The sequence below is a fragment of the Gossypium hirsutum genome, chromosome D09 (genome assembly GCF_007990345.1).
Source record: "Gossypium hirsutum isolate 1008001.06 chromosome D09, Gossypium_hirsutum_v2.1, whole genome shotgun sequence".
NCBI classification, from domain to species: domain Eukaryota; kingdom Viridiplantae; phylum Streptophyta; class Magnoliopsida; order Malvales; family Malvaceae; genus Gossypium; species Gossypium hirsutum.
The window spans coordinates 40,916,615-40,988,703 of NC_053445.1; the positions used below are offsets into that span (position 1 = coordinate 40,916,615).

Below are 72,089 nucleotides of genomic sequence, written 5' to 3' on the forward strand. Positions count from 1 at the left end.
TTGTAACAATCTTTTGCTATAACCTCTTGGGTTGGGAGTATCTCTAGTAGAAATCTACAATATAATCACTAACAACCATGAAATTATGTGAGAATTCACCTATTATAGAACTGAGTTTTACAATGGCACCATTAAATTACAAAAGTACACTACGTATAAGAATGAATTCAAAACCAAACGATTCTTACGTGCAGGTTGTTGGCTTCCTAGCCACCATGGCCAATACTGGCTTTCTTCAATCTTGTATAATTTGTATGAAACAAAGCTCACTCGGTAATTAAAGGCAGTAGTAGGTGGAGATGATTTTATCTTACATTGAGGATCATCCGTAGCACACTTTTCATCTTGGGCCTTGATTCTGGAGTAACACTGACACAAGCAAGTGCAACTTTCAAGACAGCAAGCATCTGATTTCTTACCACCAGTGATGTTCTACTGATACTAAAATCAAGGATGTGATCCAGCTTATTTGGCCGCACTGAGTTGCTTAATACCCACTTGGCTAACTCAGTTCCCTCACTAACTGCTGCTTTTCCTGTCAGCAATTCCAGCAATACAACTCCAAAGCTATAAACATTTCCAGCCATTGTTACCCTCATTGTATAAGCATACTCTGTGCACCACCATTAAAACAAAACAGGCTTAGGACAAAAACTCAAAACAGTTCATATTCAAAGGAGATAGTAAAATAAGGATGCATGTCTGCCAGATTTGTTACCTGGAGGAATATAACCTACAGAACCAGCAACTGTGGAAAGGCTTCCGTTGCTCTTGGAAGGGTCAATTACTTTACAAAGCTCAATGTCCCCAACCTGTGGCTCCTTCAATGACTTGAGCACGATGCTTCTGCTTGAAAGGTCTATGAGGAGAATTGGACTTGATGTGCATCCATGCAAAAATGCAAGCCCTTGAGCTACTCCAACTGCTATACTGTAACGACTTGCCCAATCCAAAGAAGATTTCAAGCTCCCATGAAGAATATCATAGAGGGTACCCTTAGGGGAAAATTCATAGAATAGATATGCACTGTCAACTGTCAATACATAGGCCAATGGAATCATGATATTTGAATTGCTAAGCTTCCCCAAAGCCTCTATCTCTTGCTCAAATTTATCAGGGCTCCCCAATTGGAATATCTTGTCACTCCAGTTAAGCTTCTTAACGTAATAGCTTGCTCCTGAAGGCATCATAGCTTTGTAATAGGTCGAAAACCTGGTTTTCAGCACAATGTTTGCAGGGCTTGCAACAGCTTCCATGGCTTTGGTGAAGTCAATATTAGATCTATGGACCCCGTTTGCTGTCAACATGTTGCCTTGAATCACCCGAGGAGGAGAAAAAACTTCCAATGACTGTAATTGCTCCTCATTAACCTTGCTTAAGCGTCTTGAGATCAATAGAAAAACAATTGCAACTACCACTACAGCAAGAACAGCAGCTGCAAATGTGATGACAATTGTCACACCAACTGATTTTCCTTTTTTACTCAACACTGGAGGATGATCTTGTGGACGATGAAGTTGCGGATTTCCATCTATATAGACCGAAAAATTTCGTTTGAATTGAGGAAGAACTCCATAAAGCTGATTATTGGAAAGTACTAGCTGTGACAAGGAAGACAAGGTGCCCAGGAAATCAGGAACTTCACCTGAGAAACTGTTGTTAGAGAGATCCAAAACTTCCAAATCATTCAGTTCGGAAAGAGTCTTTGGAATAGGTCCATCAAAATTATTGAAGCTGAGATTCAAAGAAATCTGCAACTTTTGTGGCATATCAGGAATCCTACCATGCAATTTATTTTCTCCCAGCCGGAGTTCTAACAGAAATTTCAAGTTCCCGATGGCATCAGGTATTAAACCAGTGAGACCATTGTTTTGCAAGTTTAGGTTAATAAGCTTTCCACAGTTGGAAATTGAAGGTGGTATGATTCCATTTAGTGAATTCCAGCTGATATTGAGCACGGATAACATATTTAGCCTTCCAATCTGATTTGGGATTTCACCACTAAGCTTGTTGAGTTGAAGTTTCAGAACCTCAAGTTGCGTAAGATTTAGCAATTCATCAGGCAAAGTCCCATTCAGCTTATTCTGAGCCAAGTTCAACAATGCCAGCTTTGGATTAGAACCAATTTGAGGAGGTATGGTTCCAGTAAGGCTATTGTTATCCAACTCCAAATACGTCAAGTTGGGCGAAGATACAAAGCTCGTAGAAGGAATTTGGCCGCTGAGATTATTGCTACCCAACCTTAACCTGACCAGACTGGAAGAAATGTTTACAGGAACTGGTCCGGTCAACATATTATAAGACAAATCCACAGTCTGCAAGTTTGATCCCAACAGCAACTGCGGTAGAATTCTCCCAGCTATTTTATTATAACTAAGATCTAAAATCTTGAGAGACATTGAGGTAGTAATACTAGGAAGACCAACAAAGTTGTTTTGATTGGCAGAGAAGCGCTGCAATGTTGTAATACCTAAAAGGCCTGCAGGGATTTCCCCATGCAACTGGTTGGAAGATAGAATAAGGGTTTCCAACTTGGTAAGGTTCACAAAAGATTCAGGAATAAATCCATTAAGATAATTCTCACTGAGATCAATCTTTATCAAATTCCCATGCTCCCCAATTTCACTAGCTATTTCACCTGTGAACCTATTCATAGAAAGTTCAAGTTGCTCCAGGACCCTGGATTTTCCAAGGCGACTTGGAACTGAACCAGTGAAATTATTGCAACTAAGGTTCAAGCTTTTCAATGCACTCAAACCATTCAACTGTGAATCGATACTTCCATTCAAAGCATTGAAAGATAAATCTAAGGATTCCAATCCAGCAAACTTTTGAAAGGTAGGCAAAGAACCAACCAACTTGTTCTTGCTAAAGTTCAAGCTCTTTAACCCATCAATCTCTCCACAAGTGTTGAAAAACTCAACTGGGATTGAGTTGAACAAGTTGCTGGAAAAGTCAAGCGACTGCAAAGAATTAATCTGGCAAAGCAAGGGTAAGAAGCTAGAGTTTGAGAGACCAAACCCCGACAATGAAAGAGAAAGTATGGAGTCGTTGTGGGGAGCGTTGCATGTAACACCTTCCCAAAGGCAGGGGTTCTGCTCCTTCTCAACATTCCAGGATGAATTTGCAAGCTGGTGAGAAACGGTGATCATCGTGTTGCTCTGGTTTGAAGCTAGCTGACCGGAGACCAAAGGAAATATACAGAAGAGGAAAAAGAAGGATATGCCGTAAATGGAGCTCTTCATTTTAGCTCAATGGGAGACTATATTTCAGCTTTGTTTTTGGTATAAGTTCAGAAAAGGGTCTGGTTTGAGTTAGAGAGGGGAGGACAAAAGAGAAAGAGAAAAAGAAAAAGATGGGATTTGAGAAATTCCAAGAGGAAATTCATGGGAAAGAAAGATGAGGGGTGGGCGTGTTGGGAGTGGAGTTGACCGACTGACTATAAACGCCACAGGTAGACTGAGACTGAGACTGAGACTGGGACTGATGACAGCAATGGCCTTTTTCTTGGAAGAGATTGGGTTTCAGATTGTTCATGACTTCCATTCTTACCGGTTCATACTCGCATGCTTTCCATCACCTTATTATTATCATTATTAGCAACGTAATGGGAAAACAATCCATTAAACAAAGACCCAACTGAATTCAAAGTCTTCGTTTGAGTGGAAGGAAAACTGGAGAGCCCACTTTTGAATGCCACAGTCTGCAATTAGAAAACGCGTTTCAACGACTTTTTTATTACCTTATGGACCACGTCCTTGGAACGTAAGGATTGGGATTAACGTTCTTTTTTGGTAAATTACGGTACAAGTCACTTAACTATTCAATTTTATCTTTTTGGTCTTTGGCAATTATTACAATTGGCATAATAGCAACATTAACTCTCAACATCTATACATTGTGTCAATTTAGTCTTGATTCTAAAAAATCCAATCTTTAACATTTACACATTATGTAATTTAATTTTTTTTGTTTGCTTTTCTTTATAACTCTTTCACCTAAAAAGGTAAAAGAAAAACAAATTTATCAACTAATTTGACTAAAATATACAAAATATGGAAACAAAAAAAAATCTAAGATAATAATTTTTATCTTTTTTTCATTCTTTTAAAATTAACCCTCAATGTCACCAAAAAAAAAAGAAAAAATGTAAAAAATAAAAATAAATTACACAATGTGTAAATGTGGAAAGTTATTTTTTTAGACTCAAGACTAATTTGACATAATTTATAAATATTGTGGGTTAAAGTTACTATCATATCGATTTTAAAAGCTACCACTGTTAGCCAATAAGTGACCAAAAAAGACAAAATCCAACATTTGGGTGACCAAAAAAGAAATTTACTAATAGTTAATTGACCATTTTGCAACTTTTTTATAATTGGGTGACCAAGAAAAATTACTAATAATTGAATGACTACTAATATAATTTACCTTTATTTTTGGAAAAGAATTTTGAAAATATTAATTTAAAATTCAAGTGTTTTAAGCGTAGCAATTAAATTAGTTAATATTAAAATATATGAAATAAACATATAAAAACAAATTTTTATTGTAGTATATTATTAATATTTTGATAAATGAAATATAAATTTTAAATATTTTGATGTAATTAATATAAATTGTTTGTAAGATTTAATTTAATATAAATTTTAAATATATAAAACGATAAAAAATTATTTGATTCATTGTTAACGAAAGTTTTAGATTCCGCAAGCAAATTTTAAAGGTGACAATATCTCATTTAGGTATAGTAAAAAAGAATACAAATTTAAAAAAAAAAAACATGTGGTAGTGTTTGATCTTGTTTTGTGGAGTTGAAGCATTCTACTAGCAATATGCCAAAAGAAAATAATTTGATACATTGTTAGCGAAGTTTTTAAATTTTACAAGTAGGGTTAGACAGTTGACAAGTATTCTATAAAGGTATAGTAAAATATTAAAAAAAAAAGGACACATGACAATTTTTATAATGTTACACATTGTATCATATACTCACCCTATACCAATTATTAACCCAACCTTATATATCATGTTTAATAAAAATGGAAATTTAGTTTATGACACATGTAAAGTCTTAAGATGAGCACATGTATGATATTTAAATTTTAAAATATTTCATACAATTAATATGTTATGTTCAAAATATACGAAGGGATAGTAAAAAAAATAAAGAAAACAAGAATTTTAAAGTGATCCACTTACAATTAATGATTTTTTCTCAATTTACAGGATAATGTTTAAGCTTTACAGGGATTTTTATCCTTCTTAAAAAATTTATAATTTTGTAAGTTTATAAAAATTTAAACCCATTTTATTCAAAATGCAGTTCGAAGCCCAATTCGATTTCAAGCCTGAATCCGTTTTGAAGCCCGAGTCCCTTTCAAAATGCCAATTTGGAATTAGGCATTGTGCCACTAGCGTGAACGCACAGGGAAAGGTAAACTTTTTTTCTGACTAATCAGATTTCAACAGCGATTAAGAAAATGAATAAACAAAACTTTTGGAATAAAAAAATGGACCAAACAAGGAGCTAAACCAAAATTTGTTAATTAAAATACCAAGATTAGCGGTTAATACAATTTAGAATAACAGCTATAAATAGAAACCTATCTAATTGCGCCTTCACGTGTGTGTCGAGGTAATGGAATCCAACATAAATACAAATAAAAATGTAGCGGTTATTTGTAAGTGTGATAGGTCAATTGTAATATTTTTATGTTACAATGGAACACGAAGTATTCCAAAGGTCGAATCCAAGAGAATTCGGGTGATAAGGTTATCAATGAAAATGCATGCAAACAAGAATTGTAACTAGCTACTCACTAAGTATTATAGTACAGGAAATTATTATCAAGGATCAATTACGCTATCTAATACTTAAAAGGATTAAATTGTAAAACAATCAAAGTGCACAAAAATCAATCCAAAGAACTAAAGTGTTTGGTTGACTTTCATGTTGCTAATTAGTTATTGGATTAGGGATTTAAAGGGTTCAAATTCCTAATTGGTTCAATTTTACCTTTCGGTCACAATTTTACCAAATTAGACGATTTAGTCCGATTTATCTCTTGATCTCACCAACCTAAATTGGGACAATCAAATTGGTTCCCAATAGGATCTCCTCTTAGTCTCACCAATCTAAATGTTCGCCTAGAGGCATCAATTCTAGGTTTTGAAGTTTATTTGATTTAGTCTAATTTTTTTATAATTTAGTCTTTGACCCAAAAACTAAACATGCAACACTTCCATCAACCAACTGCCATAAAATTAAGTTACTATCCATCATCAACACAACAACATCAGCAAAATACATGCTCAAATGATTGATTAAAGAAAACATAAAAGCACGGTTAGAGAAATCTTAAAGACTCTTGATAGGTCCTTTAGAGAAGATGATAGCAGCAACAATGAAGGAGAAAGAACAACTAAAGCAAATATTTTTGCACTTTTGAGAGTTAATAAGGCTGAAATATTTTGTGTAACGAACCAGATAGTCACGGGTGTCAGAAAATATATTTTCGAGACTTCGTTTTCGTAAAACGGATTCGTAAATATTTATTAAAAATATTTACGAAGTTAGTTGTGTAGTTAATTAGGTTTTGATTAGGTGAATTTGCATGAATTAAGAGTAATTAGGTATAAGGACTAAATTACATAAAAGATGAAAGTTGGATTATAGATTAAAGAAAAAGTAAAGGGACTAAATAAGCAATTAAGCCTGATTTCAACAAGTGGATGGTAATAATGATTACATGTGTAAAAATAATATATATGTATATATTAATAAAATATGTATTACTTAATATTTAAGTAAATATATAATATAATAATAAAGTAAATATAATAAAATAAATAAGTAAATGAAATAAATAAAGAAAATAAAAAAGAATAGAAAGAACAAAGCAGAAAACGAAACAGGGAGAAAAGAAAGGGAAGAAAGAAAAAAAAGAAAGAAAGGAGAAACTAGGGTTTTAAGGTTCTAAATTCAATTGGTTAGTCAATTTAGTCCCTTTTTGTAATTTTTATATTTTTAGAATCCCGATATTAAATGCTACCCGATCTATGTTGAAATTTTAGAAATTATTGAGTTTTTAAATGTTGACTATGTTGAATAATTTGAGTACTAGGGATTAAATTGATAGATTTTTAAGTTAGAAATGAAAAAGGATTGAATTGTAGAATAAATTGTAAATTTTGAGTAATAGGGGCTAAATTGTAAAAATTTAAAAATTTAGGAATTTATGTGAAAATAGGGAGTTAAATCTAGTCTAAAGTGGAATTTGCATGAAAATATAAGATTGATTGTGAAGATTAAAAGTTAGTCTCGATTTAGGGACTAAATTGGAATTTAGACAAAAATTGAGTAAAAAGTTGAAATATTCAATATGAAATTTAAATTGTATTGTATTGATAAATTTTAATTGTTTTAATTCCATAGCTAATGTCGTACCGGAACTCTCAACTAAAAAGGGGAAAGATAAAGTCGACGATGAATAGCTCGGAATTTCTGGTTTGTATTTCTATAAACCAAAGCTAGTTATTAATTGCTGTAATTTTTATTTAATGTATATGGTAAGTGTTGAGGTGAGAATATTTGTGTTTTGCAATTGAAATAGATTGATTTGGTATATGATGAAATTATTGAATTTATATTGATTGAATTGAATCGAAATATATATTATGAATATATGTGTAAATATAATATTGTGCAAATATGATATTGGATATTATTATTGGAAAGTGAAACTAAACCCTATTAACTGTATCGGGCTGAGTCGAATATAGATGGCATGCCATAGGATTGGAAGAATTCAGGGATTTCTTCGACTTCAAGTCGAGACACTAGGTGTCAATTTACTACTTCGGATTAGTTCGATGAGGCACTGTGTGCCAATTTACTTCGGTTTAGCCGATGAGACACTGGGTGTCAATTTATTACTTCAAATTATCCGATGAGGCACTAGGTGCCAAACTGGTGTGTTTTGGTTGGATCTGTGTACCAGTTCGAGTCTGAGTCGTGTTAATAGGGGTAATTAAATGAAATGACATTATGATTGATATTAAATGATATTGTATGTGAAATAAAAATGGGGCAGTGAATTGAAATATGGATTGAGACACATGAATTGTGTATTCATGAATTGGATATGGAATGAACAATATTATTGTTTAAATGATATGTGTATCATATTGTGAAAAGCTATTATATAGCAAATGATGAGAATTGAGTATGGTATAAATGATGTATTTATGAATTGAATATTAAATGACTAATGTCATTGTATGAATAAATGTGGTTTTTAATATTCAATTGTGCTTATAATTAAAATGTGCATATTATATTATCTTGTCTTTAAATATTCGGATTATAGAAATACCACTGAGTTTTACTCAGCGTACGGTTTTGTTTTCCATGTGCAAGTTAAGTACTAAATTTTGATCATCGATTTAGCATCCAACAACGATCCCGAACTCAAACGTGGTGATATTTTTCCTTTTGTGTCGGCACGTACCTAGGGTGTCTAAATATTAATCATTTTGTGAATTGATTGTAAATAAGATTATAAGTTAATATTGGATGGTTATATCCATATAAATATGTGTTTATGTTTGAGGTCATATTATGGCAAGTTTAAGTTAATGTTTAAATGAACATGAAATAGGTAAAATAGATTGAATTTGGCATGGTTACAAATTGGATTTGAATGATGTTTTATTGATATGTTTGATAATATAATTGTGGTAACTATGAGGGTACATTGGTTAGGCACCTAGGATGATTGTTTTAACATATTTTGGATGTGTTTGATTGTGTTTTGAATTGGTTAAACGAATGATTTTTGAGTTGCTTATTGTTCAAGCTTGCAGGGAATGGTAAACTTGTTGTTAAAGGTACATTTTGAGTCCACACAGGCGTGTGACTGGACCATGTTAGACACACGGCCTGACCACACGGGCGTGTGAACAATGCAGCTTTGAAATTTTTTAATATTTTCAAAAAATTCTTTGAGTTTCCAAATTAATCCCGATTTATTTCTAACATGTATTTTGAGCCTCGAGGGCTCAATTAAGGGACTATATGTATGAGTTTAATTTATTTTTTATATGATTATAATATGATAAGAAATGTTCGTAATTTAAGTCTATTTGATCGATAAGCTTCGGTAATGCTCCGAAACCTTCTTCAGGCGACGGATGTGGGTTAGGGGTGTTACATATTGAAGAATTTAAATGAAATCAAAATACAAAGTAGAGTAAGCTCAAAAAAGCAAAGAACTAAAACCTAAAAATGGTGGAGAGAATAACTACTAAGCTAAAAAGATAATAAAAATGTGATTCTCTTTAGTTTGACAGCCAAAACATCTTTAATAAAGACTAACTTTCAACCTTAAAATTGACAAAAACGCCATTGAAGTGTATAGGTTAACTTGGGTTTGTGTTGGACAAAAGACTACCCTTGCAGTATTTTCACCCCGTTAGGTAACGGTGTTGCAACATGCAAATTTTAGTCTCACGACACCCTTCTCAATGGCACACTTTTGATTTTGGGGGTTCTCGATGTCGCGAACTTAGAGGTTTGGTGTCACAACTTTGGGCTCAATGTCGCGACACAACACATTTAGTGTTGCGACACTCTCAACAGTCAGCTCCAGGTTGATTTCTTGTTGAAGCCTTACATCCTTGTGGTAGTGGAGACTCAGTGTTGTGACACCCACATCAAATGCAGTTCTTATTAAGTTTGGCTTTCGTCATCTCCCTACACTAGACCTGTCCATGGGCCGGGCGGCCCGGCCCGATCTGATGGCCCGCCCGAAATATGGGAGGGTTCGGGTAAAAATATAGGCCCGAAATATGGGCTTAGGTAAAAAAACGAAGCCTGTTTAAAAAATGGACCGGGCCTCGGGCACCACTTTTTTGGCCTGGGCCGGGAATATAATAAATATATATTTTTTATTTTTATTTTTTAATTTTAAAATACTTTTAAAATAATTTTTTTTATTTTTTATTTTTAAAATAATTTTTTAATGTTTATTTTAAAAATGGGCCGGGCCGAGCCGGGCTCGGGCTTATGATATTTTTCCTGGGCCGAGCCTGGGTAAAATTTCAGGCCCATATTTCGGGCCAAGCCGGGCCCGGGCCTAGGAGGCGGGCCGAAAATTTTTCTCGGGCCCGACCTGGCCCATGGACAGGTCTACCCTACACCAACTCAGATGCACTATTAGATTTCCAATGGCACCATTTTACCAATTTGGGCATCAAAAGGAGTAAAATCAAATAAAAATGATTATTAATACTAAAAAATAAAAACCAAAGAAAAATATAGAAAAGACTTGTAAATTGCTTGAGAACAAACTCATTAAGTATTCGAGAGAGCCTAATTTGACGTATCAAATTACGACAGAACAGGGTTACGGAGCATTACCAAAATTTACAGATCAAATACAGACATTTTATATTATTTAACATTCATATCAGAAACCAATCATATTATCCCTTATATGAGCCCTCGAGGCCCAAAATATACATTAGAAACAAGTCGGGACTAAACCGGGTACTCAGAAAATTTTTCGAAAAATATCAAAATTTTTCAAAAGTGTAGAGGACATACGCCCGTGTGTCCAGGCCGTGTGTCTCACACGGTCAAGAGACACGCCCGTGCTCCAGCCCATGTCCAAATTAGGGAACTCTCTGACTTAGGTCACACGACCAAGCCACATGCCCGTGTGCTAGGCCATGTGAATAATTTGAGCAATCTATTTTGCAATTTAAAAGATGTAGGGGACACACGGCCAAACCACACGCCTGTGTGCTGGGCCGTGTTAACAATTTTGAGTATTTTTACTTGTGTAAATTTTTAAGATACAGGGGACACACGACCGTGTCACAAGGTCGTGTGTCACACATGGCTGAACACATGCCCGTGTCTCTACCTGTGTGGACGAAAATAGACCATTTCCAAGTCACATTTGTCACCCATTTTAGCATTAGCCTAAACACATCATTTTAACACATCAACAAGCCTCAACAAAGAAACCATACAAGCCAAAATCATGTCTTATACTTGACAAATCACGACATATATCCAAATATCCATACTTACCAGATTGACCAATTACATATATAAGCATATTTGTACCAAATATACCAAATCAAACCATGCCTCAATAAGCCTATTAGCTAACCATCATTCAACCATTTCAATCACATATCAAACAAGTTAAGCCCATATATATACATATCAAAATATATCAATCACAAGCCATACCAATAGCTAGTTTCAACCAAACATTTACATGCCATCATTGGCCAAATATAAACTATACATGCCATTATAACCAAAGTTGATTTACTATATATACCGAAATAGGATGACGGATAGTGTGATGTTGCTCCGACCAGCTTGCAACCTTAACGAGCTTTCGAGTTACTATAAAACAGGGAAAAATAAACAGAGTAAGCATTTAATGCTTAGTAAGTTCGTATAACATGGAAATTAACTTACCATTTATTCATGTTTAAGATAAACACACAAGGCACATTCAAACCAATTTGACCAAAAGCCCTAACACATATCCTCATCAACCATGTTAGTCATATATTTCATATGAATATCAAGAAACATGTATGAGCTCAACAATAATCATATTTCCATATACATATACTTTCCACATCATGTGTCCATATAACATGTACAAATCATATACATGTATGTCAAATATATTTCCATAATAATTCGTCTCGAATCCATATTGTCTTTTATCAGAACTTTGCTTGTTGAACCATTTAAATATCGTTGGATACTCGGGTAGTACACATGAAGTGTACAAATATGTAATTTGTTAATTTATATACAGGTATGCCCCTAAGTGCATGTAATCGGAAAGCTCTTTCGAGCCATGTAACGGGAAGCTCATAAGAGCCATAATCGGAAAGCTCATGCGAGCCAACATCGAGAAGCTCTAGAGAGCCATTAATCGGGAAGCTCCGGAGAACCAATTATCGAGAAGCTCAAGAGAGCCATTAATCGAAATGCTCATGAAAGCTAAATAACGGGACGCTCTTGCTAGCTGTGGTGTGTCCGCAACACATGCAGAATCACAACCAATTCAGGAATCCTTAATGACAATGTCATTTGTATCCATCGTATTTCTTAGGTTCAAACGAGACTTAGTATTTGTCAGATATATTCAGACATGTGATCAATACTTATACATGGCAATTATACATTTCACATACATTTCATTCAATTTAAACATATAAACATACAATTTAGTTACACGAACTTACCTCGACAAGTGTTCATGGATTTGTAAGCTACTAATCCGATACTTTTTCTTTTCCTCAATCTAATCTCGTATTGTGTCTATCTAGATCTATACGAATGAATTTAACTCAATTTAATTCAAATTCACATTCAATTCAGTCCAATACACATCTTTGGAAAAATTACTATTTTACCCCTATACTTTTAATTAATTATGATTTTATCCCTAGGCTTGGAAAATAAAATTCATACAATTTAATCTTTATTCCAAGCCTAGTCGGTTTTCATATATAACAATAGCAGCCCATTTATTTCATAAAATTTATAATTTTTCCATGAATTTTCCATCTTTTCAATTTAGTCCCTAAATCATAATTTCACCAAAATTCTCTTTACAAAAGTTGTTTATCTATCAACAATCTTCCATTTTCTACCATAAAACTTCAAAATTCATACATATTCATCCATGACAAAACCCTAATACTTTGATAGTTTTACAAATTAATCGTCGAGATAGCTAGATTAAGCTACTACGATCTTGGAAATATAAAAATCATTAAAAACGAGACAAGAATACATACCTAATTGAGCAAAATAAGCTTGTCTATCTTCAAGCTTCATAACTAGGGTTTTCATATTCTTATTTTACGGAAGATGATGAAAATGATGATATTTTTATTATTTAATTCATTTATCATCTTTTAATTAATCATCTTTCCAAAATTAACCCTAATAATTTACTAATTTCCAATGATGAATCATCAATCTTATCTACTAACTCCACTAAATGGTTTATTTGCCATATTAGGACCTCTAATTTTGAATTCCATAGCTATTTGGTACCTTTAGCCACTAGAATTCAACTTTTGTATTCTATGCAATTTGGTCCTTTTCATCAAATTAATCATGTAATTGGTAGAATTTCTTATCGAAAATTTTATAAGATATTTCTATCATAATGCAGAATATAAAAATTTATTAAAATAAATTTTCTGACCTCGAATTTGTGGTCCCAAAACTACTGTTCTAATTTCACTGAAACGAGTTGTTACAGTCAGTGTCGGAAAACCCCAAAAAGGAAAAAAGCAAATATAAAAAAGAAATCGAAAAACTTAATACAGTCAATAGTCAGTAAAGTTAGTGGAGAGCCAAAAACCCAAAAAATCAAAACACTCAAAGAGTATTTCCTATCATGTTAGAAAATTCGATTTAAAAACAATTTTGCTACACAACAAAATAATATTTTTTTCTAAAACTTGAGCGGTTGTGTTATTTATAGCATTAAACTCTTTACCAATATAATCTTCTCTGCTATTCTCGAACCTTGGCTTGCTTAGAGTATGTGTTCTAATTCACGAACCAATGAACACTATGAAAACTTTCTATCAATACTTAGTGAGAATATCAATATCTCTGAAGGGCTAGAAATCGAAAGCGAACTCCTTTAAAATTAGAATTTATTTGGAAAAATAAATCTCACTAAAGTTTTATAGAGTGTCGACACTTAGTATAGTCTATTTTGGTCTAGCACATGATCTTTATCAAAACAATAATATTTTAATTAAAAATACACAAACCCTTTGGGATTTGACTATGGTTGGCGACACACACACTCTAGTTTACCTAGGGTTGTCGCCCATCACATATAAATAGGCTCTATTAGGTCTTTCATGTATTGAGCATAATTATATGTGTTATTTGATCTTTAAACCAACTCATATAATTTAATCCAACTCAATAAATAATTTTCTATTTATTAAAATATTATTTATTTAATTAATTAAAATAAATTTAATTAATTTTCTTAATTAAATTATTTTCACAGTTCAATTCTAATTTCATTAAAGTCATAATGATTTTACTATACTATAATTTATAAGTACATAAATTTAATTATCTTGTTCAATAAGATTGCGATGAATAATTAAATTAATTTTCACTTGGAACTTCAATTATTTAATTACAATAAATTAAACAATAATTTGAAAAATTAATTTAATCTCTAAGTCGTCTCTTACTCATAGCAAGAAAACACATTCACCATAGATATTGATACATGCGATCTATTTCTCTAATTCATTGTTTTCATTTTTTATCTCATTGATTCAAATGCAAGCTATTAAGGTTGTACCGAGCTAGTGAACGGGTCGGTTGGACTTATATAATTAGGGTTCAAATAATTTTTAATTAAGTTTTGGCTCTTCGTCGATTAATTACAACATTATTTAGTCATGGAGTCATTCTATTAGGATACCATGACTAAGCTCTCCCCACTATATACCATTACGAAAGCTACTTATCAAGTGTTTTTTCAATGACCTTATCATGTGTGTGCTACCCATATATGATTCCCTTAATTCTCTTTGTGTTAAAATTGTTCACCCAATATGATTCTGTTTTATCTTATGGTAACCATTACATCTTTCTTCATGAAAAAACCAATTAATAACAAATAGTAATTAAATTGTTCATTTTAGATGAATAACCCATGGACAAATGGGTGTTCATATTCAGATGTATCTGGATGATCATTTGTCCAAGTTCATTCTTGATGTGAAAAAAGTATAAATTTTTTTATTAATTTATATTTATTAAATATTTTTTTAATTTTTCTAATTTATATCCACTGCATGTTATATACTGAGAGACTGCCACATATCACCATATAATTGACCATTAGTGTCATATCAGCACAAAGTAATGGTGCTAGTGTGAAAGTTCCAACCTAGGTAATGTAATAGAAGTTCAGGTACAAATTAGATACTTTTAGGCAAGTTTAGGGAGTAAACTACATATTAACCACAAGGGTGTGTTTGGATGAGGGATTTCATTTATATCAAGATTTTCAAAATTCTAAAAATAAATTTAGTTGTTTGGGTAAATATATCGAAGAATTTCATAATTTATGAGTAATTTCAATTAGAGTGAGCAAAATTCAATGCATACCAAAACCAAAGTTGTTGATTATCGATCTCTAAAACAACACCATCGACATGCCAAGAACGAAGCCACGAGAGCACCACACGTACTACAATTGCCTCAACCATGAAAGGTTCAAGCATTCCATGCGGGAAACCGAAAATGCAACGAACAAAATCACCCATAGCATCTCGCACAATAGTTGCCCAATCGGTGGCATTATTATCCACAAAAATGGCTCCGTCAACATTACATTTGATTGTACCCAATAGGGGTTTACACCATGGTCCCTCATTTGCTTGCCTTTTGAGCTAGAAACCAACTGGGACTGAAAAACTATAGACCACCCTCGTAGAAAAGAGGTAGCAAAATAAACATCAACAGCAACTTGGTTCTGGTTTCTCTATAGCGCTAAGTTGCGATGGTACCAAATACTCCAATTGAGTGAAAAAATCATATGATGACGCTCAATATCAGATCGAGAGAGGACCGAACCAATAAACTCGAAAGATGTACGTGGTTGGAAATCAAATCCAACCAAACACCAAACCTCTATCGCGAAAAAGCAATGAGAAATCACATGTTCCACATTTTCATTTGCTTGATGACACCGGAAACAAACAGGTCAATATTCAATCCTCAGCGTACTAGATTCTTATTGCAAGGGATAAACCCGCAAAGGAATCTCCAAATGCAATCTTTAATTTTAGGAGGCAAGAGCTTGTTCCAAAGCGCAATCCAATGCCATCATATTATAGTCATTCACATTCGAAAAAAAGTTGAAGAGCAATTTTATAGACAGAACTAGCAGTGTAAAACCCATTATGAGTGAAGTACCAAATGAGACGATCGTCCGAAGAAAACATGCTAAGCGGTATGCACAGAATGTGTTGCATATCATAAGGTGATAAAAGGCCCTCCATCAAATCCTTATCCCAAGCACCCCACTCGTATGAATCAAGTCCTGAACTTTCATTCTCTCTCAACTTTCTAATGGCACAGTATCAGTGAAAAAAATTCTCATCATCTCTAACCTAAGGGTCATTGAAAATATCTATCCGAGCATCATCTCCTACCCATCACCCAACTCCTTTGTTTAACAACGCCTTTGCCTTATAGATACTCTTCCAAATAAAGGAAGGTGCAGAGCCTTCGGCCGCATCAAGAAACCCACAATCGAGGAAGTTTTAATATAAACAATTAATGGAATATTAATCTTTTTAAGTTTTGGGCCAACTTGACAATAGGTGAGTACCAAATTATAGATAGGTGGCCAAAAAAATTGAAATGTTTGGGTGGGTGTGGGGACCCTCAATCTAAGATTCTTTAACATAAAAAAGTTGTTAACTTGAGGGAGCAGTTGAACTAAAAAAAGATTACGAAGGCAACCACATCCACCACCAAACTTCAAAACCCAAACACCCCTTCTCTTTTTCTCATCTCATCTCATTTTTTAATTTTAGTAGAAAAGATCCGAGGATGAGCGGCAATCATGGCCACTACCGAAGAATTCAGCTTCCCTACGTCCACTGATTTGTACCCTTGCTCCATTGATTCACCGCCGTTATGGCATCTGTCTCCTGCAGCATCTCCTGACGTTTTTCTTCACAGCAAAGGTAAACAAGAAGAAGAAGATTGTTTTCCAGTTAGTCAGAGAGCAGACGAAGATGATCATCAGGAAAGAAAGAGCAAATCGCACGAAGATCACAATGATTGGAAGCAGTCGGACAAAGGCGTTGCTGAAGATGAAGAGGAAGATGAAGAGGAAAAGATGGACATGTTGTGGGAGGATTTCAACGAAGAAGAATTGCCAAGAAGTGGAAGTTCATCGAGGTGTTCAGAAGATATGGTAGAAATGGGATGCGGTGGTGGTCACAGCCTGAAATTGTCGAAAACCAATGTGGGCATGTTTTCTCCAAGCCCCAGGAGAGCAGGCATGCTGGTTTTCATGAGGGTATTGAGAAAGTTCTTGCTCCATAATTCTCATCGCTCTTCCAACTCACACTTGCCAAACTAATATATAATCTCATCTTCCATTGTTTTATTTGCTGCTCACCAACCAAGGCCTCCTCCTCCTCCTCCATGCTTTAATTATGTCCATACGATTTGTAGTCAAAATGATGGAAATGGAAGGTATGCATTTATATATATAGATATTATACACTTTTTACTTAAGCTTTGCCATCATTTTATTTTTTTGGTTGAGAGGAAAAGGATCAGAAAGGATTAGCTTATAACCCTTCTAAGAATTGAAACACCCATGCTATCAAATTTGAAGTTGCTAACTAGTAATGTTCCAGCTTGGAAATGCACTATGAATGCTCCCTACATTTTGAAATTCATAAAGAATATAATATATATATATAAAAGTCTACTATCTCAAATTAATCATTGGTAATTTAGACGACCTTTGATGAATGACTCAATTTTTTGTTTCTTTTGCTAAAAACTAAATATTTCGAATTAATCCAAATTAACGTTCAATCATTGTATGGTAAATACAACCATATAGGTTGGTGTTAAAGATGTGATATTTATACTGCCTGAATTTAATTTTTGTTTTCTTTTATTCCTTGATCTTGTCATTAGCCTACCTAATGCATATTTGGTCATTCAACTTAACATTTCCTCCAAATTCGCATTTAAGGTTTTTTTTTTTCGAATTAAAACCTAAACTTTTTTTTAAGTATGTTTTTTTTATAAATCCATTAAAATGAGACTTCGAAATTAAATCACATCATTAATTACACCATAATTTTAAAATATATAAATAGAAATTATAAAATCAAAAAATCAAAATGCATCCTAGAAATTAAAAATAAAAACTATTTAAACGGAAATTCTGGGATGAATCTTCATCGTCGTGAAATTCTACCAATAACAGTTGATTTTAATGACTGATGAATATAAAGTTTTTTCTCGCCTTGGACCTGTCAGGGAGCTGGAGTTGAATCTTGTGTACGGCTTTTGAAAAAAGAGATTTATTGATCTTTGCCATTGATGATGAATTGTTTTCTTTTGGAGGATTTTATAACTCTTTTTTTTTAAAAAAAAATCCTTGCGAAGTTCTCAACAGTGAATATATTTTGCAGAAAAGAGAAGATTTTAACATTTCAACTTCACCTTCCAGCCATAAAGTTCAAATCTTTGAATTCGGCATACCCCCTCCTCAAACAGAAGAAGAAAAATATTATCTCAAATCTCAAACTAAAAGGCCAAATAAGAAAGCCCCAATGTGGCCTTTTCCCGGAAACAAGAGCAACTGAGCTAATTGAAGAAACCCAAATGCTCCGAAAGCCTCGACGGAAACCCCCCACAGGCACTGCCAAATGAGAACTTAAACGTTTCGAACCCTCCGATGACAAAACCCAACCCTTCAAAAACAAATTCAACTTCTTTGCATGAACCAATAAAAAATTTGAACCAGCGAGACGCAAGTTATGTATGACAGAGGACACAGAAGGAAAAAGAAAACAGATATAAAATTTTTTGTTTTCACCATTTTCGAGGTTTTCTTTTTCCTTCCCGATAGGGAAATGAGGGGAAATACAGAAAATATTTTACATTACTTACCCTTTGATCTTTAAATTTTGTTTACAACATTATCAAAAAAGAAATCAATTTTGAATTTGGATAATGAGTTTTTAATTTTAGTTATTAAATACTAATTATAAAAAGCTTTACTTCTTTTAATTTAAAAGGTTTTTAAAAATCTTCACACCTTTTTCTATTTAATGTTAATAAAAATATAAAAACGTTTTTCCACCAAAACAACTGAAGACTAAACCAAGATCAAAAACTTGTATATGGTTTTTTTACAACCTCATATATAGCTTTTTTGCAACCTCGTATACATTGTTTATATTAAAATTTAATAATAATTTCTCTAAAATTTATTAAAGTAAACTGCTAAACAGTTTCACAAAAACAATATTTAGAAGAACAATCATTTATTTAAAGAAAATGCTTTTTTAAGACATTTCATAAACGCTTCTACAGATGGTTTTTATTGAAGATAACCTATTTTTTTAGGTTGATCTTGGTATTTATATCTATATATATATATATATATGTCTATATTAGTTCTTAAATTTGACAATTAATTTTATTTTGATCGTTGAATTTAGATTCTGTCAAGATTTAAATATGTGACCAATATTATTGGAATATGATTGGATCGATAGACCAAAAGTTGATTCATATAATGATTCGAATAAAGGAGTTGAATTGATTAATTTAAAAACTACTTGAAATTCATAAAAATTGAAAATTAGGAAAAAAGTTGAACTAAGTTAGATTTTTGTGAATTTTTAATTAATTAATATTGGTTCAACGATCAAATTAATCAAACTGATTGATTTGGGACCGGTGGTCCAACTTGTTCAACCACCGATCTGATTATTAAAAAACTGAATGTGACATTATGAAATTATACCACACTATTACCAGAACATTTATACCATTTTTAAAAATTTTCAAGTGATGATATGACATAATGTGATTGTGCAACATCTTCAAACTTTTTCAGGGATCAAAATGGATTTAGTTGTCGAGTTCAAGTGCCAAAGTGGATAAAAAAAAGTATTAAGTACCAAAGTGAAGTTAGTTGCCAAGTTAAGGGGCAAAAAATTATATTATCCCTTCTTAATATGTCATCTAATAGTCTTTACGATTTATTTGCACCTTAAGTCCTTCAATTATAGTTTGTATTCATATTCATCTCTACATGCTATTTTAAATATCTCCAATTTAGTTATGTTTCTTTTATTAGAAACTATTGCTTTAGCCAATATTTTCAACCAAGTATACAATAATAAAAATATTTTAACCATCAATTGTGAATATTTTAACCATCTTATTTATGAAAAATAAAAGACTACTAATAAAATGCATGCATTTTATTTTTTAAAAAATTTGATTATACATTTGTGTTTTAGCCTTACTAAATCTGTGCAAGTACATACAATTATCATTAAATAAGAACTTAAAATTTAAAAATACTTTACCCATTTTTCTATTTTTTAAGTAATAAATAGGAGAAAGCACAATGAATTGTGCCGCAAAACCAATCTAAATGTTATGTTTAGATTTATTTTACGTGTAAGTAGTTTTCAATTATACTTTAACCATATATTTGATTAAATTAGGATAATGTTGAGTTCAATTATTTTGTTTTTCTCATTGGCTTATTACAAAATAACTAAATTATTCAATAATTGTAAAAAAAAATTGCAATAAGACAATTAAAACCAATGAACATGATTCTTCTAGCTCCAACCAATAAATGCCATGAAAAGAACGCAATAAACTAATTATTAGAACAAATCGAAACTCTTTATCTTTCCTCATGGATTATGGTTTTTGCATATGGAAAATCCTGAACTAGATAACACTATTCAATGTGAAGTTATTTAGTATTAGGTGCTCATCTTTCATTAAACAACTTGTCATTACTGCAATTCGCAGTAACACTAATTAGACCTGTCCATGGGCCGGGCGGCCTGGCCGGCCCAACGGCCTGCCCGAAATATGGGAGGGTTCAGGTAAAAATATAGGCCCGAAATATGGGCTTGGGCAAAAAAAACGGGCTGGGCCTCGGGCACCACTTTTTTGGCCCGGGCTCGGCCCGGCCCGGCTCGAATATAATAAATATATATTTTTATTTTTTAATTTTAAAATACTTTTAAAATAATTTTTTTATTTTAAAATAATTTTTTAATGTTTATTTTAAAAATGGGCCGGGCCGGGTCGGGCTCGGGCTTATGATATTTTTCCCGGGCCGGGCCTGGGCAAAATTTCAGGCCCATATTTCGGGCTGGGCCGGGCTTGAGCCTAGGAGGCGGGCCGAAAATTTTTTCCGGGCCCGGCCCGACCCATGGACAGGTCTAGCCCTGATGCAAACAATGTGATATTTCATGCATCGTAAAATAAAACCAAGTAGAGAAGCAAAATTTAGGTCTTTTTAGATGCTATTGACAGCATCATCATACTTTCTTTGGTAGTACAACTTAGCCTGCTCTAAAAGTTACCATAATTTGCTATGCAATAGATTTGATATCCATTATTTCTTTATATGCTTTTCGAGATTTTTTTTACTTACTTTCTTTAGAAGTCTTTCCGATTTTGAACATTCTATTACTTATTTTAAAGTGTCTTCTAATGTTACCAAATAACGGTATTGCTTTTCGGTACTTTGCAACATAAAACTAACTTAAAATGCACCATGATATTATGAATTTTTTCATTTTCTGGAATACTTGATAAAATATATACACGACCAGCAAAACAATATTTATATTGCATTCAAGAAACACATTTACCTACCAAATTCAAGACTAGATTCAATTACAAACACGAAAATCGATTGTTGAACGTCAAATTTAACCACCTACTTCAATTAGTTTAACCATTTAATTTATTGAGTTGTTTTGGCCTATATATATATGAACCCCATCAAATGAGAACTTCATTCCAAACCATCTAAAAGGCAACTAAAGCATTCATTTTTAACTTTCTTGCTTGTTTCTTTTGTCCTTTGATTCTTTTTTACAATGGCAAGCTCAAGCAAGAAAACTAGGGGAAAACAAAAAATTGAGATTAAGATAATTGAAAATGAAGATGATAGGCTCATCTCATTTTCAAAACGACGTTTTGGAATTTATAAGAAAATCTGTGAGCTCTCCACTTTATGTGGCTGTGAGATTCTCTTTATTATTTTCTCACCAAAAGGTAAGCCTTATTCGTTTGCTCATCCTTCTATTGAAGCTGTGACTAAACGCTTTCTAAACCCGCACCAACCTCTTCATGAAACCACGGACGCTCCTATTGAGACTTACCGTAAGGTAAGAATCAAGTCACTAGTCCAAGATTACAATGAGGTCCATGACCAACTAGATGCATCAAAAGAAAAACAAAAGGCGTTTTCTTTGGCCCAACAATCACGTGGAAGCGAATCTCATCATTGGTGGAAAACTCCCATATATCAGCTTAACCCAAGGGAGCTCCATGAACAAGATAAACGTTTCGCAGAGTTTATCAACTTGGTCTCTGTCGCAAGGGACAAGAAGATTGCATCCATTTCCTCAATGCATGCTGCAATGGATGAGGATGTCCCTTTTGTCGTTCCTCCTAGATGTGGCCCTAGTTTGCAGTAGCTTTTTACCTCAAAGTTCGCAATGTCAAATGTTATTTTTATTGTTTTATTTTTTATGTTAGTTAGGCTTCTCGATCTTGGGAGTCCTCAAGGCATATGAACATGCTCATGTAGCTAACCAACATGCCGTCTATGGTCTCTATTGTAGCATTCTCGAGCCTTGACTATTTAAGGTCTAGGGCTATTTTGGTTCCAATTATGATGTTGTATCAACAATTGACTTTCAATAAACTAGTGCTTATATTAATAACTCGGTCAAGTTTCAATTCATAGGCTAATACACTCTTCACTTTTAGGATATTGTCAAAAAGATTTCATGCAACGTAAAGAGAAGAATATATCATAGTGGAATATGCTCTCTTTTCTTACATGATTCCACATCAATTTTCGCAACCAAATGATTAAAAATTAATAGTAATTTCTTAAAAAGATTGCTCGACGACAATTTATTGTCCAAATAGTTTTCACTTTAGGATTAATTATAGGCTTTCTAGGCAGATGAAGTCTAAATAGAATATATTATTGGGAGTTCTGCTTGTAGCAAGTTCTTGTACCATAATTTGCTATCCAATAGATTTGATATCCATTATTTCTTTATATGCTTTTCGAGATTTTTTACTTACTTGCTTTAAAAGTCTTTTCGTTTTTGAACATTCTATTACTTATTCTATGTTGAGCTTCTAATGTTACCAAAAAACGATATTGCTTTTCGGTACTTTTCAACATATAACTAACTTAAAATGCACCATGATATTATGAATTTTTTTCATTTTCTGGAATACTTGATAAAATATATACACGATCAGTAAAACAATATTTATATTGCATTTAAGAAACAAATTTACCTACCAAATTCAAGACTAGATTCAATTACAAACACGATAATCGATTGTTGAAGGTCAAATTTGACCACCTAATTTAATTAGTTTAACCATTTAATTTTTTGAGTTGTTTTGGCCTATAGATATATGAACCCCTTCAAAGAAGAACTTCATTCCAAACCATCTAAAATGAAACTAAAGCATTCATTTTTAACTTTCTTGTTTGTTTCTTTTGTCCTTTGATTCCTTTTTGCAATGGCAAGCTCAAACAAGAAAACTAGGGGAAAACAAAAAATTGAGATTAAGATAATTGAAAATAAGGATGATAGGCTCATCTAATTTTTAAAACGACATTTTGGAATATATAAGAAAATCTTTGACCTCTCCACTTTATGTGGTAGTGAGATTCTCTTTATTATTTTCTCGCCAAAAGGTAAGCCTTATTCGTTTGCTCATCCTTCTATTGAAGTTGTGACTAAATGCTTTCTAAACCCAAACCAACCTCTTCATGAAACCACAAACGCACTTGTTGAGGCTTACCGTAAGGTAAGAATCAAGTCGTTAGTCTAAGATTACAATGAGGTCCACGACCAACTAGATGCATCAAAAGAAAAACAAAAGGCATTTTATTTGGCCCAGCAATCACGTGGAAGCGAATCTTATCATCGGTGGAAAGCACCCATATATTAGCTTAACCTAAGGGAGCTCCATGAACGAGACAAACATTTCGCAAAGTTCATCAACTTGATCTCCGTTGCAAGGGACAAGAAGATTGCATCCATTTCCTCAATGCATGCTGCAATGGATGGGGATGTCCCTTTTGTCGTTCCTCCTAAATATGGCCCTAGTTTGCAGTAGCTTTTTACCTCAAAATTCGCAATGTCAAATGTTATTTTTATTGTTTTATTTTTTATGTTAGTTAGGCTTCTCGATCTTAGGAGTCCTCGAGGCATACATGAACATGCTTATGTAGCTAACCAACATGCGGTCTATGGTCTCTATTGTAGCATTCCTGAGCCTTGACTATTTAGGGTCTAGGGCTATTTTGGTTCCAATTATGATGTTGTATCAACAATCGACTTTCAATAAACTGGTGCTTATATTAATAACTCGATCAAGTTTCAATTCATAGGCTAATACACTCTTCACTTTTAGGATATTGTCAAAAAGTTTTCATGCAACGTAAATAGAAGAATATATCATAGTGGAATATGCTCAACTTTCTTACATGATTCCACATCAAGTTTCGCAACCAAATGATTAAAAATTAATAGAAATTTCTTAAAAAGATTGCTCGACATCAATTTACTGCCTAAATAGTTTTCACTTAAGGATTTATTATAAGGTTTCTAGGCAGATGGAGTCTAAATAGAATATATTATTGGGAGTTCTTCTTGTAGCAAGTTCTTTGTTCCATATAGTTATATATTAAAAATATGGCTTCACTGCATCTTTTTAAGTTGTTTTCAGTATTTAAAAGGTCATATTTTCATATCCTTTTTCGATAATTCTTCAAGAAAAATAAAAGACTAATAATAAAATGCATGCATTAGATGTAACTTTATTCAAACAAAATCTGATTATACATTTGCATTTTAGGCTTACTAAATCTGTACAAATACGTAGAATTATCATTAAATAAGAAACTAAAATTTAAAAATACTTTAACCATTTTTTCATTTTTTTAAGTAATAAATAGGAAAGAGCATAATGAATTGTGCCGCAAAAATAATCTAAATGTTATGTTTAGATTTATTTTACGTGTAAGCAGTTTTTAATTGTACTTTAACCATATATTTGATTAAATTAGGATAATGTTGAGTTGAATTGTTTTGTTTTTCTCATTGGCTTATTACAAAGTAACTAAATTATTCAATAATTGTAAAAAAAAATTGCAATAAGACAATTAAAACCAATGAATATCATTCTTATAGCTCCAACCAATAAACTCCATGAAAAGAAGGCAATAAACTAATTATCAGAACAAATGGAAACTCTTTATCTTTCCTCATGGATTATGGTTTTTGCATATGGAAAATCCTAAACTAGATAACACTATTCAGTGTGAAGTTGTTTAATATTAGGTGCTCATCTTTCATTAAACAACTTGTTATTACTGCAATTCGCAGTAACACTAAGAGTTGAATTCTTAAAACTTAGAACAATTTTATTTTCTTTATTATTCTTCTTTACATAACGCCGATGCAAGCAATCTGATATTTATGTATCGTGAAATAAAACCAAGTTGAGAAGAAAAATCCAGGTCTTTTCAGATGCTATTGACATCATCATATTACTTTCTTTGGTAGTACAACCTAGGCTGTTCTAAAAGTTACCATAATTTGCTATGCAATAGATTTGATATCCATTATTTCTTTATATGCTTTTAAAAAATATTTTACTTACTTTCTTTAGATGTCTTTCCGTTTTTTAGCATTCTATTACTTATTCTAGGGTGAGCTTCTAATGTTACCGAATAACGGTATTGCTTTACGGTACTTTCAAACATATAACTAACTTAAATTGCACCATGATGTTATGAATTTTTTTCATTTTCTGGAATACTTGATAAAATATATACATGATCAGTAAAACAATGTTTATATTGCATTCAAGAAACATATTTACCTACCAAATTCACGACTAGATTCAATTACAAACACGATAATCGATTGTTGAATGTCAAATTTGACCACCTAATTTAATTAGTTTAACCATTTAATTTATTGAGCTGTTTTGGCCTATATATATATAAACCCTATCAAATGAGAACTTCATTCCAAACCATCTAAAAGGCAACTAAAACATTCATTTTTAACTTTCTTGCTTGTTTCTTTTGTCCTTTGATTCTTTTTTGCAATGGCAAGCTCGAGCAAGAAAACTAGGGGAAAACAAAAAATTGAGATTAAGATAATTGAAAATGAGGATGATAGGCTCATCTCATTTTCAAAACGACGTTTTGGAATTTATAAGAAAATCTCTGAGCTCTCCACTTTATGTGGTTGTGACATTCTCTTTATTATTTTCTCACCAAAAGGTAAGCCTTATTCGTTTGCTCATCCTTCTATTGAAGCTGTGACTAAACGCTTTCTAAACCCACACCAACCTCTTTATGAAACCACGGATGCTCTTGTTGAGGCTTACCGTAAGGTAAGAATCAAGTCGCTAGTCCAAGATTACAATGAGGTCCACGACCAACTAGATGCATCAAAAGAAAAACAAAAGGCATTTTCTTTGGCCCAGCAATCATGTGGAAGCGAATCTCATCATTGGTGGAAAACTCCCATATATCAGCTTAACCCGAGGGAGCTCCATGAACTAGACAAACGTTTCGCAGAGTTCATCAACTTGATCTCTATCGCAAGAGACAAGAAGATTGTATCCATTTCCTCAATGCATGCTGCAATGGATGAGGATGTCCCTTTTGTCGTTCCTTCTAGATATGGCCCTAGTTTGCAGTAGCTTTTTACCTCAAAGTCCTCAATGTCAAATGTTATTTTTATTGTTTTATTTTTTATGTTAGTTAGGCTTCTAGATATTGGGAGTCCTCAAGGCATACATGAGCATGCTCATGTAGCTAACCATCATGCTTTCTATGGTCTCTATTGTAGCATTCCCGAGCCTTGACTATTTAGGGTCTAGGGCTATTTTGGTTCCAATTATGATGTTGTATCAACAATTGACTTTCAATAAACTGGTGCTTATATTAATAACTCGGTCAAGTTTCAATTCATAGGCTAATACACTTTTCACTTTCAGAATTTGTCAAAAAGTTTTCATGTAATGTAAAGAGAAGAATATATCATAGTGGAATATGCTTTCTTTTCTTGCAAGATTCCACATCAAGTTTCGCAACCAAATGATTAAAAATTAATAGAAATTTCTTAAAAAGATTGCTCGACGACAATTTATTGTCTAAATAGTTTTCACTTTAGGATTAATGATAGGCCTTCTAGGCAGATGGAGTCTAAATAGAACATATTATTGGGAGTTCTTCTTGTAGCAAGTTCTTTGTTCCATATAGTTATATATTAAAAATATGGCTTCACTGCATCTTTTTAAGTTGTTTTCAGTATTTAAAAGGTCATATTTTCATATCCTTTTTCGATAATTCTTCAAGAAAAATAAAAGACTAATAATAAAATGCATGCATTAGATGTAACTTTATTCAAACAAAATCTGATTATACATTTGCATTTTAGGCTTACTAAATCTGTACAAATACATAGAATTATCATTAAATAAGAAACTAAAATTTAAAAATACTTTAACCATTTTTTCATTTTTTAAGTAATAAATAGGAGAGAGCATAATGAATTGTGCCGCAAAAATAATCTAAATGTTATGTTTAGATTTATTTTACGTGTAAGCAGTTTTTAATTGTACTTTAACCATATATTTGATTAAATTAGGATAATGTTGAGTTGAATTGTTTTGTTTTTCTCATTGGCTTATTACAAAGTAACTAAATTATTCAATAATTGTAAAAAAAATTGCAATAAGACAATTAAAACCAATGAATATCATTCTTATAGCTCCAACCAATAAACTCCATGAAAAGAAGGCAATAAACTAATTATCAGAACAAATGGAAACTCTTTATCTTTCCTCATGGATTATGGTTTTTGCATATGGAAAATCTTGAACTAGATAACACTATTCAATGTGAAGTTGTTTAATATTAGGTGCTCATTTTTCATTAAACAACTTGTTATTACTGCAATTCGCAGTAACACTAAGAGTTGAATTTTTAAAACTCAGAACAATTTTATTTTCTTTATTATTCTTCTCTATATAACGCCGATGCAAGCAATGCGATATTTATGTATCGTAAAATAAAACCAAGTTGAGAAGCAAAATCTAGGTCTTTTCAGATGTTATTGACAGCAACATCATACTTTCTTTGGTAGTACAACTTAGTCTGTTCTAAAAGTTACCATAATTTGCTATGCAATAGATTTGATATCCATTATTTCTTTATATGCTTTTCAAAAAATTTCTACTTACTTTCTTTAGATGTCTTTCCATTTTTGAACATTCTATTACTTATTCTAGGGTGAGCTTCTAATGTTACAGAATAACGGTATTGCTTTTCAGTACTTTCCAACATATAACTAACTTAAAATGCACTATGAAATTATGATTTTTTTTCATTTTCTGGAATACTTGATAAAATATATACACGATCAGTAAAACAATATTTATATTGCATTCAAGAAACATATTTACCTACCAAATTCACGACTAGATTCAATTACAAACACGATAATCGATTGTTGAACGTCAAATTTGACCACCCAATTTAATTAGTTTAACCATTTAATTTATTGAGTTGTTTTGGTCTATATCTATGAACCCTATCAAAGGAGAACTTCATTCCAAACCATCTAAAAGGCCACTAAAGCATTCATTTTTAACTTTCTTACTTGTTTCTTTTGTCCATTGATTCTTTTTTGCAATGGCAAGCTCAAGCAAGAAAACTAGGGGAAAACAAAAAATTGAGATTAAGATAATTGAAAATGAGGATGATAGGCTCATCTCATTTTCAAAATGATGTTTTGGAATTTATAAGAAAATCTCTGAGCTCTCCACTTTATGTGGCAGTGATATTCTCTTTATTATTTTCTCACCAAAAGGTAAGCCTTATTCGTTTGCTCATCCTTCTACTGAATTTCTTACTAAACGCTTTCTAAATCCAAACCAACCTCTTCATGAAACGACAGACGCTCCTGTTGAGGCTTACCGTAAGGTAAGAATCAAGTCTCTAGTCCAAGATTACAATGAGGTCCACTATAATACGCCGAAAATTATTACAGTAAGAAAGTAAGATAGTATCATTGATATAGTAAAATAAAGAAATAAAGTGACAAAAAGGGAAATTCTTAGTTATGCCAACATTTGGAAGTATACTATGACATATTAATTCAAGAAAGGATTAAATCGCAAAAGTGAGAAAAGTTTTGTTGCCCAAGGGTAAATACTCAAAATTTGAGGGGTTAAAGTGTAAATATGAAAAAGTTGAAGGATCAATAGTGTAAATATTTTAAGGGTGGAATGATCTAGAAACTAAGGAAAACGGATGAATTAGGACCAAATTGAATAAGTGAAGAGTTATGAGGGACTAAATCACAATTTTACCAAATTAAGTGATGACTCAAGGATAGAATTTTAAAAGATCATAAAGGGCAAAATGGTAAATTAGAAAGAGAGAGAACTCTAGAAGGCAATGAGGATATTAGAGATATTTTGATGATATTTTATAATTATTTAATTAGATAAATATTATTTTATTAATATTTTAATGAGATATTTTATTATTATTTTATTTAGTATAAAAGGAAAGAAAGATGAAAAATTTTCATCATCTTTCCATGCACCCACGTGAGAAGAGAAGAGAAGAAAGAAATTTTCCTTTCTTTACAATTTGGTTTTTTTTGCCAAAATTTCACCATTTTCACTTAGAAATCAAAAGAATTTCCCTAGCTACCAAGAGAGAAAATTAATAAGGAGACAATGGGGAGCTGAAGGAGAGAGAAAATCAAGTTAAAGATTGAAATCAATAGGACAAGGTAAGAACATCAAGATTTCAATATATTTTTGAGTTTGATATTATTGAGAAAGTATGAAAATGATGTTAAAGTAGAGTTTTATTATATAAGGTTCTATATTCTTGATATGTTAGTGAAGGGAAATAAGAGGAAGTGATGGGAAATATTGTAGAGAAAGGAAACGAAGGTGTTATAAATTTGGTTATCGATATTTTACACTAAAACAGTTTTGGACAGCAGCAGTAGTTTGACTTTGAAAATTCAAAAAAAAAACTATAGAAATTGAATTAGACGTTAATTAAAGTATTAAATTAAACCCTATTGAGTCTACTTTTACATAGAAGAAACGGTGTAAGCAAAAGATTTTCATATTATGAGATATATGAATTTTTGTGAGACAGGGTCAGATTGATTTCGGGTTCCCCTGTTTTGACTTTGGAAAATCATCAAAAATTGTAAAAAAATAATTAGGGGTTTAAATTTATATGTTTAAATTATTGATGAGTCTATTTTTAAGAGAAAAAAAATGGAAACATCATTCAAACCCCGTAATAAGAGATAATTAATTTTTAGTAAGCAAAGGTAAAGCTTTCAAACAGCAGACAGGTATAAATTTGAAGATTTTACTGTACTTACTGGCTAAATCATAAATTCTAAAATTTTTATGGTAGAAAGATATGTGAGTCTAGTTTCAAAAAATTCAAGCGGTTCTTAATTTAGAATTCTGTAGCTCAAGATATAAATAATTTAGTAACTATGACTCAAGTGGACAGCTTTGAATAAACATATAAGTAAATAGTGAAATTATAGATAATGTTACATATAAGCATATTATATACATTAAGGATGTGGAATAAAGAGGAGGATGAGGAAAATATATATGAATATTTAGCTAGCATGGGTTACATTAAAAATGGCTAATTTGCATGTTTTAGGCTCAGGGACTAAATTGAATAAAAGTAAAATTTTAGGAGTAATTTTGTAAAAAGGTAAAAAATGACCAAAATTGCATGAAATGAATTGTTTTATTGTCTAAATTAATGTATTGAAAGAAATTATTAATATTAAGCGGGTTTAGAGCATTAATCTTGTTGTATAATGACAATATAAACTGATTTTGTTAAATATTGATGTTAACATCAAATTATGAAAATAGTTAAAATATTAGGGTTTGGTATTAAATTTTTGTTTTATTAAGGGCCGTTTGATATCCTACAATATTTGGATAAAATATTAATCAAGAAAAATTAATTGATTTGATAGATTAACTAGTTGAGTGACTAAATTGTAAAAGTTCCCTTATTCAGTAAGATCTGATAAGTGACATATGAAATTAATGTTTGAAAAATTAATTTTATTATTGGTGTTGATATCAAATAAATGTATTCATCGATTGAAGTTGTGACGAGTAATAAATTCAAGTGTGATATGTTGATAAAATAAGTTTATCAATGTTGAATTTATATGAAACATGTTCAAGTATGCTAACAAGTGTTGTTGTTGATGCTTAGACAAGTGCCAAGCTATTGGTTAAATGGTAATATGTTTATTTATATGATGCATTGAAAAGGTAAGTGCTCAAATGAAAATATACTTGTGCTCATGAAAGAGTGGTAAGTTTTAAGTTGTGCAATTTCTTATGAAATGGTTTATCATGTGATTAATCTTTAAAAAGGGCTATGTTCAAATGCATTAGCTTGTAGTTATGGTGGTATGGTATGTTAATGACTGGTGAGTTATGCATATGGAATAAGTGAGGAAAGTAAAGAAATGCAAATGAAAATTTAAAAATTTGGAATAGTTAAAGTTGTTGAATATACTTTATGAATATTGTGGTATCAATACTGGATTATTCTAGATATGCATAAATTTCTTATTTAAAATGAATTGATATGATTAAAGTTTATACGAGCTTATTAAGCATTCATTGCTTATGTAATTGTTTCCCTTTACTTTTCAGATTATCGAAAGCTTGATTAGGTTGGAAGCTTGTCGGAGATATATCACACTATCCATTAGTTCTATCAGTAATTTCGAATGTTTTAATTTTGGTCACAATGACATGTATAGGTATTTTGTTTAATGTTGGTCTATATGTAAATTGTTGAGATTAGCCACTTATTTTAGCTTGTGTTGAATGCCATGTTATAGTTTGTAGATTTGTGAATTGGTGAGGCTAGGTTAGTAACAAATTGGATGAGAAATATGACTTGTAAAATGACATATTTTCGTCCACACGGGCAAAGACACGAGCTTGTGTCTCAACCGTGTGTGACACACGGCCAGGTGACATGGTCGTGTGTCTCCTGTATATTAAATTTGCACAAAACAGAATGCCCACACGACCTAGCACACGGGCGTGTGACTTGGCAGTGTGACCTAAGTCAATATACTCACATGGGCACAAACACGGGCTAAAACACGGCCGTGGGTCCTTATTTCGAATACCCACACGGCTTGAGACACGGGCGTGCCTCCAAACTGCGTGATTCACACGGCATGGCCACACGACCGTGTGACCCCTGCAATGTTGGAAACTTTAAATCTTTTCGAAAAATTTTCTGAGTTTTCGACTTAGTCCCTATGTGTTTCTAATGCGTAAATTTGGGTCTCGAGGGCTCGTTTATGGGGCAATATGGATGATTTTGATTGGTTTCAAATATGAATGCTAGATGAAATGAAATGTCTAATAATTAATTTGTAAACTCTGGTAATACTCCGTAACCCTGTTCTGGCGACGGATTCGGGTTAGGGGCGTTCAATCCACGACCAACTAGATGCATCGAAAGAAAAACAAAAGGTGTTTTCTTTGGCGCAACAATCATGTGGAAGCGAATCTCATCATTGGTGGAAAACTCCCATTGATCAGCTTAACCCGAGGGAGTTTCATGAATGAGACAAATGTTTCGCAGAGTTCATCAACTTGATCTCTGTTTTCCTCAATGCATATTGCAATGGATGAGGATATCCTTTTGTCGTTCCTCCTAGATATGGCCTTAGTTTGCAGTAGCTTTTTACCTCAAAGTTCGCAATGTCAAATGTTATTTTTATTGTTTTATTTTTTATGTTAGTTAGGCTTGTCGATCTTGGGAGTCCTCAAGGCATACATGAGCATGCTCATGTAGCCAACCAACATGCGGTCTATGGTATCTATGCAGATGTAACAATATAAATGAAATTGAAAAGTTTGAAATGTGATGAAATGGATTTGATATCCAAATTGAAAAGTCATTGAGTGGATTGATTTGTAAGTGAATATCTTTATGATTGTTGATAACAAAGGTGATTGAATTGAATTATGTATACTTGTTATAATCTTATGATTTGTTGATTGATATACCATGTTGATAAGTTATATGAAAGTAACATGAGTTGGTATGTTAAGTTACTTGTAACATCGATTATTGTTATAGATATATGCTCACTTTACATGACTGGTTCTCCAACATGGGTGATGCAATTAACTAATGAATTTAAGAAATGGATGTAGGTGATTTCTTCAATTAAGCCCACCACCAACTTCATTTTTTATTTTAGGTTTTATTTCAGGGATAAATCAAAGATGATTCAAGATTTGTTATTACTCACCCAATCCAATTTTAATCAAACATTGGCTTTGATAATGAATCCAACCCAAATCAACATTGTTTCTATCATTGATACAAGTCGAAATGCATAAGAATGAACAATGTTGTCGTTTTATTATTTCCTTCTACTAAATTTCTATTCCTTCTTCCATTTTTAGGAGAATGAAAAAGATAAATCCCCAAACACTAATATTCAAACCTAACTAAAACTAGTCAATTTTTATTTAATTATTTTGGAAAAGCAGTTGTATAAGGTGATTCTTATGGTGAAGAGACAGTGTAGTAAAGAGCCTAGAGACAGGGGAGTAGGGGATAGGTGATAATGAGAATTTGTAGTTCTTATGTTACAAATAAACAAAAAAATGTTTTGTACTAATTATAGAGAAGCCCCTAGTTTAAATCAAAAGTAAAAAAAAAAACACGTCAACAATCCGTTAATAGATTAATGGAATTTTTAATGGTAGTGACCAATTTAAGCAATTATTTTAATTACAGTGATTAAATTGATAAAAAAATTAAAATGACCAAAATAGGAACAATGCTATTTTAGAGTGACTCGCGATGTAATTTACCCTAAAAAAAATTCAACTTAAAGTTTTAGTATAACTTATTATCAAACACTTTTTTTTGTTAAGAAATTTGTAGTAATTAAAAATATAATATTATTGTCAAACACAATTAAAATGTGCAAAAAATATCCAACACATTAAAAAAATTTAAACCATATTTTATTCTTTTTAATGGAGTAAAATTTTTTAATAACTTATGAAACAAATGTTTAGAACAATATACTTAGGCTTCGATCTTCATTGCATTAGGAGTTTTAAAAGTGCTTTTTCACTGTAAAAACAATGAAGAGTACTTGGCTTTCGGGGGTCAAAATGCGGTGAAAAAGTCTTTTTCAGCTAGATACAAAAGTTGGGATTTAGATGCTTTTGACTTTTAGTTAGTGAAAATTTTCAAAATATTTTTATTTATATTAACTATTTAAAAAATATATAATTTTTTATATAATTTTTGTATTATTAGATTAAATGATTTAAAACTTATTTATTATTATATTTAATTATATCATCATCTGTACCGCTTTTAAAACATTGCTCCTTTTTCAACGGTTCAGATTCAATATATTTTAATATCTAACGATTCTTCTTTGTTTTTTAAAGGGGATGTTTTTAGAATTTTCCGTTAATGACAGCCCTCACGACATACATTAGCAATGTATAGTGGAATTTTTAGGCTAAATAAGATTGAACAAATTTGTCGGTTTCTATTGTGTAGGAGCTGTAGTGTTTTAGGGTTTCATACATTTTCATATTTCAGTAGGCATCTTATTATCAAACAGAACCTTTGGCAGAATGGGAGTCAGCAATATATTCAACCCTGCTTCACTTTGCTTGCTCAAATCCAACGTTCGTCAAACTCAAAGGCCCATTCGCTCTTTTGAAGGAAATCAAAAGGGGCTCATCATGGCTACTTTCTCTTCATCGCCTTCCACGGTTTCGGTTGAGCATGTCAATCAGAAGTTGAGTGGTGACTCTTTTATTCGACCCCATTTGAGAAAATTGTCTCCTTATCAGCCCATTTTACCTTTTGAGGTAATTGGAAGAAACCCCATATCAGTCTTCTCCTTATTTAGTCCCCCATCTCTCTCGCTGCAGTGTTTGATTAAGTAACTATTTTAATATCTTGACGTGATTGATACATTATGGTTATTTCTTGCTGATTCATGTGGTCTGGCAACTTACATGATTGATACACTATTTTAAGATCATTAGCTTCCTATATGCCTCTCATGTTAATCAATTTGTTGGTTTTTATTTCTTATTTATTGAGTCGGGTCTTTGTTTTCTAGGTTTTGTCAGCAAAACTGGGAAGAAAGCCTGAGGATATCATCAAATTAGATGCGAATGAAAATCCTTATGGCCCACCTCCGGAGGTCATTGGCCTAACTACTTCCTTTTCTGTAGCCATAATGCAAGCATGAAAGAAAAGAAAATTTATTTCGGTTGAATTTGATTTGTGCCTTTGTTCTGTACCAATTGCAGGCACCATTCTTGCAATTGAGTAATCCATTATTCCCTGATTACAAATTTCAGATTGTTTGTAGGTTCTTGAAGCTTTGGGGTCACTGAAATTCCCATACATCTACCCTGATCCTGAATCTCGTCAATTGCGTGCTGCCCTTGCTGAAGATTCGGGGATTGAATCTGATTATATTCTTGTAGGTTGTGGCTGTGATGAACTTATTGATCTGATAATGCGGTTAGAACCAGGAAACTTAGTTATCCAACCTAGCCCATAGCTTCTACTCTCTGTGGCTTCAAGCATTATGAATTTCCAACTAGTTTCTCTTCTATTTTGGATTAATATTTTGTTGCAGATGCGTGCTTGATCCTGGGGACAAGATTGTTGACTGTCCTCCAACCTTCACAATGTATGAATTTGATGCTGGTGTTAATGGGGCACAAGTTATCAAAGGTAGAGAAATATACTTTATACTAGTTTCACTTTCATAGACATCTTCACTTCGAACTTCATAATTATCTTTGTTTGCGTCTTGGTCGTGGATTGTTGTTACAGCTCTGAGTTATGGATTCAATCACCGGACAATTCATAGGAAAATTGTTTAAGCTAGCAGGGCTTTTCCCCTTGTTTCTATTTATTCAATGCGAATGCCCTATGGTGAATGTGTGGGACACTTCAAAGGGAGCCCCCTTAGATTAATTCAATTTTAAGAGGTTTAAGACTCTCTCTAACAAATCTGACTTAATTTTAATGCTGCCTATCAGCCTCTTAAATAGAGCTTACATAGGTTTACTTGTTTTAATAGAGGACTTATAAGCCAAGGAAAACAAGGATTCTAAATAAAGAATGACTCCTAAACCCTAATAACATAAAGATACTTTTGAGTAAAGATCTCCTAAAGCTAATATCATTCTAAAAATAACAAATAATCATTGACGTCTAGCCTTACTCCCCTCCTGGAAGTAGTACCAAATTAATCCATGAGTATTTAGAATTTATGCACTAAAATTGTCGGTTATTTAATTATTTTCCATTCTGCTATAATACCCATAATTATGAACATATTAATATTCTGTGCAGTTCCAAGGAAGCCAGACTTCAGCTTGAATATAGAAGCAATTGCTGAGGCTGTTGAGCATGAAAAGCCAAAATGCATATTTCTTACTTCTCCAAATAATCCTGATGGAAGGTAAGTGTTTCCAACAGCTTTCCTTTTTTTAAATCTGAGGGACATGATCATTGTGTTGCATTCTATAAGAATGTTGTCTGATTGGCATTCATTTCTAGATGAAATATACTCTAAAAGGCACAAAGGGGGTGCCATCCTAAACCCTAAAATTTACTGATCAAGAGTGACTGAAAATTGTTGGATGGCATCAGTCTCTCTCATCCCTTTGAATTTGTTATACATGACTAGACCTGTCCATGGGTCAGGGCCGCCTGGCCAGAAGGCCCGCCCGAGAAGTGGGAGGGTTTGGGTAAAAATATAGGCCCGAAAAATAGGTTTAGGAAAAAAGGGGCCCATTTAGAAAATGGGCCGGGCCTTGGGTAAGGTTTTTTTGGCCTGAACCCGGCCCAAATATGCCAAAAAAAATGCTGTTTTTTCTTTTTTACTGTTTTCTTGCTATTTTCTTCTTGTTTCTTTTCACTATTTTGCTACCATTTCACTATTATGTTGCTATTGTTTTGTTGTTATTGTTTGGATATTGTATAACTCTTGTTTTATTGTTAATTTTTTTACTATTTTAGAGGCATTTGCTTGTTAAGTATACATATTTTTTTAAATTTTTTTTTCAATTTGTTGGAATTTGTTGGTAAACATTTATTTTAATGTTTTTAGTATTTTTGATGTATTATATTTTTAAAAAAGATAATATAAAAAAATTAATATGGGCGGAACGGTCTTGGGCAAAATTTTAGGCCCATTTTTTTGGCCGGGTCTAACTTTTGGTTGGGCCCGGCCCATGGACACCTCTATACATGACTGCCTTCCTTTTCCTGGTGACTTGCTACTATAATTTAGTTGCTTCATTCTGAAGCTCTTTAAGGTGGGTCTTCTGAAATCGTTATGATGATTTCATGAGCTTGTGGACTTTATTTTAAATCTGCAATGTTGAAACTGTAACTATACATTGCTCTGATATTTTCTTCCACATATTGTTTTGGTACCTCCATTTCTTTGTTAATGGGAATTTGGCAGTATAATTAGCGATGAAGTTCTCTTGAAGATCCTTGACATGCCCATTTTGGTGGTTCTAGATGAAGCTTACATTGAGTTTTCAGGAAACGAATCTAGGATGCAGTGGGTGAAGAAGCATGATAATTTAATTGTTCTTCGAACATTTAGTAAAAGAGCTGGTATGCTTGTGATTCTCTTCTTCAATTCTTAAAGTCAAGTTTTTCATGAATTTAAACGTTTTCCTTCTATTCTCTTTGGTTGTGTGGTTTTGATAGGGTTTCTAAATCTTGGAAGCTGAGGGCTTGTTATCTCTAGTCTACTTTCATAAATATGTATGATGAATAATGGATGAGATTCTGATTATCTTTTTCCTTGATGTTGATATGCAAGCTGCTAACTAGAACTTCCAACATCATATGCTCTCAGTTGCATTGATCAGAGTAGTAGCATTATGTTTTGAGACAAATGTAGAAAAATTTAGAAACAAGTCTCGCATATTTTGGTTTGCCTGAAATCATGATTTGGGTGGATTATTATTTTCTTTCGGTAGTTTTATAGTGAACATCTGTAACCACTCTGCTAATTGGTTTTCAGTAATGATTCTTGCATTACTGAAGGAACAATTATTTTCTTTGTTGCTTTTGTATGGATTTTCTGCTTAAGGAATGATGTTTGATGTAGAATATAAATAATTCAAGCTTTCTGGTGCTACACAGTTATTTGTGGGTTTAAAAGTTAAGAATTCATTGGGGGTTGGAGGGTGGATATAAGCTATGTCACTTGGACTCAGTTGTGTCCCACATGGCTATGTGCCTAAGAAGGGGATGTTCAATTTTTGCCAAGATTTTCATGTATTTGGAGAGTCCTTAGATGATCCTATGGCCATACCTGAGTCTGTTAAATGTCAAAATAGGTACTTTAAGAAAAATGAAGAGCAGGAGCAACATAGGATATAAGGGAAGAATATAAATTAGTATCTTATTCTGAATAGTATGCGTTGTTGTTTTGATTTTTCCTCTTCTATGTCCAGGAAATTATTTCAAGTATAACCTTTTTATTTAAAAAATGAATAAAACATCTTATATTCGTGTGACCTCGGATTAAGCAACATTGGAGATCGTAGCTTCTGCATTTTAATAGTTATATGGATCGTTTCAGACTTCTGAAACCTTGGAGAGCGTCTGAAACTTGTATCCTCTGTAAGATTGTGAGGTTCTAATATTCTTTGGAGATGGAAATTCAGTATGTTTTTAAATTTAATCTTCAGTTGATGACAATCTGAATAGAAGATATATGCTTTGCTGGTTCATCAGGGACTTTTGTGGCATTTACATGTTTTTCAATGAATCATTCTACTTTTTCTGTGTGTGGATGTGGGTGAATGTCTAGCCCTCACTTGTCCAAGGAAAGGGAAATAAATTAGAACTTGCTATTGAAAATTAATAATTATTTCAGGTTTAGCCGGGCTCCGTGTTGGATATGGCTCATTCCCTTTGAGCATAATTGAGTATTTGTGGAGAGCAAAGCAACCATACAATGTTTCTGTCGCTGCTGAAGTTGCTGCATGTGCTGCATTGCAGAACCCAAAGTATCTAGAGGTTCTTATTGTTTCTTTTTCCCTTTTCAGTTCTTAACATGATTTTGGTCTTTGTTGCCAGCTTCTTTAAAAACTGTTCCCTCTAAAAATGGGATATTTTGGCATCTTGATTCCCTTATGCTTGAAACTCATTCCTAATACTGCTCTGCAAATCTTTACCAGTTGGTGAAAGACGCTTTGATACAAGAACGGGATAGGCTTTTCAAGCTTCTCAAGGAAGTACCATTTCTGAATCCATATCCAAGCTATTCTAATTTCATTCTATGTGAGGTGACATCTGGAATGGATGCTAAGAAATTGAAGGTGACATTTCTGAATCCATATCCAAGCTATATTCTAATCTCCCCTGCTCCCATTTGTCACTGCTTTGCTCTCTTTGTTATTTTGTTTCTTGCAATAGTATTTATGCATGATTGCCATCCATCTCTTTCCATTTGAGGCTGTTCAAGATAATTTGTGATTCGTCATGTTTGCGTGCCTTTTGTTCTTAAATTTTCAATTTTCAATTTTCATATACTATGCAACATGTTTGAAATTGTATGCTATTTCTGCCAAGTGTAAATATCAAATATTCCTCTGTTAACACTTTTACTGCGTCTTGCAACTATTTTGGACTGAGCTATTATGGGTATCATCTAATCTATTATGGGTATCATCTAATGTGGATGCTTCAAACCTTTTATTAGAGTAGGTTTACTTGAACCATGAAGTATTACAAACTTGCTTGAGAAAATTCATCTGCTCTATTTTGCAACCATGTTTGAACAGTGATGTAGAAGAATAAAAGCTTCTAATAATGTGACTTGGTCTATTTTGAGCTATAGAATTCTGGTTGTTCTTAAGAAGCAAACCAAATGTGTATGGTTCATGAAAATTGCAACTTCACCTTTTGACCGCAATTCAGAGTAACTAGGATTATGACTACTTGTTCTACCCCGTCTTTACTTTGTCCATTGCCTTTGAAATAATTGATACAGGATGACCTTTCAAAAATGGGTGTAATGGTCCGTCACTATAACAAGAAAGAGTTGAAGGGCTACATCCGTGTGACTGCTGGGAAGCCTGGACAAACAGATGCTTTAATGGAGTGCTTGAGACGGCTATCTTGATTTCATTTCTTTGCTAAATGTTCCAGGAAATTAAATCTATTTTCATAGTAACAAATGAAATTGTGTTTTATTACTTTAAATTCAGACCTTTGATTTTCAATTTTTATTTTAAAAAAATAAAAGCTACGATCTTAATCAGATTAATAAGCATAAAGCTAAGCTCCATTGAACGATAGCCCATTGTTTATCGAGTTGTTTAGTCCCCAAAGATTTTTTCCATATCCTTGCGGAATTGATAAGTTCAGAAATACTTATACTAGATTGGCAGAAAATGAAACTATGTATGTTCTTCCAAATAAACCAGCAGATAATAGAATAGAAAATAGGCCACTCTCCATCAGAAGACAACAAATTACCTTCATTCTTAATATCCCATGGTATCCACCTCGAAAAAAACTTTATTATAATAACATAACGATTCATGTAAAATTAATAAAATTTTCATCTTAAGCGTTTAGGATATTTACAAGTAACAAAAGTTAATATTTAAAAAGAACTCAAATTAACATTTCATTTAATTTATTTTGTTTGTTTTTGATGTAAGGATTAAGAAAGGCCAAAACCTAAATATAATTGGGAGAATTTAACATATAGAAATAGAACTTGATGTTGAGCTTGCAGGAATGGTTTATTTGGATTCCTCTGCAGTGGAGCATCCACCCCTTAGTCTTTGCTGAAGAATTATGAATACCGTTTTAATCATTTTATTGTTTTTTTATTTGTTTTTCCATTTTCGGTTAACTCATGACACTAATAACAAATTTTATAAAAATATTATATGATAAAAACTAATTGAAGATAAATAATTAAATAAAAACCATTATTTTATATATCTATTAAAAAATACTTTTATATCTCATCAATGGTAAACTAATTGATCATTAATTCAAATCCAAGGAATTGTTTCATTTCAAATTGAAAGGAAGCATAAGATATACCTTTTGAGCAAGTAAGACTTAAAGTTTGAAACTTTGGAATTAGACTAAATTATGAGTGTTGGGTGTGGGGTTCATCCCCAAAATTCAGTTTCCACTGGTATTCAGTTACAACAAAATCTATAATTTCAATCTGAACCATATCATCATACATCAAAATGAAAGATAAAGATAAAAGGCAGATGAAGTGGACTGCCCCAGCTGGCACAATTGAGGACAATAATAAAACTAACTTCGAATGCTGTCTAACGAGGCTGAGCAGAGCCAATCTTGCTGGCTTCCACCTGTCTAACCCAAATTTGCAGTGGGTTGAGGAAGCTGTACACATTGTCAGCCACGCCCATGCTGTACCAAAACACCTAAACAAATAAGGCAGGAGACATAGGACATGTGATATGTTCTTCACATTCAATAATCTTTACTCAGTGTGTTACATATGCTGAAAAGTTCAGTTTTTGCATACTAATACAAAATAGAGAGCCCAAATGGAGAGAGCCCCCACAGTCTTGCACCTCATACTAAGCAAACTAGCGTTCCATCACAACCTCTTCAAAGTTCCAGTCTCTCACAAGATCCCTCCTAACAGCACGACTACGCACCAGACGTGGCGGACCTGCCATTCCAACACTGTTTTGAAAATTTGGTTGTGGGGCCACTTTGGAGGTCGTTGTTATAGCTGGTCTTGCAGATGGTAGAGATGTCTTCCTTGCTAAGCAGTTAGCAACAGCTGAACATCTTCCCTCGTTATCTGAGCTTGAAACAGAGTAACTCCGGAAAGAGTGTGATGGACTTTCCACACTGTGGCACACCAGGCATGCAAGACTCATCTTTTGGCCTTGGAGACCCTCAAACCAGAGGTTAACTTTCTATCACTGCGATACTGCAGCCACATATAAGAAGATAAGATGTAAATGTCCAATAACTTAAACAGGACAGTTTTCCATCACAGGTTGTTGAAAACCAAATCCAAGAATGAAGGAGCTACTGTCAAATTAGAGCTATTTTATATGAAAATAAAGAAATGCAACTCTCAAATTAAATAAATAATTCACAAAAGTGCAGCAACAGAGACATAATTTCAAATAGCTTCCTAAGAAAGCTACTAGCCCATTATCTTATAATTTAAAAAGTGTAGGTATAACAAGCAACACAAACATCAATCAATCAAAGAGGAACATCAAACCTGACTACCATTCTATATTAATAGTTATCGGGGAGAATAGATCATTGAATTTTGACTCAGTTGCCTTAGAATTTCTATCAAGTTGGTACTACCACTTGCTGACAGTTGCAGACGGATGCAGGGGAGGGGGGTGGGGAAACTAATTTGGTCCCAACACGGAGTCTCCGAATCTTGATTAAGAAGCATATAAATAAAATGATAAAATCATGAAAGGGCACATATGATAGTAAACCATGCAACTTAAAAAATAAAAATAAATCCATCTTAAGTGCATTGTGCATTCTAAAGTCAAAGCAGGGTGTGTAACACATACAGAGGTAACGTTTCTTTCGAGTAATTTAACAAGTAAATAACAGATATGTCTCATTATTTTCTCAGACTAACACTGAAGAAAATGAGGAGACCCTTAATTTCTTCAGCCATTAGTTTAAGTTACAGGCAAGGGAAAGAAGGCAGCTTGCTGTACCTTAACTGTTAAAGGAATAAAGAAATAAATAAAAAGATAAATTTGTAAAGGAGCATCTGGTAATAGTATAACAGGAAAATAAACAGTGATCCCACTGAGACTTCTTGTACATGTTTCTAAGCCTATGGTACATTAACTGAATGAAGCAAAATGCATAATGCATAATGCTTATCATCGTGTGCCTTGATGACATGCCTGCAATTTCTATCAACAATTAGACAACAGAGAAAGCAAGAGGAGTTTGCCTAGAATATAAGATGTAACATTATCAAATTAGCAAATAGCAAGCTAAACCAGTGAACAGTTTTTTACGATAAGAAATTCTAGACAAAATAAAACATTTCTCAGTTCACCAACAGTGATTTGACTACTTATTATGCTAGATCTTTCCAGGATATAACACTATAATTCTAATATTAGTGCCCTGTCTGCTATACCAGAATCCATCTCTTTTCACTTTCTCTGCCACTGGTTACTGGTGAATTTTAACTTTACCTGTGATGAACAACAGCTCTCAAGACAACAAAATAACATCGTCTGCAAATAGGTTTTCTGTTAACAAACTTGTACTACTTAACGAGCAGATTACCAAGCATCAACAAACTTCTGAGGACAATCAACTGAAGAACCCTAACTCCTTATTTTTCTATACCCTAACTCCTATTCAACAGATTCAGAAAAGAAATAGAAATGACTGATGATGCTAGAATCACAAGCATACTGAATGCATGAATGGAGATTTGTGCACTTTGATTTTCCAACAACCCCAAATAGTTCAACACACCATCCCTTGTAAAATATGCTCTATTTTCTTCTTTCCTTTTTGAAAAGTTTATGGTAATTGAATCTCAAGCGAAACTTATATGCAAAACACACAGCTGCAATTTGTGTATGACATACAATGCCGGCCAAACGAAAACAAACAGACAAATAAATAAAAGATAAAACCAAGAACAGTTGTTTCCATTAACAACCAATTGACAATCAAACTGTGCTTAATTTACCTCACGATCCAAGACAGGACCAATTCATTTATTGGGAAGCTAAAAAAAACCTCTGTTCATTGCTCAACATGCAAATCACATATATCTAACATTTCCATAAACGACCCAAAACACTTAAAATAATAACAAGACATCGAAACAATTCAATTATTCCCTCCCTTGTTCCATTTTTAGAGTTAGGAAAAGAGACAAAACTAGAAACCCATCTTAAAACACTCCCAATTTGGAGTTCCCATCAATTAAAAACCATATTCCATAAAACGCACACGGAAACCGAAACCTAACGACCCAAAAAAAAAACGAATAGGAACAAAAGCAAAATAAAAATAGTAAAGACAAGAATTGAAAGAAAAAGTGACACCAAAAAAAAAGAAAGAAAAAAACAGAAGGTGAGATCTGAAGAAAGAAAAATTACCTGTAAACTGTTTATTTGAGGTTTGGTAAGTTTGGGTAAGCGTTGTAGTAGCTAAGTGGGTTGCGTTGTGCTTTGCTTGGCTTGGTTGATTCCTGGCGTGGGAGTCTTTAAAAGAAGGGTCCGTGCAAGTGCAAGTGCAAGTGCAAGCTCAAGTGCAAGTGGGTTAACATTAAAAATATTAAGTGGGAGTGCGTAATGGAGAGACACACTAGTGGGCAAGATTCTTTCTGTTAGAACGAGCGTGGACGAAGAGAGACTAAGTCATACTCACTGTCACTTTGTTAATCTTCACAACCCAATCATGTTTCTCCATGTATGCCTTTCCCGGTTTTCCTACTTCCCTCAACCGCAATTTTACTCCTCTTTACTCCTCTACACTTTCCACCTTTCACTTCTCCAAGTATTTAAATTATTTTTTTATCGATTGATACTTGCCTATTAAAGATTTTAATAATTATATTAATATTAAATAAAAAACCTTTTTCTATTATAAAAACATCAAAAACAAAACCCTATTCATAATTGCGGGTTTGCTTGTTGCTTAAAGTTAAACAAATCCAGCTACTGAGTTTGATACTCATTTATCCTTGCATCCTTTAAGATCTTCCACCCATATTAAATATCTGCAAATCCTTTGCTGGGAACATAACTGACAGTGTAGTCAAAACCAGAGGATGGATCATCCCCATCAATACATTCATAATTGCAAGTACAATCTTCAACATAAAACTTCAATATTTACATGCTATTAACAAAAGCACCAACTTTAAATTGCTTTAAAATTATCAGTCTTCCAATTACACCGGCTATCTACAATTCCTCTCTTCACTGTACAAAGATATGGACATTAATATGGATATGGTAGACCTATAGCAATGAAACTACCCCAGAAATTTGCTAAAAAAATTGCTAAAAACTGCACGATAACGGATTGGATATGTACACAATAATTTCTCAAAAATGATGGCTACTTCCAGGGAAAACAAAGAAAAGAGAAACAAGGAATACAAGATCTAGGCAGAAATACCATTACTTGGATTGAGAGGACATATCAATATCATCATCTCTAATGCCACCACCAAGTTCACAAGGATCACAGGATTCCTGTGAGCACCAATCATCAGGGACGCTGAAAAAGTAAGTTGACATGAACTTTCTGAACCTTTTCTTGTATTCCTTGGGAGAGATAACTGTTGGCAACACGTTCTTGGGAACAACTAGAGAAGACTTAACCCATGTCTCTAGTTGTTTGTCCCATGTATACTGCCTCAGATAATCAATAATCCCGCAAACAAGCTCCCGCCGCTGCGTGTCCACACCAAGAAGTAAAGAGTAATCCATTACGTTGATCGACTGCAAATAATCATAGCCCTTTCAGTCAGTACCTTATTCCCAGTGAGAGAAGTTTAACCTAAAAAGGGAGAAAAAATCCAATTGAAAGAATTAAAAGCTCACATTGAGGAACGTTGTGTCATTCCATATAGCACGCTGCAAGAGACGCTTGTTTTTATTACTAAGGTATAACGGAGAAGAATTCATGTCATTGACAAAGTTCTGATCCAAAAGAACATCTCCAGAACCATCAGCAGCTGAACTTAATCGAGCATGCAAGGCACCTTTAAGATCATACTGGCGAGTAATGTTTCTTCCAAAGGTAAGATTCTCCATTACCATAAGATCATGTCTTGTCTCTTTCCCAGTTTTTGGCTGTCTTACTATCACCTACAAAATGTTCAAATGTTCAAAGAAAAAAAAACAAAGAATAAAGTAATCAAGATGTCAAAACAAATAAAAGCTAACCTGATAAATTCCAAGAACTTTGGCAAGACAGGTTTGGCTACCAGACTCAAACGCCTGGTTCATGTATTTGAAATAATGTAAAGCAAACTTCTCAAATGAATCATACTCCGTCTTCTTAATTTCCTTTATAATAAATCTGTCATCAAGTGTTTTGGCAAAAAAGGACTTGCTCTTCCCTCCTTTGGCATCCCAGTTTCTGCAACGGCTAAGCGAAGCAATATAATCAAGCTCTGAAGGGCAGCACCGTTCCCGAAGATCACGGAACTGGTTAGCATATAAACATACTACTGTGTATTTACCCTTCCCAAGTGATTTTGAAACCCCTAGAGGAACTTCTATGTTAAGAGCATCAGGAGGAACTAAAGAATCCATCAAGTTTAACCCATCAAAACTGGAAAACTGTGACTCGTCTGAAGAAATGCTCAGACTAGAGACAGAGTCTGAATCAGATGAACCACTAGGAGACCAATGGGGGGATGTTATTGTAGGAACTTGAATGTGGCGACGTAAACTTTCAGTTAGTTTATCTCTCCTCCCATCCTCATTAGACATTTCTGCTACAGCATGAAGATCTTTCAGCGACAATAATGCACAAGCAATTATACTTGATAGTTCACTCTCATAGTCTGACAATATATAATCATTCATTCCTAGAGGTATGTGTAGCCTCGTCCCTTCGTCCCTGATTAATTGATTGCCCGTGGGTATTTTCTCAGGAGTATAACTACTGATAGATTCGAACTTGGGGGCCTTTCCTCTTAGAAGATCCTTCATGTATATCTGTCTGATTTCAGATAAAGGCATCCAAAACCATCCGTTTAAGTTTTCTAAGCTGGATAGTAATGAACGTGGAGATCCACCCCTACTAGATCCATTTGAGTCAACTATCGATTCATCGGAAGAAAGCTCTGTAGAAATTGGAATTGTTCTATCCACTTGCAAATGATCTGACAGCAGTTCATCCTCTGCTTGATAATTCTCATCTCCAAGATGAGGAAGAACAGAAATATTAGATGTCACAACAAACTCTAGGCTGGATGATTTCACAGGGCATGTACCATTCACTGTTGGCTTTCCAATATTCTCAACCATAGTGGAATTGTGTATGCTGTCACATTCCTCGAATTTTTTAACAGGAACATTTGAAGAGAATTTATCACCTGAAAATTCATTTCTTTCAACAAATGAACCTGTCTCATCTTTCAGATTACCTGTATTATAAGAACACTTATCACCATTTCCAGATTTAGCTTCTGTCCTATTGTCCTCTCCATCAGCACTACTCATATCCGACTCCAATTGCTCCAGAACCGCTTTGTTATTGGCACCAACAACTACTACTGTAGGATCAGGCAAGAGGAGAGAATGCAGGCGTCTATCCCAAAGGCATGATTCCAGAAGAAGATCCCACCTTAGTTGGGTCAAGCTGAGGAGTGGATGAAAACCCAAGTTTGCATTTCCATTCTCTGCAACAGCATTCTGAAAGTTTACCTGCAGTTTTTTGCCCAATAATACACATGAATCAGAGAAACATACACTCAAATACTGTGGCAAAAAAAATCATTTAAATAGTGATTTCAAGTGCATAGCAGAGCAACAATAGTCTTAATTTTACTGTGTTGATAAGATATCATGCATATAAAAAATTGTACATACAATCTAGTTTCACTTAGAATAACAGCTTATTCAAACAAGGAGAAACAGAAACAAGCATCACACACCCAACAATAGATCAGAAAGAACAAGAGAAAACCAACCTCAAAATCAGAATCATTTAAATAGTGATTTCAAGTGCATAGCAGAGCAACAATAGTCTTAATTTTACTGTGTTGATAAGATATCATGCATATAAAAAATTGTACATACAATCTAGTTTCACTTAGAATAACAGCTTATTCAAACAAGGAGAAACAGAAACAAGCATCACACACCCAACAATAGATCAGAAAGAACAAGAGAAAACCAACCTCAAAATCAGAAGCTTCCAGTTTCAACATCTCTTCAACATCAGAAAATTCCTTTAAGGAGCCTTTAAGGTTTAGAGTCGAGCCCTCAAATTGAGACTTTATCTGCACCAAAAAGCTTGCAACCTCTCTGAACATTAGCATCCCTTTCATATAAACCTAGAGGAAATATCAATATCAATTCAAATATATTATCATGAGTGAATGTCAATGGCAAGAAGACAAATATGTTTCATCACAGAATGAACATTATATCAGAAGATAAAGCACAGTGAAAATGGAATATGAACATACATTTTCAAACTCTTCCTTCAGCCAATCTGATCTAATTGACTTACTAAACTCCAGCTGTTGTGGAGGCATTGACATGGTATAAGTAGTAACTGAGGAGCAACTAAACATTGCAACCATAGGACCCGACCTGCAATTACATTAACATGACAAGAAATGTGAGGAAATCAAATTTCTAAGGCAGCTCTTTGCAGAATTTCTAGACTTTTTCTTAAAAAAGTAGAGATGTTAGCTATTATTAGACAACTCCATAGGAAAAGCATGCATTTTGCTAATTATTCTGCATTCTAAGATGGAAAACCACCCTAAACCTATTGAATAAATCCCTGAGCATAAGAACTGTATAAACCTCCGCAAATTCTAGGCAGTAAGTTACTTACAAGCATTTAAAAGTCAGAAGGTGTTAACAGAAAAACATTAAGCATAATTCTCAAACAAAAAGGAAAGTTTTTTCCCATTTGACTAGTGCATATGAATGTACTGTGAGTTTATTGTTAAATGACAAGAGAAGCAGCAATCGATACCCAAAGAAATATAGGAAGTCCTTATGCAGAGAATGCCCACAGCTGGATGATTGGCCGGATGAAGAGTGTTCAGAAAAGCTGAGTTCCAAGAACTTTCCAAATGAAAGACTACGGGCAGCAGTTGACATTAGCACTCTTTTTGTAGTTTTTGAAATTCCATTCCCAGTTTTACACTTGCCACAGCGACTCCACATCCAGAGTTTTCCCTGTGCTTCCCCAGATAAATGCTTAGGAAGCTGTTTAACCTGTATTGTTAATTGCTTACTATGATGTGCATAATGGTAAAAGTGAACTTTTGGCGGTTCACCACATACAACACACTGACTTCCCTGCAAAAGCAGAAGTTTCTGTCAGTGGAAAACCCAACAGCGTCAGACAGCGACAAAAAGTTAGGTATTCAAATGCAGTCCATTATCATACAACTTCAGGTTACCTAAGTTTCTAATGAGAATAAAGGTAAACTAAATAACCAATAATTGTAGGTGACATAATTTCAAAACATTACAAGATAAAGATCATATCTCCAATACTTCAGAGAAGTTGGCAATCTAATCAACCTCGTCTCATCAAAATAATGGAGAAAAATTAACAAGAAGAGAAAAAGCTACTAATAAGAGGGGATTCCAGACCTGATTGAGTAGTTTATCTTGAAGGAACTTTCCAAGAGGAACATCAAAATTCCCGTAGAACATTATATGGCTAAAATGGCTTTGCTTACATATAGTCTCCCGTAAGGCATTCCGGCTTGAAATAAGAACCAAAATACTCTGTGAATTCAACATTGTGTTGAGGTCCTTATTGTTAAGTTCTTCGTTATCATGTCCATTAGCTTTCAAGTCAAATGGGGCTTCAAAGAAAGCATGAGAAGATTGGGGTTGTCTGTCCTCAAGAGGTTTCTTTTCATCAGGATCACCTTTAGATTCCACAAAAAATTCATCTGTGACCTCAAAACATTTCACTGTCGGAACTGCTTCTGTTAGCTTGGATTGCATCCCATTTAACCCAAAATATGCAGACAATGACCGATAAGGGGCAGTGGATGCAAGAGGGAAATTACTTCCTATAACTTTCTTCAGAGAAGCAGAAATAGACGACAACCCAGAGAGAATTGCCGGATTATATGGCTCCAAAGATAATGCTGAATTGTAGTCTAATCCTGAATTCATGATTTGATCACCATTTATTTCCCCATTTATGTGGTAACCTTCTTCATGGAATGCATTGGAAATCGGAATGTCAATTTCATGCGATCGAGTTTCAGCAGTAGACTCATTGAGACAAGGAACACTCAGGTTACCGATTTCTGAAGCACAGGATTCCCGACCTGGTAGCAACACATTTGCTATTCCAGTGAAAAGAATTCTAGAGAACATTGCCTTCTGATCAGTAAGGAAAGAAGTTTCCAGGATTAAATGATATGCCATGACAACGGCATTCTGCACAACACACTTAATCTTTTTGAGTTCTTCAGAATGACATCCTTTCAACAAAATCTGCAGCATTATGATATCAAATTAACAAGGCAATTCATACACAGGAATATGCCTACATATCTAACCGGAAAAGAAACAAGGAAAGAGAGAGCTTGTTTTCAGACAGATGGCATCAGGTCAAACATCTTAAGTCCAGATATCAAACACGATTTGTTCTTGAGAAACCAAAGGTATAAAAATGGATGATGCAAAAGAAACTCAAGTGGAAGACACGACACTGAATTCTCAAAAGTCTAATCAACAAGGAAAGACAACCCAGAGCAACAATCTATACAAACTGGTCAAATGTAAATTAACTAAAGGCTTAAAATAAGAAAAGCACATTTTTAATACGGGAAGGCCATATGCTATACGGAGTTAAGTATTTCTATGAGAAAGATCAAAGACTACAACAAGCTGCTTTTTTCTCAACGTTTCAACAAAACAGGTTTAAGCGTTAAGATAATTCTGAATTTCAAGCTTACTAGTTACAACAAATCATCATATATAAAAACCTAAGAAGCTACAGGTCTAATTAGTACTTTAATGCGAATTATAATTGAATATTTAATGGCCTTTGATAAATGAGGTTTGAATTGATGGCCTTATCCAATTTCATTAATTGCAGAGAACAGGCACAAGAATGTTTGATGTCTTCCCATCAAGAAGTTATAGGGCAAGAAATGATGGATAAGCTGTCAAAGGAATAATCTTTTGATTAGAACTGCTTACTATATTTTCCACATAAACACTGCTCCGACATATAAACAGGACCCACATCCAACTAGATATCTTGCTTCCCGCACCTAAGAAAGTGTTTTTTGTATGTGCATCCTGATTACAGGGGAAAATAATTAAAAGAAAGAAAAAGTTGTCAACTTACAGTGCAACCGAGATGTTTAGGACAGCCCTCAAGGAACATCAATGTTTTACTTGGTCGTTTCCCCCCTTCACCAGAGCAAGCATGTTCCTCAACGAACTTTTCTATGTGAAAGGAGTCGCACTGCTTAAAGGAGTCATTCTGCTTCAGCTTTTGATTCATCAAAGTTTCAGATGGTATAACTGGTAAGCCAGTACAAAGTGCAACTCTCTCTAGACGATGTAGCTTCATGTCAAACACCAGTGTAATTCCTTTCTCAAGGATACACTCTTGAAAATCACGCGAAACAGTTTTCTCCACTAATATCACATTTGGATGGCACATATCTATCATCTCACTTAGACATTTCAGATGACATTTTTCCTGTATTTATAGGTCAATAATCAGAAACATATAGCATACCTCTGCAGTACAAAAACAAAGTTGGTTATTGCCAAGTTACCTCATCTAGTGAACTGAATGAAGACAACCCACTAGACGACTGACCAAGGACTCCCTGAATTAGTAACAGCCTTGGATTCTTGTACCTAGTTTGCATGCGCTTATGAGCAGCATGCTTTTTGAAGACCAATCCCTTGATCAATTGGCTGCAAAATAAACATTAATTTATAAGTTGAAGAGAAAATTCCTATAACAGCATGAACGTTAAATTGCTGGGTTATATTTTCAAATAAAATAAGCAGAACGAGGATTTTCATTTGTGCTCTATGCTCATTTAACTAAAAGGCGATTAAAATTTACAAAAGAGGATGTCCTTTCACATGCTACAGACTGAAGGAGAGAAAAACAGTAATCTGTTCCTCAATTATACTTTATAGAGACAACAGATGTTTATAAGAACTATATTCTGCTTCAGAAAAAGCACATTACAACCACCTTTCAATCTTAAAAAGGAAACATCAAAGGTAACAAAAACATTTGAGTCTATTTAATGTAAAATCTGAATTACTTAAAGAATAAATATCCATAAAGAGAACTGTAATTTTAAGAAACAGTATATTTAACTCCTATCACCTTTGACTGCGAGAACCAGATGCAATGCATTTTACTTTCACGTATCTATCTGGACCATTTGCTTTGTCATCAATAGCATTGGGATTCAAAAACAGAGCAGCTTCCCAAGATAAAGAAATAACTATATCCACCCAACTATTGCTGTCATTAACAGAACAGGCAACGCCCACAGATTTAAGAAATTGACTGATGATAGCTTTGAACTTCCCATTTATTACCTCTTCCATTGCTCTTTTTTTTTCCTCTTTAAACCTGTATCTTCCATTGTCATCATCTATAATATGACTCAAGGAACTTGGTTTTCCCCATTCTGTGCCATCTCCACATTCATCATCATCATCATCATAAGCCACGGTTCCCTCCAAGTCATCCACTGGATATTCTGGCTCTGGAGGTTCCCAAATTTGACTATCCATTTCAACATTAATGGACTGAGAAGCCCCATTTTCTTTGCCTAGGGTTGTAGGAGAATTTTCAACAATGCTCTCTTTTGCTTCTTGTTCATTACTAGCTTCTGTTATCTCAATATCTCTCACTATGTCCATATCATAGCTATTTTTCTTATCCCTCAAGTTGCTTTCTATCATCATATTCAAGCTATCAACTCTCTTCCTAGGGCCTTCTGAGCTCAGGTGTTGCAATCGGCCATTTGACAGAATATTTTTTGAAACAACCTCTTGGCCATCCTCGCCCCCGAAAAATAATAAATAAATGCCCGCTCACACCATGATTTAATTTCAAGACTCCAGTTAATATAACAGCACCGTAACTGAGAATAAGGAAACCCACTGATCATATGAGTTTATATCAACTGAAAAATCACCTGATAGAACAGAATGCAAAATGTAAAGGTTTGGATTAAAAGGAAATTGAAACAAATTAACTAATAAAAAAGTATAGGTGCTTACTGCAGCTAGAATATGAGCGGTTACTACAAGACATTGAGAAAATTGGACTGATCATTGGTGTTGCATATGGAGTAATACCATCCTGCTTTACGAAGTCTCTTCCTTTCCTCTCACAGCATAATTTACAAGACCAAATGGGGTCTCCAGTACTTGAAATTACAGCATTACCATTATCCTGTTTCCTCTTTTCTTCAATAGACTTCGCAAGTTCAGCACCACAGTAATGACACATGCTACGCATCCAATGCAATATTAACTCCAGCAAAATTTAATCACCTATTTGGATAAGAATAGTAAAAGAGATAAGTTTGATAAGCAAAATAAGATAGGGTTGTAAGATCACTCCAGCATTTAGATATTAAGATCCCATATTGAGTAAACAAAAACTTTTGGAAGGCACTCATAAGCTTCAAATTGACTAGAAAATGCTACAATGGTTTCTCTTAGTAAGTTATCTTAATAAAGTTCATTTGTTCAAAATATAAGATAGTCAGCATAAAAGAAACTAAGAAGTAAAATGTTTATACAAACTTAACAAACCAATTTCTTTTGGTGTTTGACAAATTGATTTTCTTTTATTCAAAGACTACCTTCCCAGTAGAGAATAGCTGCAAAGAGAGGTCATACTGTTCCAGTATTGAGTACATGTAATAGTTCTTGAAAACCAGCAGGATGGCATATTGCAGAGTTCACCAGAAGATAAACATGTACTCCAAATATTCCCAAACTTTATAAACCAAAGAACGGTGCTACAAGTGTACCAGCAATACATAAACCAAAAACTTCACTATCCCCCTACCTGTGTTCACAAATAAATCTGCAATTCTGCATACATTGCTGAAGTGTCCTAAATGAATCAGGAATTTTAAAGATTATTGCTTCTATTTGGTAGTATTTATGGTAAGAACAAAAGGATCCCTTTGTTACAGAGATCAAAAGGAACATAAAGCATAGGGAGAACAACTTAGAATTGCAATGATCATATATACTAACCGGTATTTAAAACCAGATCCAAAAAAAAAAAAAAAAAACTCCCAGTCTTATGTCCCAAAGGAAAAAGATTCCAAAACCTGAAAAAATGATTGCCGCCCGTACATATGACATCAAATCAATTGACATAAAAAGATACAGATTAAACAGAGAACACAGCATCAGATCAAACAGTGTTCATCAAAAACAGCGATAATGAACTGGAAAATAATATTGACATGCATATACCAGGACAAGTAAAAAAATCCAGTGAGATAAATGAACAAAAACATGAAATAAAGGGCGACACCAACATTCAAGGCTGAACTGAGATCTCTGGGCAAAGGAGAGAGAGAGAGAGAGAGAGAGAGAGAGAGAGAGAGAGAGAAAAGATTAATTCATCAAATCAAATGCACTCAAATGAAAGATCGGAAAAGCAAAACTTCATAAAGTCAATTAATCTAAAATATATATAAAAGCTCCAAAGCATCAAACCTTGGATTTCCAAAATGGCAACTGTTCTAAGTTTTTCCCGAGAAAACGAAGTTGACATATTCGAGCTCTGAATTACACAGTTTAAACGGGAAACAAAAATAATTCAAAGTAGGAAAATTCACTGAAGGCAACAGAAAAGGAAACAAAGAAGCAAAAGCATTATTACTTACAGTTAAAGCAATCCAAAGAACCAAGGTTGGGGTATAATATAGTCTCTAATCCAATCTCAAGCATAACAGAAACCTTTTTGTTGGGCTTTCTTTTTGCTCTTTCCATTTCTGTACCCAGAAGCAAACATTTTTTTCTCTTCCTTGAAAAACCGAAAGAAGAAGCAGTGAAGAGAATGAGAAGTTATAAAATGAAAAAGGCAAGAAATTTGAACAAAGGTATTTAAGTGGGATCCATTATGTGTTTTTTAAGCTTTTATAAAATATGAAATGAAAGGGTATATTTGTTTGTGTCTGAACAAAGGGAGTAGATAATACATTTTTTCAATTGCTTAAATAAAATATTTATTTTGCAATCATGTCCCTCCCTCGTACATTTTCGTGTGGAAACGAAAAGCAAACATGCATCAACTTAAAGCTATGATAGAAAAACTCTAATTAATTAATTACTTGCAGTGATTAAGCAAGACTAAATCAAGGGTTAATTCAAGTAATATTATACATTTGGTAATATTATACATTTGGTTAAATATTGTTTAAATAATTTAATATAATAACTATTTATTATTTTGATTAAATTATTAATGTGACTGTCCTAAAACAAATGGCCGAGCACAAATCTCATTACCAATAAAATTATGCCACTTGGCAGCCCAGTAATAATTCTAGGAGCACCTGATTTGTTTGGACATCTGCATGATTGGGGATGAATAGAGTGTCCTCTTAAAATTTAGAGACGTGGAATAATAAGGGCGTTCGTGTCATTTTTGCTCCATTTAATTACTAGACTACCCTCGTTTCGTGGAGTAAGGGGCAACCCTAGTACATTATGGGCAGCCAGTGATTGGCTGGGATAAAGACAAGTCAATAGCGGGGTCCGTATATTAGACGACAAGCAATAATTGCCTACTCATCAAAGCAGAACAGTGATTCTGAGCAACTATTTTCAAATAAAAGAACCGCCAAATCTATATCTTTTTAATTTTAAATTTCAAATATTTTATTTTTAGATATTAAAGACACCTTAATTTAGTTTCGAGACATATCTTGCACAATTATATGCGTAGGTCTCCAAACCTCATAACGTGTTATTGCCATAGGTAAGTTTTAGTCAGTCAATTTATTAGTTTTATTTTGGATTGTATCACTTCTTACTTTATTTTTGATGTAATGGTGTAATTATACAATACGTCTACTCAAACAGTACATTTGTAATAGTTTTATACTTATGACTACTTCAATTTGTATTTATACTTTAATTATATTCTGGTTGTTACACTTCAAAAAATAAATAAAAAAAATTAAGAACTTTAGATTTATTTTCTCTTTGCCAGATTAGTTGGGTGTTTGTATTCTTTAAAAAAGATTAAACATATCATAATATTTAAAAAAATTTAAAAAAGTAACTGTAAATTATATAAATTCTTAAATATATATTATACTTGCCGGTTATTATCTATACTATTATTTAAGCCCCTGACTGAATTAGTGTTACAAGTCAATTGAGCACCAACTCGATTAAGAAAATTACAAAAATGTTCATTCGTAACTAAAATAAGTTATATTATGCTGGAGTATTTTAATCTTTTTATTTAAAAATTAAAATTTTGCATGTGGTTGAATTTGTACCCATGCTATATAGATCAATAGCAAATTAACTTCACCACTAAACAAAAACTTGATTTTAGTATAATATTTATATTTTATTGTATTATGACTTTATTAACTCCATCAATTGTCCCTAATTGAATCGGTGTCCCAAGTCAATCGGACACCAACTCAGTTAGGGAAATAACAAAAATGTTCTTTCTTATTTAAAATAAGTTATATTATTTGATGATACTTTAGTCTTTTTAATTTTTTTTAAATATGCAGATAATGAGATTTGAACTTATGTCAGTTACATTGGGAAAACCTTAAAATTACCACTCAACCAAAACTTTATTTAACTTTATTTATTCATTTTAAATTTATTATGCACACTTCATTATCACCGTCAATTGTATAGCTATACTATTAATAAAATCCTTAATTGAGTTGGTGTCACGAGTCAACTCGACACAAACTTAAGATTGATGACAATACAATGATCAACAATTGTAGTGCATTTATATGTTTAAATTTTATTTTACTCATAATTTAATCTAGTATTAGTAAGGTTGTTGATTAAGTTTGTGTCGGAAGTTATTTCGACACTAACTCAAGATTGATGACAACACCATGATAAACAACTATATTACATTTAGTATTCTCAATACTATGTATTTACATGTTTAAAATTTATTTTACTTACAATCTAATCTATTTTTTTCATTTATTGTCGTATATATTTCATGTGTTATAATTATTTAGTTTTATATCATACATTGCATTATTTATTGTATGTGTTTTTTTAAATATACGCATATAATAAAATTTCTAATTTAACTCGCATTTTTTATAGTAAATAAATGATTTTATCTCACCTAAGAAACATAAATAATAAATACTATTTGAACCAAATATAAAATTATAGTATGTTCCATGAAAAAGAAAGTTATAATGTGATGTACTTCGTTTTTTTGCTTTCAACATTCAAAATTGGCACATTTTAAAATATTGGTTTTAATATCCGATGTGTGTATATATAAAAAATATAAAAAAAGTATATTCATGGTTGAAGTTGTGCCATGTTTACGAAGCTACTCACATCAAATGCCCCATAATTGTATCATAATTTGACTAATGCCTAACTATTGTCATTGCAAACCTTTCCCAATTTCCTTTCTTTCCACCTCATGGCCGCATATTTATTTATTCATATCACCATAACTACGTATATAATCTGTTTACTCATTAAATAATATGAAACCTTGATGAGTTTTCAACTCAAATTATTGTAATTATTAATGCCTTTATCATTTTAATAAAAATTTTATTTAATCCTTTTTATAAATTTATTTGTTATATAATATAACTAGTTTTATTCCCATCGGATACACAAATTTACTATATTTAATAGTTAAAATATATTAAATTAATTCATAATGTTTTTTTAATTTAGAGGATTTACAAATAATATAAGAATTAAAAATAAAGTATTTAATAATACATTAAAAATATAGGTGATAACGAATAATTTTAAAACATCATTAAAATATTTTTAAAATATATAAATTTATGTATCTATTTTTAAATTTTTAATATTATTTTGAAAAATATTACTACAAAAAATTATCATCATATTTATTAAATTACACATTAATTTGGTTTTTTTTTTCTTATATTGTTTATGTTCCAATTTAAAAGTTATTCATTTATATAGATTTTTTATTTATGTTTTTTAAAAAATAAAGCTTTAAACAAATATCAGTTCAATAAAATTTAAAAACAATATTTTGAATTTTTTAAAATTATATATAAGATACATTTAATTTAATAAAAAATATATTTTTTAAATGTTGTAAAATATTTTTCATGGATTATTTATTATTTAACACACTTACTAACACACTTTATTTTTGTTATTATTTGACACAGATAATTTTTTGTTATTATTGAAAACAATTATAGAAATATTTATTTTTGTTATTATTATTGAAAACGGATATTAATATTATTAAATAGTTTTAATGTTATTTTAATTATTTTTAAATTCTATTAACTATGTTTTTAATCCTTTGTAATTAGGTTTTAAACAATTCATAATTTGTTGATAGGAAACTGTAATTGTAAAAAGTTATAATTTTTTTAAACAATTTTTATTAAAAATTTTAATATTTTAAAACAATTTTACAACTGATTTTAAAAAAATGTACGAATTTTCAAAAATTTTAATTTAATTGTGACTTAAAATTATTTTTTGAAACATTTTTTTAGGCAAAATATCCTTTAATATTTAGGTCCGCATATTTTGTTAGGATTAAGATTTGGTACATTAGTAGTGTATTTTTTTTTATTCCATGCAGTTTTAAAATAGTCATGTGTTTCCTTTTTAAAAATATATATTTTTAGTATTTTACTATATTCTTTTAGGATATTTATCAACCTTCTGATCCTATTTATGATGTCCAAAATTTCCACTGACAATGTATCAAATATTTTTTTTATTTTATTATTAAATCGACGATGTTTCAATCAAATAGATTATCCACTTGTCAAAATTTTATGCTTCCACTTTGTGTTATTTCTTAATTTACTAGTGCATCATGCTTTATATAATATATATGATTACATAAATTAATATAAAAATATTGAGATTCATTCATTTCTGCACGCATAAGTCAATTATTCATGAATCAATCACAAGGCATTATCTAGAGTTCATGTTTTTTTTTTTTTTTGGATATATAGTTAATTTTAGTATATAATAGATGTTTACCTACAATAATTAGGATGGTTGAGGTGTTTTTTTTTTTAAATAAAGATCAAGAATGAAAGGAAGAGCAATATAGTTAATCTTTTGTTTTTAGTCAATATTCATCCAATTAAACAAATCTAAGGTTACAACAAATATTTCAACTTATCAAGAGAAACATATTGAATTCAGTTGGGTGGACAGATTCCAATCACTATTTTCTTAGCCACCTACTCAACTATCTTGTTTCCTTTTATGAAATGTGATAAAATTCAATGTTGGAGCTTGAAGAAAGTTATTGTATATCATGATATGATCATACGAGCATCACTTTTACAATTGACCACATTAATCATGAATGATATTTTTTTCTTGAGAGTATTTGAAAATGTACCACTCCTTACCCAGAATGATAATGATTTTAAATAAATAATGCTACATCCAATATTCGAAGGCATTTATTGATATTCCAATCTAAAATATGATCATAATATCGCGATATAGTGTTGCTAACATAATTGTAAACTTTAAAATGATGATTGGGTCTCATACTAATCTTAGAGAACTTCCATAAATACTTAATGGAATAAGGGTATCAGTATCTTAGGGATAAGTATTAAGACCTTGTCTAGAGAAAATTTCATTTTTCTATTAACTTCAGTGAGTATTGATGCTTACTAGTCAGTATTGATATTTATGCTTGAGGTATCAATACCCAAATACTAATACGGATACCTAACTCATCCAAAAACCTCAAATGGTTATCAACTTTCTTAAGCATCGACAACCCTAATTGGGTATCACTACCTGGCTGCAGAACAACCCATAATTTGACTCCTAAGCAACCCATAACAAAACCGATCTACTAACAAGCATAGTTATCAATTACGCTCCAAATGATACAACTCTAATTAACCTAGGTACATGCAATTATGAAACCAACTTAAAAGCATGACATTTCACTTGTTGGATTGTGACCCTGAGGATGCAGGAATTGGCAGCAGCATTCCTTATCACTCCAAACTTATGCAAGCATTTGAAAATGTTTAGTGATGCTCCATTGAATCATGATTTAGGCCATTTACACACCGACTTATGATTACTATCTCTTCTTACCCTTATTTAATTTACTAGCTCATTTCTTTTTAGATTTTAACTATGTTACAAATTCAGATATAGTGTTGGGTATGTTATGCCCTCCACCTTATCAATCAACAAGAGTTTCTACACCAGTACTTTTCCCTTTTTAATTTACTAATTTATACCAAGTTTCCATATCTTCTCATTTACCAAATCTATCCCATTCATTACTATACCTTATACTCATTAAGTTAACAATGCACCAACTCTCATTACCGATTGCCTTACCTACTCTTTTACAAATTCCCGATCTCATTTACTAAGCTATTTCTATTACTCTTTTACTCCATGCAATTTATTGCAATTTCAAATGTGACTCTATTAAACTTTTATTTCACTTTCACGATGCATCTATTTCTAAGTGCAAGTTTTCAACATCATTCATCACATACTAATTTTTTCGTCTCTTAAAAATTATATAAACTCTTTAAATTCATTCTGATAATTCATTTAAATTTGATTATACCATATCACAATTTCATCAATAGTCAATAGTACGATTTCATTCATAGTCCTTACTAATAGAGATGGAATATAAGCAAGATTCGTGAAATATATTCATTTGAAACACTCCAAATACACCTATGGTGCAATCCAACCAAAACACTCCATAACAATCATATAAGCACTTAAATGCACCCTTATGAACACTCCAAGTACATATATGTATAACATTAAAATAATATACAAATTTAGAATTATATGAAAGTAAATACATAAATATTTATATTAAATTAATCATCACTAAAAATAAATGTTGAAATCTGATTTTTTTTTCAAAAACAAATTTATAGAACATTTTTCACCTCCACCCAACAAATAATGGATAAATAAACAATGGATTTAAGATTGCTTGCTTCGAATAGTATAAACAACTTACAAAAGAAATTTAACAAATAATATGATAACATTATATATATTACCTCATCATCGATGAAAATAATATTTTATCTCTTTTCAGTGTTATTGTTGTTTGAATATGATTTGATATTACTTCTTCGAAGAACCATAACTTGAAGGCTTCATTCTTTTTGAAATAATTCTAACTTATTATTGCTAACATTCTTCATTTTTTATCAGCAGTTTTTCTTAGATGCTACTTGGTTGCATATAGCTAACTATTCAATGCTATATATAAAGCTAAAGTTAAATTTTAATTGACATATAATTCTAATACTAATTAAGTGGTAATCAAGATGCTTAGAGTTTTATTCCGTTAATAACTCTATTTTTATATAAATAAAATTAGCACAACTTTTTTTTAAATCATTTTTAATTATAATAATGTTAAAATTAAATTATAACTATTCTAACTAATAATTGTAAATTAAATTATAATTATAATTATCATAATTTTTATTATATTTCATGCTTAGAGGAATTTGAAGTAATAATTTTATTTTAGAATTAGCAAAATTTTGTTTACATCAAACTTTTTAAAATAATAATTATTTTTAAATGTGTAGTTATCATCAATTTTATTAAATTAGAAGTATATTTAAATGTATAATTATTAGAACTGTTACGTTAAAATTTTAATTAATAACTCTAAATTAAATATTATAATTATTTTTAATAACTCTAAATTAAATACATTAGATAGATATACAATTAATGAAAGTAATAAAGTGTGCATAATAAAATTAAAATGTATAAAAATATTCAAATAAAGCTTTAACTTAGTGATAAATTAAAAGTTTTATAGCAATAGGTTCGGGTTCAAATCTTATTATATGCATATTTTTATTAGTTTTTTTTAAATAAAAAGATTAAACTACTATCAAATAATATAACTTATTTTAATTACGGAAGGACATTTCTACAATTTTTTTAACCGAGTTGGTAATCCGGTTGAGGGTGACACCAATTTAATTAAAAGCTTAAATAATAGTATAAAAGTATAGATATACATAAATAGATAAAAATTTAGAAGACATATATACTTATAAAAGTTTCAAATGAAAATTAAAAATTGTTTTAGTTCAATTGGTAAATAAAAGAGTTTTATATGCATGATGTCTTTAGTTCAAATCTTGTTAGATTATAGATTAAATATTTCCGGATACCACTTGTTTTATGTTTTAAGTAAACCTAGCGAGGGTTTGTTTAGATATTTTTGAAAAAGAGAGATAAAAATATAAGGTTGTTGGTATTAACTAAAATAATGGAGAATAAATGCAAGTGCCTAACTTCTTACAATAAAATGATAAAAGAAAAATAAATAATAGCCGTCAACTCAGAAGGGTATTGATTAAGGGCCCTCTGATAGACATTTACTTTTAATACGGTGCGCCGTTGTTTTTATATAAAAGCATCATCTATCCAAAAGTGTCCTAAGTAATGGGCAATTAGTGCAAGTGACTAACTTCTTAATAATTGTAACATAATTAGGCATGAGCCTATATACTAAATAATGGGCAATTAAGTGGAAGTGCCCAACTTCTTAAGTGCTGGTGTCAACCTCGTGTTATTCCCACCGGTCTCTCAGATTGTTTCCACATCCATCCTCCGATATTGGCAATGGCAGAGCAGAAGCAACAAGAGCCATGGGCCAACCTCAACGGAAATGTGGTGATGGTGACCGGGTCTTGACTTGGGTATATCTGGCTGTCTTATTGTGGCTATCGCGTGCCGCGTTGGTCGCCTTAAATCCTTCTGTGATGATATCAATCGCCTCAACTTTCCTGTTTCCGAACCTCAACCTAGTGGTCCTTGAGCTGTCGTTGTTGAGCTCGACGTATGTGCTAACGGATCCAATATTCAGAGATGTGTGAAAGCAGCTTGGGATGCCTTTGGGAGGATGGATGGTGGCTTTAGAGATACTCCGTTTTCTAATATTTATTTTACACCATCATATTGGTAGGAAATTTAGTAGGGTTTAAATTACCTCCTCCAATGTTAAAATTCATGTTAAGATTGAGTAGTGATGGATTTATTAATGAAGATTACTCGTAAATTAGTTTGTTGACAAAATTTATGGTTCAAACCTCACAACTAAATCAGTTTTGACTGTTGAGTATTTATTAGCAAAGCTGTTTAGTTGCTATTGTTTTATGAAAATGTTACAATAAGTAAAAGTAGATAGCGCGACGGAAAATTCAATTAAAATCAATAACAAATTATTGTTTCATATAAAAGTAAAATATTGCATTTTGATTTCAAAATAATATCATAGCTTCATCATTAAGACCACAAACTTTATGTAGGACAATTAGATGGATGATGTAAGGTTGTTAGTGTTGTATCGTTTTTGTTCTAATATAAGTATGAATTGATATTGATGTATTATTTCGGGTTCATCCATGTTTTTAAATGTATATATATATTTATATTCTAATTTTTAGTTTCTTAATAAAATATATGTTATATACATGTAAATATATTTATATGTAAATATAAATTTTGAAATTATTAATTAAGTTCAATAACTTGATTTTTAATTACATTTTAATTATAAAAATGTTAAGATAAAAAAATTCAAAGCTATTTTAAAATATCAAATTTCTTGTACCATCCGATACAAGCCGATACGTATTAGTGCAAATCGATATTAACCTGCAATGACAAAAACACATTGCAATTTTGACCACTTAAACTATATTGGTTTAGGATTGAGATGATAAGTACCACCTGATATAACCTATACCAACGTCATATCTACTAGCTTGATCATAAACAAGCTTTTAAAAATTAGGTTTCCCTAGCCACTAAAAATGGAATTTAAGATACAAAGTAATCTTAACTCCATATGATGAAGATAAGAAAAATCAAAGATGTCTATATGCTCAATTGAAGGCAATGGTTGACCTAAAATTTACTTATGTTACTAGTTGTCACAACTGTGGAAATCGGGAAAAGAGTGGAGAACATCCTTATTTGATAGTTAATAAGCCCTCTCTTATTGATGAAGTTGAAGAAAAAGAAGGTGGAAGAGTTAAAAAAAGTTTAATATTTGTTGATATAGTGGTACAATAAGGGAGAAGTATAGAGAAAAATGTGGTGGTATCAATGGGGGTTGATTCATTCAATTAGGATGGAGAGTCGGAAGTTATCAAAAGTGGAGGTGGAGAGAGTTTGAAAGTGTTAGGGTAAATTTTGCAGAGTATAGTCTAGTATGCTTAAGAGTTGATCCTTTCTTCATCGTCCTTGGGGTATATATAGGTGAGGTCATGTGTAGGATGGCATTAACATGTTAGTCCCGCAAATAAATCATCATTATGGGATGAGTGGGGCAGATGTCTTCGATAGGATGAGAATGTCTATGACGGGACATATTTTGTTATTCATTCTGATTCGATGGTATGGAGCAGTTGAACCCACATAGGGTTTGGTGATCGAAAGGATCACGTTTTTAACAAGAGATCAGGTGCTAGGAGAGACATGTGGTTGTCTTCCTTGAATGGTTACCTCTCGCTTGCCTGGGCAGCTAAGATGGAAGGTGAAGCTTTTGGTGACCTTCCAGTTGGTAGTCGTAACACCTCAAAATACATAGGGTTAGAAATTTAATTAATTATCAAGAAATGAGTCTTAGTCTTAATGGTTAAGAGTTTAGGATATTTATTAAAGAACTAAGGTTTAAAACCCAATTTTTTCCATTTTCTTTTATTTTATTTTAGGAACCAAGGTCAACTAAGATATATGATAAATGTGGTAAAAATAAACTAAGAATGGGCAGTAATGGTTAAGCACTCTCCTTTTCCCTTGCACTCAACTTTAAGCCACACCAAACTTATTTCCCTCATTTTTTTCTTCATTTTTGACAAAAAAGGGTAATTTACCATTTACCCCCTCAAATTACTAAAACCCTAACTATTTAATCTATTTTCCTAATTACATGTGAATTTCTGTCTTTTTCCACCCTAACTAGAATTTTTCCTCTCTTCTCTTTAAATACATCTTTTTTCTTTTATTCCCCTTTTTTTTCATAAAAATTTTACATTCTTTGTTGGAAACTAATCTTTTGAAATCCCAAATCAAAATCAATTCATGATTTAACTTGTCTCCCTTCCGAGCATTGAATTTATCATCGATAACCTTTGGAATTCCACCAAAGATCGATAAGTATTCTTGTTTCCAATTAAATAAAACTCAAAAATTTTGGAATAAATATCGTTCTTGTCAAATCTTTCAAATTGATTATGACTCTTTTACGAGTTTTCTCGAAAATCATGATACTTTTGATGAATCTTGAAAATCGATATTAATTCTCGCGTACTTGTCATTTGAAAGACTCGTTGTAGGTATCTCAAATCAGGCTTGGACGTGAGGATCATTGTTCGAGACTTCGAAAGCCAGGTGTGTGTTTTTTTATGAGAAAATCGAGACAAAATCGAGTCTAGATTAGACCACATGGCCAGCCATAAGGGCGTGTAAGCCACCCGTGTGGACCACACGACTACCTTACATGGCCATGTCCCCCCTGAAACCCTAGATTCTCACTTTTCACACAGCCTAGGACCCACCACACAGTTGTGTCTCCCTTGTAGGTTGGATTTTTGAACACCACACGGCCACAGTTTCTCACACGGTCGTGTACCCCTTTCACACAGTCCAGGGTTTCCTACACGGTCCAGTCACATGGCCGTGTGTGCCCTATAACTCAGGATTTATAGTTTTAACCTAAAATTTTATGTTTTGATCATATTAGTCCTTGAATAGGTTTCGAACTACTTTTAGTGAATTAAACTATGCAATTAGGTCCCTGATGATAAGAAATATGCTAGAAATCAGGATTGATTGATTTATTGTTGTATTTATTTATATTTATGAATATTTGCATAAGAAATGAATATATTATGTTGCTATTGAATCTATACTTGCGAATGGATGTATGACATGCACTATGATACTGTTAACCCAAATACTTGATAGAAGCATGACTTCGTTACTAATTTGTCATGTGTTAGTAAATTAAATACTATCATATTTTGTCTAAATTCAATATGTCATAATGCATTGCATAGGTTGGGATGATATGTACAGAGGAAGATCAAGCAATCTATTTGCAAGAAAAATGGTGGTGCAAGGTCACAGCCATGCGACAGTTCTTATTTGTAAATTGTTGTGTACCTACAGCCAAATTTAGATTCCATCTGTGGGTACTGTTGTGAATCCACAGCCAAAGGCCGATTCCAATGGCAGGTTTATGTTGTAAAATCTATAGCTAAAAAACAAGTTTCATCTGCAGGACTTTTGTTCTGAACCCACAGCTAAAGGCAGATTCCAACCATGGGAACTTACTATGTAACACCCCTAACCCTTACCCGTCGCTAGAATAGGATTACTGGACATTACTGAACCTTGCAGAATAAATATGAACATTTTATAACATTTAATAAATATATCAGAAATCAATCACAACTCACTCATATTGTTCCTTATATGGGCCCTCAAGGCCCAAAATAAACATTAGAAATAAATCCGGACTAAATCAGAAACTCAGAGAATTTTTCCCAAAATTTCAAAATTTACCTTAGGTGCAGAGGTCACACGGCCGTGTGTCCAGGCCGTGTGGTTTACACGGCCAAGAGACACGCCCATGTCTTAGACTGTGTAACTCTCTGACTTGGGTCACATGACCAAGTCACACGCCCGTGTGTTAGGCCGTGTGAGTATGTTAATTTGTGAAATTAAGGTGCAGGGGTCACACGGCCAGGCCACACGCACGTGTGCTAGGCCGTGTGAAAATACCTAGGCATTATGTTTCTAAATTTTAAGGATGCTGGGGAAACACAGCCAGACTACACGCCCATGTGCTGACACACTGCTAAGACAAACACCCGTGTCTCTGCCCGTGTGGACGAAAATAGGCCATCTTAAGGCCACACTTCTCACCCCTTTTTGAAATCAACCTATACACAACATTTTGATACAACAATACATCACAAGCAAGCAATTAAAACCAACCAAAATCATGTTTTAAGCATGACATAACATTCGAAATACTCAAATACCAAAACTTACCTATTCAATCCATCTAATTGGTTTATCAAAATCTACTACTAATTATGTAAACATACATACAACATATATCATTCACAACCACATTTCAAATTATTTCATTGCCAAATCATCCCTATACATGCCATATAAACCAAAATATATATTGCAAAAGCTACCGGATTAAATTGGATAGTGTGACTTGATGTGTTGATCCGATCTCCCGACCTCACGTTAATCTACAAGAACATTAAAAAACACGAGTAAACTTAATGAAGCTTAGTAAGTTCGATGACTTTAAATATAAATCTTACCGAACCTACTATAACACATCACCTTAAATAATTTCATTCAATGTAACTTCCCTGTCAATCACAACATAAATCGATGAACCCACTTCCTTCAATTCAATATCAATAATGATCAATACAACTTTCAATTTAATTCACATAAAAATTTTACTAAATCTTATCAAATTGGAGAACGATTTATGGATATGAGTACATCGTATTCAGAAGCCCGAAGGCTATACAGAAGCACATAAGTGCTAAACGGAAACCCATAAGGGTTGAATGGAAGCTCATAGGAGCTGAACGGAAACCCAGAAAGGTTAAACAGAAGCTCAAAGAAGCTAAACAAAACCCCATTAGGGTTAAATGAAAACTCATATGAGTTAAACAGAAGCTCGAAAGAGCTAAACGGAAAGTAAACACAAAAGTTCGCAACAAATGCTGAACCTCAGTTTACTTGGGTAATTTGTCGTCAATTCATCCTTTGTATTTACCGTCTATTAATCTTTTGCCAACAAAACGATTGTACTCAATCCAGCGTTCCACTCGTTTGAAATTCTTAATTCAATTTCATAATTTTAACAATAATTTTTTATTATTTTCAACAATAGATATGAATAAATACATAATACCATTCATCAATTTAATATATAAACTTTAAAGTTTAACCATACGAACTTACCTGGGTTAAATTGTAAAATTTGTTGAAGTTCAGGGCTATTCTGCTAATTTCCCTTTTTCACGTTTGTCTACAGATTCTTGATCTAAAATATAAAATTATTCATTCATTAGCATTTATTTTAATTTCAATTCACTTCACAATTAATACCCCTAAATTTTTAAAATTATACAATTACCCTAACTTTTACAGTTTTTGCAATTTAGTCCCTTACCAATTAGTCCATCAAATGAACTAATTTTTTTCTCAATTGAAAATTTATCTAAATATTATAAGCTATCATAAACTCTTGATCATCAGAAATTTAATACCAAACCCTAATATTTATTCTTTTCACAATTTAGTCCTAAAATCAATATCTATTAAAATCACTTAATAAAATCATCATATAAAAAAATTAAAGCTCTAAATCCATGTTAATTCATCAAAAAAATTCAATATTCATCATTGGTAACTTTCAAAATCTCTAATAAAATCAAAAACTAAAGCAAGACTTAATTGGACCTAAAATCAATATCTATATATGATTATTTTATGCAATGTTAATTAATGTGTTTTAATAACTATCGCATTGATTTTATTGTAAATGGACTCACATTGAGAGTAAAAGCTCACCCCCTTAAATTTTCATCCTTATAGATAACCCACTAGGTTAGGACGAAGGCACGACATCCGGATGGTCTCGACATTGTCTATTTTATTTCCAATTTATTAAGGCTTAATCTTTTGATTTATTTTATTTTATTATTTAAGGACTATAATATTTTATTTCAAACTGTGGCATGAGATTTAGGACTTAGGTTTATTTTTATTCTACATGACATTTTATTTGAATTCTTAAGATATTATGCTTTGATTATTAATTAGTATGCATGAACCTCGGTTTTATTAAATACGTAAGTAAATGTCATTTTTCTTCTGTTGCTAGATGATAATTAAAACGTTGAGGAATATTTTTAAATTATGTTTTCTATTAAATTAAATAAATTTTTTAAAATCATTATTTTCAAAAACTTCGATAACCCTGCTAGCGGGTGGCTGATGCAATCTCCCGAATTCAGTTCTAACATCTAGGTCGGGTTGGGGAGGTTACAATAGCAAGTGGAGGGAATTCCTCAAGTGACCTTTCGGTTCCCCATGTGTCCTCATTCATGGGGAGGTATAACAATATTAGGTTAAAGGTGTTGATTATTGTTGAATGTTTTTCTCTATGCCTCCTAGGTAGTAAGTAGTATATGTATATTTATATGAAATGAATATTGTTCATTGACATGACCTACTTGGTAGGTAAGCCTCATACATATAGATACGTATCCTCCTTTAGACTAAGCACGTGTTCATAAGGTCTTATGTGAACTTGGCTTGTACGTGTAACCCCGTGGGAAAGCGAGCTTGACCTAGCCTGGCTTGTGAGCCAATCAAGGGAGCTCAACCTGCGAGCCTATCCTATGACCAGATCAAGCGAGCCCAACCTACAAGCTTGGTTTGCGAGCCAATCCTACAAACTTATTACAATTCAGCCCAAATCCATTTGTGCTTTGGCCGATAATGGTAATTATCCTAACAACTATTTTGACCAAGAAATCCATGGAATAAAGTTGCCCGGGAATGCAAAGTTAGGAGAAGGAAAACCAGAGTCATGCTTTAGTTTTTAATCGTGGAGAAGCTCTTCAAACCATTGGTATGCATGAAGACAGTTCATTGGAAGAAGAGCTGGGTGAAGAAATTTATGGTAACGTGGTGAAAGTTGAGTTTGCCAAGCTAAACTGATTTTCGTGTCAAAATTTTCATATGGCACGTCTGATCCTCCTTAAATACTTGATCCATGATTCTTCCGAATATGTAACTGGTAACATTTTCATTGTTGATGCCGGGGTTACATTGCCAGGCATACCCATATTTTCTTCGCTTTGAAGCTCTTATTAGAATACTAAAATATTTGTAGTATTCCTTGATAGGAATCTACCAGAATAATAAGCTTTGCAGTAACTCCTTAAACAATAGCTAAAGCCATCATTTCATGCAAGATTGTAAACAAGGATGAAAGTCATCTAATCCTTCCTTGTTTTTCACCCTGTATAAGATTTTGAAGTCTACTGGCGACCTGCATAAATATTTAGCCAACACAAACGAAATAAAAGCAATCATACAACATAACATGACATGTATAAATATTTCTGCCTCCGCATGAAACCACAGTTTATCAAATCAGATATTCGTCTAAATCTTGAAACTTTAGCTAGAGATCAGTAATTGGTTAAGAACACATTTTAAAACTTGAACAAGTTTTTATGAACCTTCAATACTAGTCTACATGTCAGAGAAATTCTGCTCATTGTTCTATTCACAGTCTTGCTATCTTCACTTCTAATCACTTCAGCTTCGCTTGAGGTAGACCCGGACAAAGCGGACAAAGCTTCAATTCCATTTACAACCTGGAAAGAGAACCGTGATAGAATGATACTTGGCTATGAAAAATTGTTTATTGATACATCTGAGACAAATTATTAGAGGTAAAATTCTTTTTCACCTGTCGAATACAATTTCATTTCTTACCTTATCCAATCGATGTACTGCATTATCTTCAATACCATGCAAGTAATCTGCAGTCATAAGAACAGAATTCTCATATTTATATTTCCTTTTTTGAAAGGTAATAAAGACATATCCTATAAACAACACAACTGAAAGCAGCCTAGGACATCAACTTTCCTGAATATGCATCATCCTTGAAGATCAATAAACTGCGAGGCATCAACAGGACGGAAAAGGGTTGATGTTTATCCAGCCCATCATTTCCTTCAATTTCCGCAGCCTTCACATCAGAAGTTTTATCTACTACACTTTCCATCACCGTACTTTTGCATGAATTTAATCTTGAATGAGGAGTGAAGTCCATAACAACAGGTGATCCTAGAGACAGGATTGCTACAACAGGGTAATAAGCTGGCCCATCCTGGTGTGGCTGTAAAACAGATAATTTCAGTACTAAAAATTTGATATAGACCCTAGAGAGTATCTTCTTTTCTTGGAGGGGGAAAGAACAATAGAAAATTTTTCCTAATCCCATCATAAAATATGATATCAAGAAACTGACACGGTAGCATGATATTCATTTACTACAAATGAAAAAGGAGACATCTAAGAGTAGTAATCGGAATTTAATATCAGTTTTCTAAACATTAAGAGTGTGCTTGGTTGAGTAGAAAAGTAGAATGATGGAAAGAGATAGTGGGAAAATAGAAAGAGAATAAATTTTGAGTGTACTTGATAGAAAAGTGAGGAAAGAAAATAAGAGACATGGCCATTTTCCCTCCTCATAAATAAAAGTAAATTATTTCAGGTTGGAATGATAAGTAGAGATAAAATGAAAGAGATGTATAGTGATGCACTGTTCACAAGTTTCATTTCATTTTCTTTCCCCTTATTTTTCAATTCTACCAAGAAAAAAGAGAAAGAAAATCATTTTTTTCTTTCCCCTTATTCTTTCCTACCAAGCACGCTAATGGAAAGAACTAATAAATTTTTCTACTCTTTCAATTTTTCATGTTTCCAATTTTCTTTGCACTTTACCAAACAAAGAGTAAGCATTTCTTAAAAGCTTCGGGAGAACGTGTTATGTTAGAGTAAAGTAATTTTATTACAAAAAGGAAAAACCCATATACATACAAACAAGAAAAAAGCCAGTACAAACCATTATTCCTTGGTTTGGAAGGTATTCATTGATAAGAACATGGTTGATTGCTGAAGGAAAAAGTCCTGATTCTTCACATATTCTTTCTGTAATCTTAGCTAGCCAAGGTGGCACTACAAACAACAAACAAAAAAGGAAGGCATAGTTAAACTTGCCACCAACAACACAAAACCTAATCTCAAAGCCTATCCGAGATGGGGAAAATGAAAAAAAAAAAAAGTCTACAGTTTAGAAATGGCGTACAGAGTGCAAATAATCTACTTACAATCTTGTGACAGAAGACCCTTTTCATGAACAACACCGCCTGTCAATGTC

The 72,089-nt window shown here is 32.6% G+C and overlaps 7 protein-coding genes across 12 annotated transcripts in view; 4 read left to right on the plus strand and 3 right to left on the minus strand.

Annotated features, from left to right (window-relative positions):
• Window positions 1–83: 83 nt before the first annotated feature.
• Window positions 84–3,707, minus strand: LOC107891371 (leucine-rich repeat receptor-like tyrosine-protein kinase PXC3). Its single transcript, XM_016816146.2, has 2 exons — window positions 719–3,707; window positions 84–613 (listed from the first exon to the last, which is right to left on the minus strand). Exons 1-2 carry the CDS (start codon window positions 3,243–3,245, stop codon window positions 306–308), a joined length of 2,835 nt encoding a protein of 944 aa, XP_016671635.2. The 5' UTR covers window positions 3,246–3,707; the 3' UTR covers window positions 84–305.
• Window positions 3,708–16,679: 12,972 nt separating this feature from the next.
• On the plus strand, window positions 16,680–17,204 carry LOC107891370 (uncharacterized). The gene has a single exon (XM_016816145.2). The coding sequence runs from the start codon at window positions 16,680–16,682 to the stop codon at window positions 17,202–17,204; it is 525 nt and encodes a 174-aa protein (XP_016671634.1).
• A 4,534-nt stretch (window positions 17,205–21,738) lies between these two features.
• On the plus strand, window positions 21,739–22,341 carry LOC107892544 (agamous-like MADS-box protein AGL62). Its single transcript, XM_016817615.1, has one exon. The coding sequence runs from the start codon at window positions 21,739–21,741 to the stop codon at window positions 22,339–22,341; it is 603 nt and encodes a 200-aa protein (XP_016673104.1).
• A 3,679-nt stretch (window positions 22,342–26,020) lies between these two features.
• On the plus strand, window positions 26,021–26,623 carry LOC107892543 (agamous-like MADS-box protein AGL62). Its single transcript, XM_016817614.1, has one exon. It carries the CDS (start codon window positions 26,021–26,023, stop codon window positions 26,621–26,623), a length of 603 nt encoding a protein of 200 aa, XP_016673103.1.
• A 7,868-nt stretch (window positions 26,624–34,491) lies between these two features.
• On the plus strand, window positions 34,492–40,347 carry LOC107891369 (histidinol-phosphate aminotransferase, chloroplastic). The gene is made up of 9 exons (XM_016816144.2): window positions 34,492–34,894; window positions 35,152–35,235; window positions 35,407–35,561; window positions 35,680–35,777; window positions 36,405–36,513; window positions 37,525–37,682; window positions 38,959–39,101; window positions 39,263–39,403; window positions 40,078–40,347. Exons 1-9 carry the CDS (start codon window positions 34,655–34,657, stop codon window positions 40,207–40,209), a joined length of 1,260 nt encoding a protein of 419 aa, XP_016671633.2. The 5' UTR covers window positions 34,492–34,654; the 3' UTR covers window positions 40,210–40,347.
• Window positions 40,348–41,165: 818 nt separating this feature from the next.
• Window positions 41,166–54,992, minus strand: LOC107891367 (putative 1-phosphatidylinositol-3-phosphate 5-kinase FAB1D). 4 transcript variants are annotated; one of them, XM_041100677.1, is made up of 13 exons: window positions 54,700–54,992; window positions 53,066–53,341; window positions 52,158–52,926; window positions 51,586–51,730; window positions 51,147–51,506; window positions 49,421–50,284; window positions 48,792–49,120; window positions 48,271–48,397; window positions 47,980–48,135; window positions 46,013–47,503; window positions 45,668–45,934; window positions 44,213–45,565; window positions 41,166–42,024 (listed from the first exon to the last, which is right to left on the minus strand). In XM_041100677.1, the coding sequence occupies exons 3-12, from the start codon at window positions 52,745–52,747 to the stop codon at window positions 45,242–45,244; spliced, it is 4,653 nt and encodes a 1,550-aa protein (XP_040956611.1). In that variant the 5' UTR covers window positions 52,748–52,926; window positions 53,066–53,341; window positions 54,700–54,992; the 3' UTR covers window positions 41,166–42,024; window positions 44,213–45,241. The 4 variants fall into 4 exon arrangements, with proteins under 4 accessions (XP_040956611.1, XP_040956612.1, XP_016671632.1 ...); XM_041100678.1 differs by lacking the exons at window positions 52,158–52,926; window positions 53,066–53,341; window positions 54,700–54,992 and adding an exon at window positions 51,885–51,904; XM_016816143.2 differs by lacking the exons at window positions 45,668–45,934; window positions 46,013–47,503; window positions 47,980–48,135; ... (6 more) ...; window positions 53,066–53,341; window positions 54,700–54,992 and having other exon boundaries at window positions 44,213–44,583.
• A 15,235-nt stretch (window positions 54,993–70,227) lies between these two features.
• The window catches only part of LOC107891365 (alpha-ketoglutarate-dependent dioxygenase alkB homolog 6), a 2,908-nt gene continuing 1,046 nt past the window's right edge, over window positions 70,228–72,089 (minus strand). For all 3 annotated transcript variants that reach the window (XM_016816137.2, XM_016816135.2, XM_016816136.2), the window contains exons 4-8: window positions 72,040–72,078; window positions 71,775–71,887; window positions 70,793–71,045; window positions 70,637–70,683; window positions 70,228–70,515 (exon numbers count right to left, since the gene is read on the minus strand). In XM_016816137.2, coding sequence (XP_016671626.2) covers window positions 70,351–70,515; window positions 70,637–70,683; window positions 70,793–71,045; window positions 71,775–71,887; window positions 72,040–72,078 — 617 coding nt within the window. In that variant the 3' untranslated portion in view covers window positions 70,228–70,350. The remainder of the gene's footprint in view (window positions 70,516–70,636; window positions 70,684–70,792; window positions 71,046–71,774; window positions 71,888–72,039; window positions 72,079–72,089) is intronic.

Coding starts and splice junctions, on each gene's coding strand:
- LOC107892544 (XM_016817615.1), top strand. CDS start 21,739: ATGGCAAGCTCAAGCAAGAAAACTAGGGGAAAACAAAAAATTGAGATT.
- LOC107891371 (XM_016816146.2), bottom strand. CDS start 3,245: ATGAAGAGCTCCATTTACGGCATATCCTTCTTTTTCCTCTTCTGTATA. Junction 614..718: donor TGTAGGTTATATTCCTCCAG/GTAACAAATCTG, acceptor GGTGGTGCACAG/AGTATGCTTATACAATGAGG.
- LOC107892543 (XM_016817614.1), top strand. CDS start 26,021: ATGGCAAGCTCGAGCAAGAAAACTAGGGGAAAACAAAAAATTGAGATT.
- LOC107891369 (XM_016816144.2), top strand. CDS start 34,655: ATGGGAGTCAGCAATATATTCAACCCTGCTTCACTTTGCTTGCTCAAA. Junction 34,895..35,151: donor AGCCCATTTTACCTTTTGAG/GTAATTGGAAGA, acceptor TTTGTTTTCTAG/GTTTTGTCAGCAAAACTGGG. Junction 35,778..36,404: donor TGGGGCACAAGTTATCAAAG/GTAGAGAAATAT, acceptor TATTCTGTGCAG/TTCCAAGGAAGCCAGACTTC.
- LOC107891367 (XM_041100677.1), bottom strand. CDS start 52,747: ATGATGATAGAAAGCAACTTGAGGGATAAGAAAAATAGCTATGATATG. Junction 51,731..52,157: donor TCTGGTTCTCGCAGTCAAAG/GTGATAGGAGTT, acceptor TTTATTTTGCAG/CCAATTGATCAAGGGATTGG. Junction 50,285..51,146: donor CTAAACATCTCGGTTGCACT/GTAAGTTGACAA, acceptor ATAATGCTGCAG/ATTTTGTTGAAAGGATGTCA.
- LOC107891370 (XM_016816145.2), top strand. CDS start 16,680: ATGGCCACTACCGAAGAATTCAGCTTCCCTACGTCCACTGATTTGTAC.